General features: G+C 59.0%; 5 protein-coding genes across 25 annotated transcripts in view; 3 read left to right on the forward strand and 2 right to left on the reverse strand.

The window, feature by feature from the left end:
* Nucleotides 1–772: 772 nt before the first annotated feature.
* KLHL30 (kelch like family member 30) lies at nt 773–5,064 on the forward strand. 3 transcript variants are annotated; one of them, XM_065639650.1, is made up of 9 exons: nt 774–1,027; nt 1,281–1,956; nt 2,038–2,121; nt 2,213–2,378; nt 2,585–2,671; nt 2,896–3,051; nt 3,146–3,334; nt 3,907–4,052; nt 4,609–5,064. In XM_065639650.1, exons 2-9 carry the CDS (start codon nt 1,348–1,350, stop codon nt 4,858–4,860), a joined length of 1,689 nt encoding a protein of 562 aa, XP_065495722.1. In that variant the 5' UTR covers nt 774–1,027; nt 1,281–1,347; the 3' UTR covers nt 4,861–5,064. The 3 variants fall into 3 exon arrangements, with proteins under 3 accessions (XP_065495721.1, XP_065495722.1, XP_065495720.1); XM_065639649.1 differs by having other exon boundaries at nt 773–1,027; nt 1,281–2,121; nt 2,896–3,030; XM_065639648.1 differs by having other exon boundaries at nt 776–1,027; nt 1,281–2,121.
* A 701-nt stretch (nt 5,065–5,765) lies between these two features.
* On the forward strand, nt 5,766–7,672 carry LOC135991245 (erythroferrone-like). Its single transcript, XM_065639651.1, is given in 5 exon segments — nt 5,766–6,255; nt 6,443–6,881; nt 6,883–7,093; nt 7,095–7,220; nt 7,542–7,672. Coding segments are annotated over 5 exon segments (1,365 nt in total). The 3' UTR covers nt 7,641–7,672.
* Nucleotides 7,673–10,798: 3,126 nt separating this feature from the next.
* Nucleotides 10,799–22,621, reverse strand: ILKAP (ILK associated serine/threonine phosphatase). Of its 2 annotated transcripts, XM_065639656.1 has the most exons (12): nt 22,513–22,621; nt 21,752–21,817; nt 21,284–21,340; nt 19,745–19,867; nt 18,669–18,795; nt 17,608–17,714; nt 17,034–17,127; nt 16,228–16,315; nt 14,847–14,968; nt 12,995–13,114; nt 11,512–11,593; nt 10,799–11,313 (listed from the first exon to the last, which is right to left on the reverse strand). In XM_065639656.1, the coding sequence occupies exons 1-12, from the start codon at nt 22,556–22,558 to the stop codon at nt 11,173–11,175; spliced, it is 1,173 nt and encodes a 390-aa protein (XP_065495728.1). In that variant the 5' UTR covers nt 22,559–22,621; the 3' UTR covers nt 10,799–11,172. The 2 variants fall into 2 exon arrangements, with proteins under 2 accessions (XP_065495728.1, XP_065495727.1); XM_065639655.1 differs by lacking the exon at nt 21,752–21,817 and having other exon boundaries at nt 22,513–22,604.
* A 3,316-nt stretch (nt 22,622–25,937) lies between these two features.
* On the reverse strand, nt 25,938–58,535 carry KIF1A (kinesin family member 1A). Of its 18 annotated transcripts, none has more exons than XM_065639631.1 (48): nt 58,430–58,535; nt 54,287–54,363; nt 54,004–54,183; nt 53,443–53,508; nt 53,067–53,245; nt 52,597–52,708; nt 52,134–52,211; nt 51,754–51,819; nt 51,443–51,460; nt 50,994–51,069; nt 50,807–50,885; nt 50,387–50,529; nt 48,451–48,584; nt 47,856–47,935; nt 47,432–47,507; nt 45,140–45,219; nt 44,744–44,850; nt 44,053–44,136; nt 43,747–43,927; nt 43,592–43,664; nt 43,247–43,340; nt 42,961–43,109; nt 42,624–42,802; nt 42,407–42,544; nt 41,231–41,458; nt 37,782–37,900; nt 37,616–37,701; nt 37,161–37,299; nt 36,845–37,013; nt 36,402–36,492; nt 35,938–36,056; nt 35,702–35,757; nt 35,073–35,181; nt 34,885–34,951; nt 34,709–34,793; nt 34,251–34,356; nt 32,451–32,477; nt 29,419–29,533; nt 29,036–29,169; nt 28,845–28,906; nt 28,597–28,742; nt 28,102–28,314; nt 27,850–27,927; nt 27,427–27,551; nt 27,139–27,285; nt 26,870–27,062; nt 26,676–26,794; nt 25,938–26,013 (listed from the first exon to the last, which is right to left on the reverse strand). In XM_065639631.1, the coding sequence occupies exons 1-48, from the start codon at nt 58,533–58,535 to the stop codon at nt 25,971–25,973; spliced, it is 5,331 nt and encodes a 1,776-aa protein (XP_065495703.1). In that variant the 3' UTR covers nt 25,938–25,970. The 18 variants fall into 18 exon arrangements, with proteins under 18 accessions (XP_065495703.1, XP_065495701.1, XP_065495713.1 ...); XM_065639629.1 differs by having other exon boundaries at nt 41,231–41,482; XM_065639641.1 differs by lacking the exons at nt 32,451–32,477; nt 41,231–41,458 and adding exons at nt 30,940–30,963; nt 50,019–50,045.
* Nucleotides 58,536–65,917: 7,382 nt separating this feature from the next.
* Nucleotides 65,918–66,064, forward strand: part of AGXT (alanine--glyoxylate aminotransferase) — a 3,571-nt gene continuing 3,424 nt past the window's right edge. Inside the window, exon 1 of the mRNA XM_065639653.1 lies at nt 65,918–66,064. This exon is cut by the window's right edge and continues 150 nt beyond it. Coding sequence (XP_065495725.1) covers nt 65,918–66,064 — 147 coding nt within the window.

Genomic DNA, 66,064 nt, shown 5'->3' on the forward strand with positions numbered 1-66,064 from the left:
CCCCGGAGCAGTTCGTAGCCAGGCCGGGGGGGGAGCCGGCCGACTACGACAGCCTGTCCCTGGAGCTCTTCATGCTGGGTTATTTCCGCATCCTTGAGCAGGAGCTGCCCCCCGAGGAGCGCCGCGGCCGCCACCTCCTCTGCTTCGAGGTCTTCGAGCAGCTGGGCCGGCACGGCTGGCGGGCGGTGCGCTCCTTCCACCGCGCCGTCACCGACGAGATCGCTGCCGGCCGGCGAGGCTGGCTGGATGGCTTCGATGACATCAAGGCCAGGTATTTTGGATCCCCCCAAACCTCTGCCCGGCGGCTGGGGGAGGCCGAGGGAGAGGGGGAAGAGATCTGCCGCTACATCGACCGCAGCTTCGCCTTCTGGAAGGAGAAGGAAGCCGAGATCTTCAGCTTGGAGGGGTGATGCCCTCTAGGGGGGAGGACGGAGCGTTGCGTGAAGCCGCGGGCTGAAATAAACGCCTTTTCGGTTCTGTTCGAGCTGAGCGAGGCTTGCCGAGGAGGTGGAGAAAGCTTTAGGGCGGAGGGGGACCGCCCCAGCACCCCGTATTCACCCTCCCCATGATCGGTGTCTTGGCCCCGGCTCCCTGCGGCGAGACGGCTGCCGCCGTTTATTTGTGGCCGCCGAGGAGTGAGATAACAATCCTATATTTAACACTGGGCATCGGCAGCCACAGCCAGGGGGAGGAGGAACATCGTGAGGACCCCCGGCGACCGATAAGGCAGAGATGGGGGGCGTTGCTGAGGGCAGCCTTTTTCCCCAGGCTTGCGGGGCCCGGCTGTGCGGAGGGATGCTTTCCAAAGAGCAGCAAAGCTGCGCGGCGACGGGGATGAGCAGCAACGGGCAGCTTTGCCCGTACTGTACCTTTAAGAGCAGGAAGCGGTGTCCCGGTGCCGTCTAAAAATAGTGTGTCCCTCCCCCGTCCCGGCTGGATCCTGTGTCGCGCCGGGGTGTCCCTCCCCAGTGCCGGGACCGCGGCGCCTTCCCTCCCGGTGGGCCAGCCGGAGGGCGGCAGAGCCCAGGTGAGAGCAGGAGGGACAGAGCCGGAGCGGGGCTCAGCCGAGCCCCAGAACGACTCCCACCTCCGAAAAATTGGTGGCAGCCCCTGAAGGGCAGCTCGGGATGTGGGGAGGACAAATCATGGCCACCCGTGGAAGTGGGAGTGGGGCGCTCCTGCCCCTGATTGTGCCTGTAAATCAGGTGCTGGGAAGATGCAGTTGTGCCGGGGGGAGGGAGAAGGAAAAGGATGGAGATGTCATCACCTTTTCCTGGCAGGGACACCCTCGCCACACTGCGCTTGGGCTCTGTCTGCCGGCAAGTGTCGACGGCCATCCCCAGCACCATGGTGAGGAATGTGGACGACTTTGACTTCTGCCTGCCGTCACACGCCCAGGGTGTGCTGGAGGGGCTGCAGCGGCTGCGCGCCAACCCCAAACTGGCGGATGTGACACTGCTGGCGGGCGGACGGGAGTTCCCCTGCCACCGCAGTGTCCTGGCCCTCTGCAGCCACTACTTCCATGCCATGTTCTCCGGTGACTTTGCGGAGAGCATTGCAGCACAGGTGGAGCTGAAGGAGGTGGACTCCAGCGCGCTGGAGGTGCTGCTTGACTTCGCCTACACAGGGAAGGTGACCATCAACCAGGGCAACGTGGAGGGGCTGATGCAGACCGCCAGCCAGCTCCACTTCCCCACCATCCAGAAGGTCTGCAGCCGCTACCTCCGGCAGCAGATGGATGCCACCAACTGTTTAGGTATCTGTGAGTTCGGTGAGAGCCATGGCTGCCCTGAAGTCTCCTCCAAGGCCTGGGCTTTCTTGCAGGAGAACTTTGAAGCCGTCTCTCAGCAGGAGGAGTTCCTCCAGCTCTCCAAGGAGAGGCTGGCCATCTACCTCTCCAACGAGCAGCTGCAGGTGCAGGAGGAGCAGAGCCTGGCCGAGGCTGTGCTGCGCTGGGTACGCCATGACCCGGGGCCCCGAGCCCAGTTTCTGCCCGAGCTGCTGGAACTCACTCACCTCATGTCACTGCCTGACCAGTACCTGCAGAACCTGCTTGCCGCTGAGCCCCTCGTCCGTGATTCAGATGCCAGCAAGGCTCTAGTCGCCCGATCCCGTGCCATGGTGAGTGACCCCTGCCTTAAATGCCCCCCCCCGCAGCCAGCAGGGAGTCTCAGCTTAGAGCCTGACAGTCCTGCCCTGGCCTCTCCATCAGGGGCAGAGAGATGCCGGGGCCCAGAACCCCCCAAGCCCGCCACAGAAGCTGGAGGAAGTGCTGGTGGTGGTTGGTGGCCGTGTGCTGGAGGAGAGCGAGGATGAGGATGGGGGGCTGCGCATGCCGGCTGCCCCCAGGAACTTCGCCTTCTACAACCCCAAAAGCAGTAAGTGCCCATGGCAGGGATGGAACAAGTGCACACCACTCTCAAATATTCATTAACCCTCCAGTCCACCCCAAAGCCACCTCTTGCCAAATGATCTGGTGTCAGGAGGGTCCCTGGGGAAGATGAGGGGAGAGGAAAGAGTGAAACAGGGCTGGCTTAAAAGTGTCGTTGCTGGCCGGTCATCACTTGGCTCTTCTGGGTTTCAGGGCAGTGGATGGCTCTGCCTGACTTCCCTGATTACAACAAATGGGGCTTTTCCCTGGTGGCTCTGAACAACGATGTGTACGTCACAGGTAGGTGCTGGGGCTGCTAGTGCAAGGTGGGAGTCCCCCAGGAGCAGGGATGGGAGATGAGGGAGAAAGATGGGATGCTGGCATGGGGTGGGGGCTACCTTCGTCTCCAAGCAAAGCCTTCTTCTTGCTCCCCGCTTGGGTGGATTGGGCCACTGGCAAGAGATGCCCAGTGACAGCTGCACTCAGAGGGTCTGAGCCCATGTGCCTGACCCATCCCTCCCCAGGCGGCTCACGGGGCTCCCAGAACGACACGTGGTCAACGACCCAGGCCTGGCGCTTCTGCCTTAGGGACGGCACCTGGAAGCCCATCGCACCCATGCTGAGAGCCCGGACAAATCACACCAGCGCTGTCCTCAATGGTGAGATCTACGTCATCGGGGGTAAGGCTGCAAAGAACCCATGCATGCTGCTGGGTCCGGGGTTCGTGGGTGCCCCGGAGCAGTGGGGTGGCTACAGCATGCCACCGCACTGCAGGGACAACAGTGGATGTGGTGGAGGTGGAGCGCTACGACCCCTACAACAAGAGCTGGTGTGGAATCAGCCCAGCCCTCAAGTACGTGAGCAATTTTGCGGCCGCCAGCTGCTTGGGCAAGCTCTACCTGGTGGGCTCCTGTGCCGTCAAGTACAATGCGCTCACCCTCCAGTGCTACAACCCTGTCCAAGGTGAGAGCTGCTCCGCCGCCATGCCCCGCTGATGCCTTCCTGGGAAGCAGGACTGAGGGGGCAGGCAGGCAAGATCCTGTGCCACTAGGCATGGTCCCATGGGATGTGATCAGGTGCTAATGGGGATCTGGTGACAGCTGCAGCACAGGACTGGGGTGGGCCAGGAGCACGGCTGCCAGTAGCACAGATCTGAGATGCAGACCTCCAGCACAGCTCAGACTCGACCCTCAGTTTAGCGGGATGCCTGTGGCAGAGGGATGGGGGAGGCTGCCTGCCTTACAGAGAAACTAAACCCCTGTGACAGTGTCACCTCCTCGGGCAGCCTCTGTGCAGCCCATGGTGGTCTCCCCCATCGCACATCACCACTAAAAATAATAGCACACTCACGGTTTTTTTATGCAAGAGCCTCATCTGGAATGGGGACAGCGACTGTCGCCCTGCCTGGCCACTCTGTCTCCTCCTTTTCAAACCCCAACTTAAATAGCCATGGGCTTGGCAATTCTTTTTTTGGTCACTGGCAGCTGCATCATGAGCCAAGGGTGGGACATGCTGCTGACGGCCGCTCCTTGCAGATTTGTGGAGTGTGATCACGTCCCCCTTCATCCCCAAGTACCTCTCAGCGCCGCGCTGCGCCACCCTGCATGGGCTCATCTACCTCATCGGGGACAACACCAAGAAGGTCTACGTGTACAACCCAGAGGCCAACATCTGGCAGAAGGTAGTGGGATGTGGAACCAGGCACGATCTCCCTCCTGGGAAGCTGGGGCAGCACCCTACGATGATACCCCACACTCCCTCCCCCTGAGTGCCAGCACCCCCTCTCCCTCCTGCTTGCTCATTCCTTGGCTCTTATTAACCCATGTAGAGCCAAAGATGCCCCAATCCTTCTTTCCCTGCCCCTGTCCCACCAGCATGAGGAGCATGGCTTTTACACTGAGTTACTGATTTTAAGCAGCGTTCACACTGCAGAGCCCCACAGGATGCCCCCTTTTCCAGCAGAACCCTCAAGCAGGGTGTGAGGGGCTCCTGCCTGCGCAGTCTGGCAGAATTCTGCCTGCCCCATCTGCTCTCCAGACCCCACGCTCCCTGCAGCACCCCCAACCTTTCTCCCATACATGGGGATGCTGCTAAAAGCAAGACAGGGCCCCAGGGACCCCCCAAACCTCGCAGAGAGGACAGGGTGGGGGAACACGCCAGGTAGATCAATGTCTTCTGTGGTGGGAGCGAGAGGTACCCAAGGGGTCCCCACACATCTTGCCCTGCCCCTCGCACAGGTGCAGCTCCTGCACACGCTCCATGAGAATGGTGGGATGGTGCCTCTGGGCGACCGGCTTTTTGTCACTGGCGGCCACTGGAAGGGCATGGATGGAGACTACCGAGTGGAGATGGAGGTGTATGACTGTGCCAAGGACCTCTGGACGTGGGAGGGCTCCCTGCCCTGCCTCTGGCTCTTCCACAGCTCCTCCTCCATCTTCATGGACACCTCCAAGTGGACGGAGGCTTTCCAGGGTGACCACGGGTGGTAGGAGAGCCCGCAGCATCACCCGTCACGCTGCGCAGCTGCTCTGCCCTCTTGTCTGTCTCCTTGCTGCCAGTTCAGCTCTGCAGGGGGGAGACGGAAACCCCTCTGCAAGGCTGGTTGCGGCATCAGGAGTGTGTTCTGTCCCCCACCACCACTGCGGAGAAAAGTCTTTTCCTTATAAACACACTTTGGCTCATGTTCTCTTTTAGTTTGGTGGGCTGGTTTGTTTGTTTGTTTCAAAGAATTGCCTTTTCTTCCCCCTCCAAGACCCCCAAACTTTTAGGGTATTTTGAGGCCTCCTAAAGTGTGGCCCACCCTGCCAATGACTGGCATTGCTGCCTGCTGGCAATGTCCCTTTTCCCCATCATCCTGACCATCCAGCATGGGGAAACACGACGGGGACTGGGGGAATCTCACTTTCCTGACACCTAAAGCTCTCTGGTACCTCGCTGACCCAGACTGAAGTGCCAGACCCACTCCAACACCCCGTGAAACAGCATGCCAGGAGATAAAATAGCTCTTGGGTGCTTTGTATCCTTAGGCGGCACAGCATTCTGTGGTAGGGTGCTTCATCCTGGTTTCTCTCCCGGGATGTGCAGTGCAGGCCCCTGCGATGTGACCTGAGGTGATGGTGAAGCAGCCTGCACCTCGGTGGCTCCTGGTGCAGGGACAGAGCCCGGTGGTGCCTCCTGCCCCATACCCATCTCTGCTGGTACCCAGTGGCAAAAGATGCCCCAGGGCAGGGCAAACACCGGGCAACGCTTCCCCAGCGGCCGGTCCCACCACCGGCACCAGGACGTCGGAGCTCTGTCAACGTCCTTTGCTGGTTAATCTGTTCTGTGTTGCATTTTTCAATCACTTTTGAAGGGTCCCCCGCGCCTTGGGGCTCCGCGCTGCTCCCCACGGGCCATGCGGGGTTTTACACACGGGGGCGGGGATCCCCGCGGGGGAGGGCGGGGGCTCTGCCGGGGCCGCGCTGCCGGTAGCGGCGCGATGCGACTGCCGGAGCTGTGCCTGGCGCTCCTCTGCGCTGCCGCCGGGCTCTGCTCCCCGCGGGCGGCTCGGGAGCGGCCGCCGGGCCCGGGAGCGGCCGCGGGGAGGGCAGTGGAGGCGGGACGCGGGGGGCCGAGGGCGGTTGGCGGCGTGGACCCCCGGCAGGCGTGGATGCTGCTGGCCGGGAGCCCCGGGCGGGCGAGCGGCAGCCGGCACCGGGGCAGAACGGGCACGGTACGGGATGGTACGGGGGCCGGCACAGCGGCGGTACCGGCCGGCGGCCCGTCCCCAGGAAAATCAGCCCGGGCTGCCTTGCAAGTCGGTGCGCCAGGTGCTGCCCCTGCCCGTCCCGCTGCCCCCGCCGCGCTGGAAGAGCTGCTGAGGGAGCTGCAGCTCCTGCTGAAAGGTACCCGCTGGCCCCGGGGAGCGCTGCAGAACGGGGGGCTGAGGGGGACCCAAGGGCAGAAGCAGGGGACAGCAGAGATGCGGCACCACAGGGCTGGGTAGCAGATCTAGTCACTGTCTCATCTTGGGGCTAGGAAAAAAACGAGGTTTCTTCCTAAAGCCAAGCCCTGGTCGGGTTTTTGTGTCAGGCATGGTGAAGGAGCAGGTGAAGACACATAGGAAGGCTGGCGAAGGGTGTGAGGAAGAGGAAAGCGGTGAAGGCAACCCACAGGATCAGTCCCATCATCGCGTGGAAGCAGCCTTCCACTGCCGGACACGTGAAAACATCTCCATTGAGAAGAGAACCTGGCAGGAGCTGCGATCCTACTACATCGTGAGTGCCCAGCCTGCTGCCCCTTCCTGCCTGCAGCATCCTGCTGCCCATGGGGGCACCTGCCCTGGCACAGGGGTTCATTCTCTAATCCAAGGCTTTCTCCATGCCCAGCCGGAGATGGAGGGGATGTTCCACCGTGGCTCTGGGCTGAACCTGACCAGTGGGCAGTACACAGCTCCCATTGCAGGGTACTACACCTTCACTGCCACGCTGCACATTGGTGAGCCCTCAGGCACCCCCCACACGACCCTGCTGGGGGTGGTCTGGGCCAGCTCTCACTCTTCCATCTGTCCCAGTGAGCAGAGAACAGCGGAGGAAGGGGCAGCCGTGCAGGGGGAATCATCTGCGAGTGCTGATCTGTGTGCAGTCCTGCTGCCAGCGCAACAGGTACAGCATGGCAAAGCTGGGACGGGAGAGGAACCACCAGGGAGGGCAGGAGGAAGGAGGCCAAGCATCCTTGGGGGAAAGAAGGGACACGGTCTCCCCAGCACCACCTTTCCTCCCTCTTCCGCAGCAATTTGGAGACTGTATCCCAGCTGGAGAGTTGTGGTGACCTTTTCACTATCTCTGTCACCGGAGTCCTTTACATGCAGGTTAGTGGTGCCAGTTCTGCTCAGGACTGTGCCAGGCAGGAAGGCACCTTCTGTGGCCGCAGCTCCCGAGCTGGGCACCGGGTCCATTTCTCAGCCCAGCTCCGCACCCAAAGGACACTCCGGGCTGAGCTGTGCTGGGACGCTGCAGCATGTACCACAGCTGGGCTGCCCTCCCGGCCTCGATGGCCTCCTTTACCAGAAGAAAGGGGGGAGCAGCCCCTCCAGCTCTCGGCTGCTGCGCACAGGGGAGAGCTCTCTCTTTTGCTGCACCCAGTGCCAGGAAGAGATGTCCCAGCCCGGTTAAGCCCTTTCTCCCTCCAGGCTGGGCAGTACGCCTCCGTTTTCGTGGACAACGCTGCAGGCTCCACCCTCACCATTCAAAGTGGCTCCGATTTCAGCGCCATCCTGCTGGGGGTGTGAAAAGGTGCTGGGCACCATGCAGGAAGCTGAGCCTGTGCCAGGAGCAGCAGGACCCTTCCCTCTGCCAGCCACCATCACACCTCCCCTGCTCAGCACCAAGGCCAAGACAACTTTTTGCTGCTGCAGGAGCTGCAGGCTGGTCCAGTACTGCTGGTGCTGCAGAACCATCTGAAGCTGGACAAAAGATTGAGGAGGAAAGGATAATAACAACAATAATAATAATAAAAAAGCATGCTGACAAGGAGCTAAAGGAGTTCACTTTTATCTAAAGGCTAGGGCTGGAATTTTATCTTGGAAAACACTGCTGGCTGATTTCTCTGCAGGGCTCCGCTCCCACCGTTTTCGCTCAACAGATTTCCCTGCCTAGTGTCTCAGCAGCCCAAAACAGATCATCTATATCGCTTCAGCTTCCCTGCAATGTATTAGCAGTGAATATTTGTGGCAGAAGCAAACGTCCTTTACAGCTAATCTTCAAAGCAGAGCAGTGTCCGCACATTTGATTAAAGCAAATTCCTGTCCCGTGGCTTTCCACGCCAGGCGTTCCCTGCCCGTGGCACAGGGCCCAGGGCCGTGGGCAGCGCAGATACGCTCCTTGCTCGGCTCCGATAGCCGTCCCAGCTGAGGATGGGCACAGGGCTACGTGCCTGAGCAAGGGCTGCGGGAGAGGAACCCGGGTGGGCCGGGCGTGGGGGCAAGGGAAATGCACGTTTGATTTCTTAGTAGCACGTAGCACTGGGTGAGTTGTGCCAGCAACACGGCGAGTCAACCTGAACTGCAGTCAGCCCCACCTTCCCCAGGGATCTGCACACGTAGACGCGGGGAGGCAGCCTCCTGGCACTGGACATGGCCCATGGAGGCTTCCATGGCCCTGCCTGGCCTCCTCCACCGGTGGCATCTTCTCCAGGAGCATCTCAGGGAGCTTGGTGAAGCAGCTGTTGCTGCAGCTCTGTGGGAGCGTGTTTGGATCCAAGGGGCTGGCTCTGGCTGTGCAGCGTTAATGCTGACTTCTTCCCCAAGGCCAAGAGAACTTGTCTCTGAAAGGAAAGACATGCTTTTCCCCTGGCTGAATGGGTGGGCAGCAGCACCTCGGCAGAGACCGGGCCTCTGCAGCTCCTGTCCAGCTGAGGAGCTCAGCCCAGGCATGACTGCGAGCCAAAGCAGTCTCACTCAGATCAGCCACCTTCCATTTCTACCAAACACACCTGAGAAGACTCACTGTTGGAGAGCGGGGCTTGACAAGCAGGTAAGCCCAGGGCACGTAGACAGAAAATTGCAAGAGCTGATTAAGTCAGAGCAACTGCAGGGCTAATCTAGGTGTTGGGAGAGGGCTGGAGGCTCGGTCAGCCCAGCAGAGGGGACCTGCACAGGCCACCCCAGGGTGGGGGTCTCAGAGCTCCCCACAGCAGCAGGGTGCTGCTGAGTAACGAGGCACCAAAAGCTTATTTTCAGGAAACTTCTGGCAGACACCACCCTACCAGGAAATATAAGCAAAGAGTTTTTTGATTTCCACTAAAGCCGGGGTTGAACCTGCTTTTCTAACTGGCTGGCTACTCACAAGCACGGTAAAACCTGCTCCACGCTGGTTCTTTTTCCTCTTTGCCCTGAAAAATGGATGATACAATCCATTTTATGGAAATAGGTATTAACTGTACTATAACACTGTGTATTATGCTCCCAGCTGGAGTTGTGCTTTCAGTACTCTTTTCTAAAGGGCAGGAAAGAAGAGTTGTAAGGGGAGGGAGGGCAGAAGACAGTCAGAGAAGGACAAGCTGATACATCTCGCACCAGCTCCTGCGCTAGAATTAAGAGGGGCCTCCTGGGGGGAGCTCCAGAGCGAGGGGTGCCTGGCTCAGCTCTCGCAGCACAGCACACAGCTCTCCCCAGCGCAAGAGCTGTGAAAAGCAGGGAGCTGAGAAGGGAGGGTGAGTTGCCCTTCTGAGATCAGCCATCAGGGTTTCTTTTGCCACAGACTGATTCAATTCCAGGCTACTCTGTCTTGGCTCTCCAAGTTTGGTTTTCAAGAGCAGAAGCAGCACAGCGTGTTGTTAACATGGGCAAATCCCCTTCCAGGGTATGCAGGAACGGCTGGGAGCAGAACAAGCTGGCAGAGGCAAGCGCTAACCAAAATACGTGCCGGAGACCACCTCCCTCCTCAGTGGTCTGCAGAAGATGTGGAGAGTTAGCATGAGCCAGGCCAAGTTAGCCCAAACATTAGCGCAGGTCCATGAATTCAAACTGATTTCTGCTGTAGTAGCAATAGATGAAAGATGGTCAAGCCATTTGTCCCTAACAACAGGAGAGCTTTTGTGTGCTCAACAAAACAGATCAGCCAGGATCCAGGACCATCTCCCAAAGCTCCAGGGAACACAAGGAACACAAAAGACCCCAGGAAGCCACAAAACCCTGCACAGGACTATGCACAAAGCAGCAGACATCACCCCACTGACCTGCCCAACCTCCACTGGGGACTGCACTGTTTCTCATGCAGAGCAAGGAGGTGGCACAAGAAACCACAGACACACTGGCTCACCTTCCTCACTGCACCCACAGGACGGGAAAGTTGCATAATCTGGAGTTTAATTATTTTGGTAGCCCAATCCGTTCAGCTTTCACACTGTCACTTGGTCTTAAGCCAAATTTTCTCTGGAAAACAGCACACGGACTCTCTGCAGCAACAGCTGGTAGAGGAATGGGGATGGGATGAGATACCAGACCTTAATAGCAACAAGTACCTAGAACCCGAGATGCCTGCTCCTCAGATAGCACACAGACAAGCACAGAGCCTGTCCTTATCGCAGCTGCCTGGCAGGTCCATTTGGTGAAAACGCTTTCCCAGTAAACACCAGGACGAAACTCCTGCCACTTTTGCCATATCAACAAGTGGGATAAAACCCCAATGTTTTCTGCAAGCAGAGGTAAGGTACACTGCTGCTCTGCAGGCAGTGTTTGCATCACTCAGCTGCGTGCAACCTCACAACCTTGCTTTGGAAACAAAAGATTTCATTCCCAGCACCAAGAGGACAGCCCACACCGCATCCCAAGCCTGGTACGGCACAGCCCAGAGTTCCCCCTGAGTCCTGAGAGCTCAGGACTCTCCCAGGGCCCCCAGGGCCTCATACAAAGCTCAAAGAAACGAACAGCAGAACTGCACCGTGTGGAACAGCTGGCAGAGTTCATGCCACCGATGCCTGCTCTTGGTAGCACCTCTGCCAAATGGATTTATTTGGTTTGCCAAGACATTCATGGGAGGTTGACAGGACACAAGATTTCCACATAGGCTGATCCACTGTGGCAGCCACTTAGAAAACACCGCTAACCAAGTGAGTTAAAACTATTAGGAAAAAAAAACAAACAACAAAAAACCAAAAACCACCAAAAAAAAGGAAAAAAAAAAACCAACCCCACAACTTTATTTACACTGAAGAGCATCCAGCAGGACCCTTCCTCCCCCAGCCACACATGCACGCACACCACCTTCTCCCTTCCCTTACACCTGCTGCAAGCTGGGGATCCCGCTGCCGCACCTCATCTCTCAGTGCTCTATCCGGACCACCATGACCGTGACGTTGTCCGCTGACCCTCGCTGTACAGCCTTGTTGGCCAGTCTGTTACACGCAGCTTCATATCTAGCATCTGCTTCCAGCTTCCCTTCTCTCGTCTGGATGTTCTTATCCTGTTGGGACGAGGAAAGATGACGCTGATTGCTCCCAGCAAAGCACGTAGGTGCAAGAACATGGTGATTTCCAAGCATGGGGATGCAAAACAAATAAGGACGGACCCCCTGACAGAGGTACGTGTCTGCAAGCCAGAGCCATTCCATTTCACGCCCCTTGCACTGGCAAACCCAGCCACCACGCTGCCTTCTCCTCACCTCCAGGCAGGACACAATGAAGTTCACAGCTTCTTCTGGTGTAAAGACTTTGAAGAGGCCATCACACGCTATCAGAATGAACCTGGAAATCAAGAAGAGGCAGGTTCCAAGGCTGAATCTTTGGCTCCCCCACTACAGCAAAATCCCTCCAAGCTATTTTATGAGTACCCACACTCCAATCCAAAGGGGTGATGCCATAAAGCTCATATGAAAAGCTCTCTGAAGAACCAGAAGTCCTCTGGTGCTCCGGAACCTGACATTCACAGAGCTGAGGCAATTCAAAGTACAGGCCAAAGAGCCAGGCAAACAATGTAAGACCTAGATTAGGACATCCTGGCAGTCCTACTGACACTGCACTGGCAGGAAAGACCATATAACATGCCCTGCTGGAAAGCTCCATTAATTCTCTAGGAACTGCTTCTTTCCTTTGAGTTCTTTTCATTCACATATCTCCCCTGTCAGGTAGCTAATGCAAAGAAACAGAGAAACACAGCCAGCTGAATACCTTATGTGCATCCCTTTAAATCCTTGACATTTCCACGCTCCTGAGGTATGGCGATAATTTAAATAGAAATATTCAAAAGAAAAACAAGCAGCTTAACCCAGAAAGAGAGGCATAACCGTGACCAGACAACTCTGCCACAAAGTATTGCTGCAGGATGCAGAAGGCTGAGGTGATACAAAGCTCAAGGCAAGGAGAATTGCCACCCGGCTCCCCACCAGAGGACAGGGAGACAGCATGCTGCGCACTCCCGCCTGCACCGGGGATTGCACTGACAAGGAGCCCTAACCAAAGTCACTGGACAAGGAGAAATACAACCATCCCACAGAGGTGGCCAGTCTGCCAGAGCAGCACATCTCTGAAGACATAGCTTCAGACCTTGATGCTCAGAATATCTTCAGAAATATTTTGGTGTATCACTTGATATGGAACTCTAATCCCACAAGACGCAGCAGTACTGGCTTACGTTCCCATCTCAGAGAGCCTGCAGGGCCAGACTGACGTGAAAGCTTATAGCAATTTGTCACCATCAATCATATGTTAGAAAAGTATATCAAATCTCCAAATATCAGAGCCAAATGCGACAGTATTCACGGGCACCACGGCTGCTAGAAACAATTCTTGGACATGATAGGGATCCAAGAATTCAAGCCTTAACCAACTGCTTGAACACTGGTGTGTGAACCTACTCAGAGCATGAAGGAAGTCTAAGGCTCATGTACGTTATCGCTGCTGCGAGGCTGGTTTCTTCAACAGGAGCCTTCACAGTATCTTGGCAGTGAGGCAGCAGCATTATCCCACTACAGCGATAAGGAACAGGAGCGGAAAGACATCAGCAGTAAGAGCATCCTCTGATCCTGGGTGATCAGTCTGAAGTGCCTCGGCCCTCACAACAGAGTATATGGGGTTGTGCAGCTTGTGCTACTTGTGCTGAGCAGAGCCAGGGCGCAGCCACCCCGCCGTGCATGGGCAATGCTTTACCTGTCGTTGTGCGTGAGTTGGCAGCGTTTGATGTCTGGCACAGAGATAACACCACAGCGTTTGTACTGGCCATCCCCGATGGAGCGGGAAACCTCCAGCACTCCTAGGACTCTTCCATCCCTGCACAAGGAAAGAAAACACTGAGAGCCCTCCCCACACATGCACATCTCACTACACTGCCTGACGGGAACAATCTTCCTGCTGCCTTTAGCTGCCTTGTACAAATCCTGATCCACTTCCCCAGCAAGTTCAGATCTTCCTGTCAAAGTCTCCTTCCCTTTCTGCATGTTTGTGTGAAGCTTTGGGAAACAAGTGGAGACGGGGAGGAAGAAATGAAATCGGGAGAATTTAAGGTTGTTTTCCATCTCCCTTCCCTAACTCAAGTCCTGCTCAGCCTAGGAACCCAGGGAACTAACACTTATATGCTGAGCTGAACTCCTGGAAGCAGAGGTTTGAATTCCTGGATTATTTTTTTGGCAAGGTGTCTAGCAAACTGCATTTCAATAGACTCACAGAGTGGCAGCAGGCAAGACCAGGTCTGAGCCAGCAGCCCCTCCCGTGCTCTATCAGGACACCAGCCCCAATAGACTGGCTCAACTGCAGGCAGTTCCAAGGAGTGACAACCACAGCACTTTCTCCCGATCACTTGGTCTTTTACTAACCATTGACTGCAGCAACCAGATACGTGAAACACGAGTTACAATTCTCCTTAAGGAAGCAGTTTTGTTTGCTAAACTTTTCCAATTAACTGAGTGCTGCCTCAACAGAAGCAGCTTCTCACACTCCACCTCGCCAACAATCAGGCATCTTCTCCCCGCAAAGGCTCTTCTGTGACCTCTGGAAAGACACAAGCTCGTTCATCTCATAATCCAACCAGCCCCACTTGAGATAAAGGCAAGAAGCGAGGCACGTCACAGAGAAGAGATCTGATGCCCACACACTTTGCGACTTATCTCTTGGGTCCAAAATATTGAACTACAAGCAGAGGGAGAGGCTCTCAGGCAGCTGAGGACATGTTCCCCAGTTCTGAAAAGAGCTAACAGACACTGGCCCTTCTCTTTCCTGTGTGCGAAGATACATCAGTGTGAAGCATAAGAAGCAGCATGTGCTCTCCAGAGATAAGGGGAACAAGGCCCTCCAGACATGGCACTGACACAACTGAGCCCACCCTTCCCCACCCGGGGGGCATTCTGCCTCTGCAGGGACTAAGATACTTCACCTGCACTGAGTCCTGTCTTGTGAGGATGCCATTAAATCAAGAAACAGCCTTCAAAGAAGGGAGAGATCCTACCCAGGGAAATCAGACACAGCTGCCTAAACAGCCACACACAGGAACATTAAGATAATCCTGCACTGGCTCCAGAAACCTCGCTCCTACTGCAGACTGCCTCAGTGCATCAGCTAACCCCCGGGGGAGCAACACCAACTGACCCCGAGGACTTCTCATGCCTTCTCAAACCAGCCCCTGCTCTGACAGGACAAGGAGGGAGAGGTGATGCTGCAAGCAAGGAAGTGAGTTATGTTCAATGCCGCAGTGTACAGCAAACGGTAACTTCTTCAACAATCAGCTCCAGCTCTGTAGGTGAAGCTTCGGCATATCCACGGGTTCCCACCTTTGCAGCACAGCACCCACCACCACTGTAAGCCCCTGGGAAAACACCCCCCGTCAACCAGCTCAAGCCACTGAGCCCTTGGACATCTCAGCACCACTGTGCCTCCCACAGGCAGCAACAGATCCTCTCTGGGCTCTCACCAGCACGAGCGCTGAGCTCAGGAAAGCCCAGACACTCAGTGCTTAGGCCCTGTTGGGCCAGGGTTTAGATTTGCTCACTCACACCCTTTAGGCACTTACCTGACATTTCCCCCAGCTTTCTGTATCCGCATACGCTCCTCGTATTGGGTGGGGTTGTGCTCCTTACTGAGGCTTAAGGCTGCATGTTTCTGACTCTCTTCATTATAACGACACAGAATCGCCTGTGCTGACAAAAGACCCTTGTGAGTAAACAACAACAAAACTGCAGCAGGAACTTCTTGAGAGAGAGAGAGAGGCAAGTTGTGGTGAACGGGACTACATCTGGCTGATGACTTGTCACCAGGGGCGTTCCTCGGAGCTCAGTCCCGTGCAATGCATTTGTCAGTGATCCGGATGCAGAGGCTGAACGCACCTTTAGCAAGTTTGCTGGGAGGTGCTGTGGACTCTCTGGAAGGACAAGAGGCCTGCACAGGGATCTAGATAGACTGGAGCATCGGGCAGTCATCAATGGCATGAAACTTAAGTCCAGGTGCTGGATTCTGAGCCTGGGAGGGAGTAACGCCAGGCACAAGTATAAATGGATGGCTGGAGAGCAGCCCTGCAGAACGGGACCTGGAGATGCTGGTCAGCAGCAGCTCAGCGGGAGCCAGCACTGAGCCCTGGCACCACGAGGGCAAACCCCACCCTGGGGGCATCAAACCCAACATGGCCAGTCAGCCAGGAGAGGGGCTTGTGCTGCTGTGCTCGGCGATGCTGCTCTCTCACCTCGAGCCCTGCGTACAGTGGTGGGCCCCAGCACTTCAGAGAGATGTGAATGCCCTTGAATGCCTCCACAGGAGGACAGCAAAGCTGGTGAAGGGCTGGAAGGAATGTCTTGTGAAGAGGAGCTGAGGACTCTGGGGTTGTCTAGTTTGGAGGAAAGGAGGCTGAGGAGTGACCTCATGGCTCTGCAGCTTCCTGTGGAGAGGGAGGGCTGAGCTCTGCTCCCCAGGATTCAAGGACAGGACGTGCATGAATGGTTCAAAGTTGAGCCAGGGAGGTTCAGACTGGACATGAGAAAGCGCTTCTGTCCTGAGAAGGTGCTCAGATACAGGCTTCCTAGAGAGGTGGTTGATGCCCCAAGCCTGTCAGTGTTTAACAGGCATTTGGACAACACCCTTAACAACATGCTTTAACTTTTGGTCAGCCCTGAAGTGGGCAGTTGGACTAGATGATCATTGTAGGTCCCTTCCAATTGAAATATTCTATTCTGTTCTAGATAGTAAGATATTTAGCACCACCAAGAGAGTGCTACCACACACAGTTGTTTTACACTATGGGAGACAACACAGAAGTACCCTGCACTCACGCAAAACAAGATGCTCTGTACAAAGTTGGGGAGCTCATGGCAACTGGGACATCCCACACAAACACCCTTCACGGCAAATAAAGCTCTCAGAGGAAATGAGACACCAGCAGCGGGCTTCTCCATTCTGCTTACCCGGCTGTCCCCGAGGTTGGCTATGTAGAGGATATTGTCAACAGCAAGGACACAAGTAGCTGTGGAGCCATCCTTCCATGCTGGCTTCCTGAAGGGAACAAAAATGCAGTTGCTAAGGGGAGAAAACAACGTTTAAGAAATTAGCCACAGAGCGTTCCTGGGAACTCAAGGAAGTGACACGTGCCAACACGCAGCAGCCAGCTGGCACGAGCCCCCAGGAGCTGCCTGCAAACATCCAGGGAAACTGCTGGTGGTAAATACCGAGCTGGACATGGACAGCGGAGCTGCACAGAGTTCTGCCTTCTGCATGCATGGCCAAGTCCTAGCTGGTTCAAATGCTGCCAGCCACGCTGCCCTCACAAAACTTTCCTCGCGCTCCCAGAAAAGCTCATCTGCGCTGGAATGGGCTCAGTCCCGGTGACTACCCAGAAGCTACAGTATTGTGAGCAAACATACATCCCACACTCCTGGGGAGGCTCCTTCTTTGCAGCAAAAGGCAGGCACAGCCAGGACTGCAGCACAGTTGTCTTCATTTTTGCTTTCATTTCCCTCCCTTTCTTCACATTTCTCCTTCATTTACCACAAATATGTATTTTAGTCTCAGGGGGTCCCGCAGACCGCTTACCACAGAGTAAGGCCAGAACATGCCATGATCCAGCCCCAGCAGGCACACAGCTGGCAGAGATACCGCCTGGCACAGCCATGCTGTGCGGGGTTTTGCCAAAGCATAGACGCAACTCGAGGTTTCCTTGGCCTGCAAGATGCAAGCTAAGAAATACAAACACACAGGCAGCATTTATACTTACTGGCTGGATGCCTGCTTTAGAAACTCATCATCTGTGTGTTTGAAGGTGTCCAAAAGGCATCTCTTCACTGTTTTCTCCACGCTGACTACCTCACCTGTCAGACAGGGAAAACAGCAAGTAAGATCCAGCTAAAATGTATCTGACCTATCTCAGTCCCTCCCTTCGCTCATCCAACGTTCAATCAGGCAGTGCATCTCTGGGACCCTGCGCAGAGCAGCTGTGGCACATCCTGTGCTCACGCTACCAAAACTCTGCGTGGTAGAATGTATGGAGAATTTATGACATAACCCTCTGCCCCGTGGGTGTATTTTCATGCTTGAAGTGGCACTGCCAAAACTGGCAACAGCGCATCCCACATTTGCTTAGCAGTTCCCAGCTGGCTACTGGTACCTGTGTACCGGAATGGCTTACAGCTCTCTCTCCCAGGAGACAGCACGGTCTCACAGGCCCACTGGGAATAAGAGATGGGAACTGTAGAACTACACCCAAACAGATCAGTTTAACAATCCACTGCCATAATGTCAAGGTAGAAAAGGTGAAGGTTGTCCTACAGCCCTTTTTCTGTTCCTCTCACCTTTAGGAAATTTCTTAATCAGGTTTTGGTGGAGATTCTGTGCTGCAAATTTTGAGGCTCGGACTCCCCCATGGCCATCGAAAACAGCAAAGTACGAGACACGTGTGCTGTGAGGGAACAAAGAGTAGCAGAAAGGGCCTAAGAAAGGCTGTTAGCCAGAGGGTAAGATCAAACGTATTTGTCTCCGCAACACCCTGCCCTGTGTCAGCCAGACTGAATAAATACTGCACTCCGAGGCACAAATAAAGGTAACAAGTCTCTAAGCTCACACATTCAAGCATTTACGTGGTTTACGTGTGCAAACACTGAGCTGAGAACTTGTAATTTTCCACCCCTCCAGAAAATGAAGGGCAGAAAAGTTTATAGACCACAACTTGGCATAAAAGCAGTTAAACATTTTACCCCCAGAGCAGTGCAACCCCCCAGCACTACAGAGACATTGGTCTAACCAATGCTATGGTCCTTTCTGTGCCTAAACTTTTTGAAACCATGCTCCAGATGAGAAACTTGGATCCCTTGGCACACAAAGCTCTTGGGACAACATTCATTCAGAAGGTAAATCCAGCATCAGGATGACGCTTGAAAGTACTCCTTACACACTCCCCCTTATACACACTTGTATGTGTTAATTTGCTAAGAGATTTAAACTGTTCAAATGAGACAGTTCTGACATTTTCTTTGAGCATTCTCCATTGCCACAGTTAGGGTTTACATACCATAAAATGCCCAAGGCAAGGCCTGATTACTTATAATTAAACCAAGGGTCTCTGAACATCCACACTTACATTTGGGTAACAGAGGCTCAATATCCAGAGCTATCAGGCCCCCACAATCCTTGTGAAGCCAGTGACCTAATCCCCTAAGCATTGCTCCAGGGTACATAATAGTCCTGTGATTTGCCCAGGAACACAGCAAAGGATTCAACCCAGGTCTCCCAATAACCAGCCCAAACCACACAGCACGACACAGGCATAGTCAAGAACATCAGCTGCTCAACACAAAAAGGATCCTCCCACAGGCTTCGCACCCACAGCGTCACTGCAGCAGCTGGGCCCACTTACATTTGGGAGGGCAGAGGCTGGCACTCCTCGGTGATATCGTTTAAGATGACATGTGCATCCTGCATGTCTTCTCTTTCACCTTTCCTCTCTGCCACATAACCCTTCAATCCAAGAATGCCCACTGACCCTAAAGGGGAACGAAGCAGGCACGCAAATCAAACTCCTCCATCTCCTCAGCTCAGACTAAAAACCAGTAAATCAGCAACCACTTTTCAGCTTTCAGAACCTGATCTTGGCACTGCAGCCAAGTGTGGCCCTCCTCCTGCCACAAAACGTCTGGCACCTCTAACAGCTGGACTCAATGATCTTAAAGGTCTTTTCCAACCAAAATGATTCAATGATTCTGCTGAACAGGCTATATTTATCTTGTAACATGGGTTTTTAAGTGCCCCCAAGGTCAGTAGCTACAAAAGCCACTTGCCCCCATTTTGGAGGCAGCTGCAGCTAAGCAGGACTGCTGGGCATTGGGCAGGGCTCTCACCAAAAAGGGCTGGGAGGGGCAGGGGAAGCATGTGGCCTTGAACCTGCAGATTAAACGAAGCATAGCTTTAAAGAAGGTGCTAAGGTAGGGAAATCAGGGTCTGCTGTTTCCAGAACATGTCATTTCCTTTGTACCCCTGAACACTTCTTATTCCCCAAGCTGCAACATCACACATGGGCACCTGCACTGACGTCAAATGCCCCAAGTGTAACAGCAACTCTCTCTCTGGCTTCCTTAGCAGCCACCCAGGGGAGAGATTCGTGGATTTGCAAAAGAAACTGGTGTTGCTCTGGCCTTCCAGAGGCCTCAAAACCAATTCCCCTCTCAGCAGCACAGAAACTTATCCTGCAAATGCCAGGGTGCTCACTGCTCAGCTCTGCCACTTGAGCAGGGCTGCAAGGAGGCCCGGGTGGGGGAAGCAGAGCGTGCCAGGGAGCTTCAGGGGCTTCCACAGACCACCCCAGCTATTTGTTCCCTACCAGAGACTGAAAATGCAAGCAGACTGAAGAACCAAAGCTTAGATTTGGTGTGGACTTACTCAGCCCAACGTCAAAAGTACAAATCAAGTACATTTGTTTTCAAACTGTCTGAAAACCTTTACAAACTTTCTTTTCCACAAGTTCTTCCCTGCCATTCTTCTCTTCCTCCTCCAAGGACTTTCTCTTCTCCCCTTTCCCATGGCTCCCTTCTGATGAGACCTGCTCAGTAGCACTGGAAGCTGAAAGAAAGCACAAAATGCAGGTGGCTGAAGTCTTCCAGCTCTGTTTTACTTGCATAAATCCAGCAGCAAGTCCTTTGATGGTGAAGCGCGCTCAGGAGTGTAGGCTCCCACACTCACACAGTATTAAGCAACCAGAATTATTACTGAACAAGACACACTGACTGACCACAATCACGCACACACAACTTCGCTCAGCATGTACAATCCGCAGCACGTGGCGCTGTCTGACCCAGCAAGTGCCAATTTGATTCCTTGATGTTGTGTGACCCCACCTCAGGCACAGCACAGCTGCATTTGGCTGGCAGGCTGCCGATTCTCCCCACTGACCCACAAGTTGTTTCTTACCTACTAGCCTTTTTCGTAGTTAACTGATCAGGAAGTTAGCATTTCAGGTTGGAATACTCTTTTTTTTATTATTATCATTTTTGTCTATAAATTGTGCCTACAGCAATGCAAAGAACTGTAGTTTAGTACTCTGAACGTGCATGTTTCTTAGGCAGTTCAGAACACAGGTTACAAATTAAAGCTAGCAAGCAAAATGTGATTTCCACAATACCCAGAACCCTAGCCTTCTCCTTCCAGAGATTTATTCTTGTATCACAGAATCACAGAATGTTAGGGATTGGAAGGGACCTCAAAAGCTCATCCAGTGCAATCCTCCCGCCGGAGCAGGAACACCCAGATGAGGTTACACAGGAAGGTGTCCAGGCGGGTTGGAATGTCTGCAGAGAAGGAGACTCCACAACCTCCCTGGGCAGCCTGGGCCAGGCTCTGGCACCCTCACCAGGAAGAAGTTTCTTCTCAAATTTAAGTGGAACCTCTTGTGTTCCAGCTTGAACCCATTACCCCTTGGCTTACTGTTGGTTGTCACCGAGAAGAGCCTGGCTCCATCCTCATGACACCCACCCTTTATATATTTATAAACATTAATGAGGTCAATGTACAGTACAGTAAATTATTTTGCCTCCTCCCATGTGCTAGCAAACCCTTGGCCACATGCAGACAGCCCTGCCAGACCAGCAGCATGGCTCTGAGGACACTTACAGCTGGGAACAAGGCGGCATTCTCTGCCCACAGCAGAAAAGCAGCGGCAGCCCCAGCCCAGCGCTGCCCTCGCTCTGAGCAAGCACACATGTCCCCTCGCTCCCAAAGCGAGGAGCTTTCAGGCACAGACAACGGGGGGACCCCAAAAGACATCTGAGGGATGTGCTTCTGGGAACAGACCAAAGTTTACTTTTAAAGAGTCAGAATCTCCATTTAAACAATCAGGGCACAAACAGGTTGCCACAACCAGCGTGAGACCCCCAGATACCAGGTTAATGAGCCGTGCGCCCAACACACTGGGCTACGCCGGTGGATTTTCCTAAGAAGGGCAGGTCAGCAGAGGAGTGGTGAGCTGATACAGCTCCTTACCTGTGTCACCGCTGCTGGCTGGTGGGAGATCATCAAAGAGCAAAGAGCCTCCTCTTCCTAGGACACAAAAAAAAAAAAAAGGCATGAAGAACTCAATACCTTCATCCCTTCAAGGAAAGAGTGCTCCATGTATGGATCTCCTGAGGAAAGGAAATTGTAAAATGCTAGTTTACCAAAGCAAGCCAAATTTCAAGCTCTGTTACTGGATGGTGGGGCAAATTCAGGCCTTGCATTTGTTTAAGGGAATATTTGTATGGAACGTATTATGGAATGAACATATGTGGAACATCTATAACATTCTGGTTATCAAAAAAAAAAACCCACAAGAAGAGGAAAGCAGCTGCTCTGCATACTGGTCCTGATAACCCTGTCTAACAAAGAAAAGGGTTTACACAAGCTTCATCTGAAGAGATACTGATGCAGAAAACACTGGAAGTCAAACTAATGGCAGGAACGAAGCAGCCATACCTGAGCCAACACCGGTGGCTGGCGGGAGATCATCAAAGAGCAGAGGCCCTTTCTGGGCTTCCTTCCCTGCAAGACACCAGGGCAGAGTCAGCACGCACTGCAGGCACAAAGGGGGTTTCTGGAAGAGCCCCCCACAAGGTGGGGTAACCAAGGGAGAGCCCTGGCCACCTTCCTTCCCTCTCTAATTCAGGCAGCTCCTACGTGAGCAAAACACCCACTTGCCTATGGATGAGGCGAGCATTCGTCTTGAAAATAACTTTTTTCTTTGCTAAGAATTCACTCAACTTGTGTTAACACCACTCAGCAGCATGTTATAGGATGGGAGGGGCTCAGAAGGCACCAAATGATTTCAGGTAACACCACTACAGCTCTCCACGGACCCACAGCAGCACAGGAACGGGAAAGGCTCCAGCAAGGCCTAAGCCGCACAGATAACACTGCACCTGAACGGGACCCAGCGAAAAGGAAAACCACAAAAAAACCCGAACTCTGTGATTCCTCCTGCGACTGAGCCGCCCCCGCCCCGCTCGCTCTCCCCCGTCCCTCAAGCGCACGGAGGCCTCGGCCGCTGTCCCGGGGCGCTCTCCGCAGCCCCAGCCCGCCCTGCGGAGGCCCCGCCGCCCACGGCCGCGCTCCGCAGGCCCGGCGCGGGGGCCTGGCAGCCGTGCCCGGGGGAGGCCCCGCCCCGAGGCCGCGCGGGGCGGGGCAGGCCCAGCAGCACGGCCGTCAGGCGCCTGCCCCGGGGGCGGCGGGGCCCTCACCCGCCACCGAGGAGCCGGGCTCCGGGAGGTCCCCGAACAGATCCATCCGCCGGCAGCGCCGCCGCCGAGGCCGCTTCCTCTTGCACAGGCGCCGCCCCGCCCCCCCGGGCTGCCAATCTCCCCGCGGGGCCAATCAGCGGCGGCGGCAGGGCCGGAAGTAGGCGCGCGGCCCGGTGGCGGCGGGGCCGAAGCGGAAGGCCGCCGTCGCCCCGCCCCTGGAGGCGCCTGCCAATCCCCCCTGGCGGGAGGTGGCAGCGCGGCACCTTCTCCGCCAATCGGAAGGCGAGGCCGCCCTGCCGATCAGTCCCATCGCTTCGCGACTCCGCCAGGCTGACCAATCCCACGGCTGGGTGCCCAGCTCCGCCCTCCTGTGCCCACCAATCGCTGGCAAGGGGCGCGGGGGGGACCAGCGCGTTGCCCAGCGGGGCGGGAAGGGCGTGCGGCGCCCCCTGGCGGCACCGGCACGGGAGCGGCCCCCGGCGGCGCAGCCCCCGCCGCAGCGCCAGCCCCGGCGCTCCCGGCGCTCCCGGGGCTCCCCGCCGCCGGTGCTGTTGGCTTGCAGGCTCCCGCCCTGCCCGCCCGTCCCAGGAAGGAGCTCAGTGGCACGGCGCGGTTTGCGTTAAATGCCACATTTATTTCAGAACCAAACAAGCCTCATGTGCGCGCGGATGGCCGGGACTCGCGGCGCCAGCCCCGGGCGGCGGGGCGGGGGGGCCCGGGGGCGCCGCCGGGAAGCGGCGGGGCGGAGGGGCGGGCTCCCCCAGCTGCCGGGCGCAGCCGCCTGCCGGCGCGCCCCCGCCCCCGCCGCCGCTGCTCCCCGGTGACATTTCCCTTCTGCTGGGGCTCACGGTCGCGCCTGACCCTCGGGGTTGCGTTCCTTGTCCCGGGGGAGGTGGAGGGGAGAGGTGGACAAGGGGCTGACCGGGGGGTGAGTGGTGCTGGCGGGAGTGGAGCCGGCGAGCCGTGCAGGGCGGCTCGGGGGCCGGGGCGGGCCTGTGGGGGTGCTGCAGGAGTCCGGCCGTGTCCCCTCGGGCCCTGCTGCCCCCAGCCGAGCCCGCTGCTCTGCAGGTTTGCTGGCCTCAGGCAGCGCTGGCTCTGGCTGGAGGGCCCAGCGCCACGGCCGCCCCCGGCCCGCAGCACACGGAGCGCTGCCCGGCTGCGGCCGGTGAACCTGCGTCTGGTCCCTGGCAGATGCAGGTCCTGCGTCCCCCAGCAGCTGCCTCTGCTTCTGCCCTGGGAGAGCCTCCCCTCTCCCCTGGGGCACCCGGTGTTTCCACCCTTAGCCCCTTACACTGAAATGTGAGATGGTACCAAGCAGCCCCTGCCCAGGCCCCTGCTGCACCCCAGCTGCAGCTCTGCCCCTCCGCACCCCCAGGTGGGCACCTCTCCCGCCTCAGCCTCCAGGTCTCTAAAACGGATCACGGGGGTAAAAATCTCCAGTCTGATGGGCAGCTTGTCCTGGGCAGGCAAGCTGCCGCCTGCCCGGGGCGCGGGGCTGGGAGGAGCGGCCCCGCCACGGCTTTGTGCTGGAGCAACGCGGCGAGATGCCCAGGGAGCTGTGGCGAGGCCGGCAGAACGGGCAAGGGCTCAGGAAGGATCCCAAAGCCCTTTCCGCGACCTGAAACCCAAGCTGAATGGTGCCTGACATGCAGCGAGGGCGTCCCCGCAAGCCTCTGCCCACCAGCCACATCCCAACCCATCCGTGCCCTCGCAACATGGGTGTAACAAGAAGACAGCACCACGTCCGACACACATGCGCACACACAGACACACACACACACCACAGACAGCGCGGGGAGGTGCGGCAGAGCCGAGGTGCAGCCGTGCTGTGCGAGGGAAGGGCAGCCGCGAATGCGTGACAGCGAAGCTGGGGGGTGCCTGGGAGATGCGCGGAGGAGGATGCTCGCCTGCCCGCCCAGAGCTGTGCCGGATGCTGCCGGCCACTCGGGGAGCCCCGAACCAAAGCATCCCCCCCACGGGTGAGAGAAGGAGAGGGAGAGCTGCTGCTGCAGGAGGATGGAAGCAGTGATGGTTGGAGAAGAAGGTCTTCTCGGTGAAGCCACCTCCGCCGTGAGAAGCCCCCTGGATTAACATGCTGACAGAGGCAGGGCGGGAAGGAGATGGGTGCTCGCTTCTGCAGCAGGGGAAGAGGAGTGAGAAAATGGCAGCTGCAACAGTAGAAAACAGCCCCATCTCCACCCCAACACCCCCGCCAGCCTCTCCCCTGCCCTCCTGAACTGCTTCGAGCCTGTCATCCTGCTGGGAGGAGAAGGGACGTGACAGCCCTTTTTGGAAAGGGTGACAAGCATCCTGTGGATTGGGATGGTCATTCCTAATCCCGTTTCCCAGGGAACTTTCCCATCTGGCTTTGGAAGTGGCCGCCTGAACCTCCACACTCCCCGCGGGGATGGGACCCTTGGCATCCTGCCCTAAGAGATGGGGAACGCCTTTGGAGAAGGCCCCCTGGGGCTCCCAGGCCAGGACAGTGGAGGTGGCCCTGTGCTTTTTGTTGGGAAGGACAGCCCCGTACGAGGTGACAGGCAGAGCTGCCCCCAGAGTCCTTCTTTTCCCTCCAGCAAGACCAAGCTCCAAAGCAAGGTGACCCATCCACATGGATGTGGGTGCCCTGGCCAGCCAAGGTGGTGGGCTCCCCCCTTCCAGAGGTAGATGGGGCAGGTAGGAATTGCCTCCTGTGGGAAGACATGGTGGGTTGTCCAGCCACTGCTCAGGGGAGAAGTCGTTTAAGCCCCAGGGAGGGCAAAGCAGAGGTTTGGGGAACAGCGGGGAGTGAGAGCGAGAGCACCGCTGCTGCCAGGCATGTGCCAGGGGTGTCCCCGGGAAGGCATCTCCAGGACCCTGGCCCACCACCAAGGCTCTCCCCTGCCCAGAGGAGGCTTTGTCCGGGGGCCAGGACCCAACTTATGGGATTTTTGTGACGTAAATAGAAATAAATACTTTATAAATATCATCTTAAGCTACCAACACCTGATCTTACCCTGCCGTCTCTTGCAGAAACGTCAATAAACTAGGAAATCCCCATCCCTAAACTACCACTTTCCCTTCGCATGGAGGCAATTCCTCCTGCTCTCCCACCTCTGAGCTTTACTGCACTCCCACCTCTGTAGATCAAAGACCAGCTTTTAGCCAAAACTGCCCTCCTTGCTCCCTCCCCTCCAACAGGGACCTTTCTGGAGCATTACAGATGGTGTGACATGAAGGTCACCCAAGGGATAGCAGGCGCATGAGTAATCCTGCACAGGCGGGTCCAGGCTTTTGCAGCTACGAACGGAAGTGAGTTTCCCCCGTGAAGGTGTGAATCGAGACAGATCCTTCCATGGAGCAGACAGCTGGGGCAGCAGATGGTGTGAGAGATCAGACACTAACATGGGAAGTCTTGAGACGGAATCAGCTATCTTGATCCTGTTGGCAGATGGATGTGGTGGAGGGTGTTTTTCAAGTTAGATTCTCATCTGGGCTGTTCTCCTTCTGGACAGCTTGGATCTGATTTGGAAAACAAGAGACGAAAGGTGTCAGAGATGTGGACAATCAGAGGTGTGGTCCCCTGGGTTCAGTGTCCTGGCTCCAGGCTGGTGCTCGAATCCAACCAGAGCTGGAGGTACATGGGACTAATGTCTCTTTAGCCAGAGCACACAAATTTCTGTGCATTTACTCCTGTGCCCCTAGTCCTGCCACTTGAGATGGTCTCAAGAATTTTGTGATGAGACGCTCTCAAGAACCGCTAGAGATGCTCTCAATAACAGTGTCCCTGCCGGCAGGTGTCGATGTTGCTTTGAACTCAGCACAAAAATGCCTCTGTACCAGCCAGGATCTGGCCCTAGATCATAGAATCATAGAATAGTTTGGGTTGGAAGGGACCATCAAAGGTCATCTAGTCCAATCCCCCTGCCATGAGCAGAGGCATCTTCAACTAGATTGAAGTACTTAAGTGAGGAGAGGAGCTGAAATCAAGATTAACACAGTCCAAGTTTTGCCAGCAAAGAGCCCATCCAGGCACAGCTCTGCACAGGAGGTGCTCCCCATGCCTGACCAAAGGGGCTGCAGCAAGGAGAGCCCTGGGAACAGGGCAGGGAGCATACCCAGCTGCCCACGGACTCCCCACCGACAGCCTCCCTGCACCCCCCTGCCCCAGTTGCCCCCAGTACCTTATGGACCCAGCCAGGAGGGGGTTGAAGGCGTAGAGCCAGTCGTGCATGTCCTTGTCACTGCTTGCCTGCAGCAGGATGCCCCGGTGCTCCGTGCACACCGCAAAAGTGTTGGGAGTCTGTCGGGGGAGAGCCGGGGCTGAGAGCCTCGCCCAAGGGGGTGTGCAGAGTGGGGCTGGTTCCTGGCGCCCTACCTTGAGCATGGCCTGCTGGTCCTCACTGTACTCCACCTGGGCCTTGGAGAGGTTGAGTACAGCTCTCTCGACCGCGTCCTTGTCCGAGTTGTAGATGTAGACATATGGGCGCCGGACCACCACGAAGCGCTTCACCCACCCGTTGGTGTGGGGCTCCAGGAAGTGCAAGTAGCCCTTTTTGGAGACGATGGGGCTGCAGAAGGGACCGAGGTCAGGGTGGGACACGATGTCCCCCAGGCCCAAGGCGCTCCCTTGCTGGCTGCTCCTACCTGACCCGGATCTCCTGGATGTCGGGCACCAGCAAACGCTGGGGTTCCTTCTCCTCCTCAGGCCGGCGGGCTGGGGACTTCTTCTGCTCTCGTTCTACTGCAGGCTCCAGGTCGGGGCTCTCCACCCTGGAGGAGACCTGGGGGGGCCTGGGGAGGGAGGAGAGGCTGGGGGTGTAGGAAGAGTGGTGGCAGGGGAACACCCATCGATCAGGACTGTGTCCCAGTGATACAGCTGCCCTGCTCAGAGGACACTGGGGCATCACCCGAACCTCCCAGCCACCTTCTTACCTGACCTCCATGGCATTGTAGCGTCCTTCCACCAGTGATGGGCAGGTCGAGGATGGGGTGAGAGTGGTGACCTCGAGAGCTGGCATGGAGGGGTCTCTCATCAGGGTCACAGACATTTCAGACAGCTGTAGAGGAGCGGAGGTGTGGACTCGAGTTTCTGCCCCCAAGCTGGGCAGAGGCAAAGGACCAGGCGCCTGCTTATACAGGGAGAGGCAACACCTCCGGCCGGCAGGGTCTTCTCCTGGCACAGTCCTGAGAACCACCAGCTCCAGGAACACCAGGGAGAGCAGAGGGAGCAGGGACTCGGAAGCAAGAACCACTTGCGCCATGGTGCCCATCTGCCCCCACCCAGCCTGTTCCCCCCTGGCCACGCATCCTTCCCAGACCCTGCCAGCCCCGGGGAGCCTGGGGCTGCAGCAGTACCTTGCTCTCGCTGGCGCTAATGCAGACGTGGCTGTGGCTGTACTCCCTGTTGAAGGTGTGCGTGAGCAGGCGCAAGCACTGTGGAGAGAGGAGGAAGATGGTGGGGCACGAGGCACCTTCCTCCACCCTCCTACTCCCACTCCTCTTAGGCTTTCTCGTGCCACAAGCTCCTGTTGCCCCATGGAAGCCCCTTCCCAGCTTCATCCCCATGAGCTGCGGATGCTGCAGGCTGGTACGTTCACAGCCACATACCTTCACGGCCAGCTCCTTCTGCCTCTCGCTGGGGGTCTCAGGGGGAGAGGTGCGGCCCTCAGGGGCCCCGTCGACAGAGAGCGGGGAGGAGACGCAGGAGGTGCTTCGGGACTCAGAGTCCTCACTGGAGCAGGGGGACAGGGTCTCCAAGCCCAGGCGCTGGGTCGTTTCCAGCTTCTCGCGCAGCAGCAGGTAGTGCCTTGTCTTCTCCACCTGAGCACAGGCAGCCAGGCTCAGGGGCGGCCCCTTTGTCCTGCCCGCATCCATTCGGGGATCATGCTTCCCTGGCCTCATTACGCCCATCTGCGCATCAGCTTCGGGTCAGCTGTGCCCCGGTGAGCAGCGATGCAGCGGAGAGCACAGCCCCACTCCTGCCTCCTCCCACCAGCCGGAGGGCTGAGGCACCCAGGGTGGGGAATCCCACCTGCGCGGGCAGGGCGAGCGGCTGAGCTGCGAATTGCACTATCTCGGCCTGTTTCTAGCCCAAACTCTTACTTCTTGCAGGAGGCTGAGCTTCTCCAGCTCCCACTGATGGTCAAGGATGAGGCTGTCACTGCGGGGCCGCCAGCCAGCCAGGTTCTCCTCTCCTCGCACGTAGGCTACAGAGGTGTCCAGCACACGCCGACGCCGTCTCTGCATGCCTGTGGGGACAGACGCACAGCTGGGGGGACAGACGCACAGCCCTGACCCCAATCACCATGCCGTGCCTCCGGCCAAAGCCCAGGCAGAGGCACGGCACGCACCTGGGCTGCCGGCGTCGGCCACCCGGCAGAGGCTGAGCTCATAGACTCCTGTCACACGGTTGCTGCAAGCAAAGAGAGACGAGGCATTACCAGCTCTGCCTCATCCCCAGGGCCTGGCTATTTCACCCAGGCTGCTGGGATGCCTCGCGTGATGGCTTTCCTGCCTCAGAAAGGCAAGAGCGTTCCGGTACCTCTCAGAAGCCCGCAGGCTGCCGCTGCCAAAAAGATTGCGGATGGAGCGGGAGGCAGGAAGCTTGGCATCCCGGGAGTAGAAAACCATGCTGAAGTCTTTGGTGATGACGGCAGGCTGGGTGCAGTTCTCCATCTGCAGCAGAGCAGGGGGAAGAGCATCAGGGGGGCTGCAGTTTGGCAGCCCAGCGGGTCTCTCCTATCCCTGGCGCCCAGTGGTTTCCACTCCCGGGGTCTCGCAGGGCTAATCCCAGTCACTAGGTTGAATCCTGCACCCCGTCAGCATAGGTGCTGCCTAAAGAGGGGCTCATGGTGGCTGCACCCCGACGGTGGGGGAAATGCCAGACTTTGTTGGTGTTATAATGGCCCTGACTAAGGTCCTTGCCTCAATATAGGCGGAAAGGGTGATGTAGATTTTCTCCCGGTATGGGGTGACACGGTTGAGCAGCAGCGAGTTGTGCATGGAGCTATCCCACGCCGCCTCAAACTGGTAGAAAGTCCTGCCGAAAAAAACAGCAGAGCGGGTAAAACCACCTCCATAGGGCCCCAGGCGAGCGAGCAAGGAGATGCCATCGTCCCCCCCCGCAGCACTGCAGCAGGCCTGCAGGGACACACAGACATGCACACGCAAGGGCACAGCTGGGGACAGCCACTCCAGAGGGCGCAGGCTCAAGGCAAAGGGGGACAAAGCGTCCCAGGAGGGGAACACGGCGCCCTCGCAACAGCCAACAGACTGGGGTTTTGGGGAGGAGGGACCGCGGGAGGAGTGGGGGCTCAGCAGGGGTGCAGGCAAGGCAGGGCAGGCTGGGAAGGCAAAGGAGGGTGCATGCCCCACCCCCATCCTTGGAACGGGGGGTTGCCACCGCTAGTGCGCCCGGATCAGGTCCCCACCATCCAGCTCAGGGCACGCGGCACCTCCTGGCCCCTGCCAGGAGCCACTGTCCCTGTTTGGGTGATGATGGCCAGAAGGGAAAGGACGGAGGATGCTTGGCATGGGGGGTGCTGCCAGCCTGCCCCTGGGAAAGCAGCCCCCCTGCCAGCCTGGTCCCCTTCCCCAGGGCTGCCCCCGTCTGGCAGCAGCACCTGGGGACCACGATTGATTTGGTGGCTCGCCCCTGTCGAGCTGTCACCTCCCTGGCTCTTGCTCTGCCCTGATCGCCAGCCCCATCCATCCCCACCAGGCTGCCTCGCTCCCCTCACTGTGTGTTCCACAGCTCCCAGGCTGCAAGCAGGAGCAGGGAACACCCGGCCCCACTCGCCTGGTGCCGGTGGGGTCCCACAGAGCACGGCACAGCCACTCAGAGCAAGAGCAGCAGCCGCACTCTTTGAGTCAAGCAATCAAGTGCGGGGGAAGCAGGAGGCCGCCCCAGTTCAAGAGCATAAGGGATCCTCATCTCACCCTCTGCCCCTCTCCTGGGCTCCCTCCTGGGCCAGCCTTGCAGTTACGGGACACCCACTCCCCAAAGCCAGCCAGAGCTGCCGCAGCCCCAGCTATTGCCTGAGCATCCTCAGGAAGCTGTGGCTCAGAGACTGTCTTAACACGGGTGCTTTGGCAGATCCCCAAAGCAGCATCCAGGCGGCTGAGTGGCTCTTCTAATGAGAGCCAGCATGGCCAGAGGCAGCAGGGAGAGGGTCTTGGCTGCGATTGCCCCCGCATTGGAAGAAGAGGGAGAGCGACGCTTTCAGAAGGTGTGTAAAATACATTAAAAACTCCCACATAAGACAGAACCAAGGCGAAGGATCGCTTTGCAGACACAGGTCACTCGAGAAGAGAATGCTCCCCAGGGAGAAGGAGGAGAAAAGGAGCCTCAGGGAAGGGAGGAAAGAGCAAAAAGCAAAGGGAGGAGCCAAAGGAGAAAGAGAGAAAAGCAGGAGGGGCCAGACCGAGCAGGTGCACGTGAAGTACCTAGTGTCATTTCCAAACGAAATGCTATATGTAGAAGGCAACCCAAGGACAAACACACACACGTACACACACACAGAAAAAATGAAAGGTCAGAAAGCATCGTCCATATGGGGCTGTGCGGGAGCAGGGCCGTGAGGAAGGGGAGCCCCTCTTAGGGGGACTCGCTCCATATTGGCACTGCTGGCCGAAGGAGCTCCTGCCTAGCTGGACCCTGAATCTGAGCCCAGCTCAGCGAGGGCAGGCAGGGGTTTACCCACTTGGGTGAAAACCCTCTGCCTCCCACCTTCCTCGCGGACCAGCAGCTGGGAAGTGAGCACACGCATATTCCCCATCCCCTTAACTCTGCCCTTGCTGCCATCCTGGGGCAAGGAGCTCCAGACCAGCGCAGCCCCCCAGGAAGGTGCCCATCATGGGGAGAAACAGCTGTCCCACCGCCACCCACACAGTGGCAGATAATTTCTTGGCCTGTCTCCTGGTTCACAGGGAGAGTATCCATGTGCTGACGGCTCATAGGCAATGCCAGCGTGAGCTCACGTGCTCCTGCACTGGGGGACTGGATCCTTGCCGGAGCCATCCCCTTGCACCCTTAGGGGGACAGGGCGCTGCTGAAGAGACAGCTCTGCCTTCGGGCATCTCTGAGCAGGGCCAGGTTCTAGCCACTGTAGGGATGGCACAAAGCTACAGAGCCCACCAGGTCTCAGGACACCTCATCCCCTGTCTCCCAGATACACGTGGGGCACAGCAGCGGGACGCCCCCTTCTCTGGGGCCTCAGCGACGCTCCCATCCAGGGGCCGGCAGCAGCATCTGGGGCCAGCATCTCTCGCCCACATGCTGCACACCAGGCTCACCCTGAGGTCCCTGCTGAACGCCACCCATACCCGAACAGCCACTCCCTCCAGTACACCGTCCGTGCCATGCCTGGGTGTGCGCACCCACCGTTGCGCCCGCATACAGACGCACACTGCCTGTTCACCGCATCTGCGCCCACAGGACTACCGTGCACAGGGTGCTGTGCGTGCCGCCGCACCACCCTGCAGCGCTGCCATTGTCACAAGGTGCCCGAGCGAGGGCTGGAGTGGTCCCTGAAGCCCCCGCCATGGTCCACAGCAGCCCTGCAGCTACTCCAAGCGGCACCGGCGGCCGAGCTGGGGCTGCGGCGAGAGACAATGGGGTGGGGGGGGGCGGCACGCTTGGCTCCGGATGCCGGAGAAATGGAAGAGCAGCAAAGTCAAAAAGCAAGAAGAAAACTCAAATCAGGCGATGGGAACGCAGGCGTGCGAGGGGGAGCGGCAGCCAGCGAGAGCGCGGCCCAAACGAACAGCAAAAGGGGCCAAGTGAGCAAGAGGTGCCAGGGCAGGAGGGAGGAGGGATGGGGCGTGTGGAGGGGTGGGGGACTGGATGTCCAAGTGCTGCCTCCGGTGAGAGTGAGTGCGCCAAGGTGAAGGGAGAGAAAGAAAGAAGAGAGAGAGGAAGGGGGAGTGGAAAAAAAAACAATGGAAACAAATAATACCTAGGCATATCCGAATCAAGAAACTGCCTGCAAAAACACAAAACAGTTACATGGTTAGTGTGGGCTCGGATGGGCAGCAGCAGTGGAGGGAAGCGAAGGGGGACCCTGGGCACAGCCCCTCACGCCTCCTCCCTGGGAGCTGGATGCAGAGATGGATGAGTGCCAGGGAGGGAGCCAAACCGCTGCCCTGGTCTCCTCCTGAGTGGCTCTGGGGGACTGGGGAAGCTGGGGAGAGGAGCCAGGGCTGCACTGGGCAATGGAGGCTGCGTGGTGTAAGGCAGCAAAGCAGGGAGCGCAAGCAGCCGGGGAGGAGGTGAGGCAGACCATGGCTCTGCCAGCTGCCCTCCCTTGCAGGCTGCTGGGGCTAAAGCTTGCGCGACTGCATGCGGGATGGAAGCCGGGGGGGATTGTGGTGAGCACCCCTCGGCACCCCGCGAGAAGCCGGCCGCCCCCTCATCTTCCTGCCCAGCCCTGGACAGGCTTGATACGGGATGGATACGGGGCAGATACAGCGTGCACACCAGCCTGTGCCCCCGATTCTGGGCTGGCCCTGTGGCACAGACCCTGTGAGCGTGCAGCTGAGGTGCGCTCTTGCAAAACGTGAGACCCTGTCTCCCCATGCCCCGAGCATCCCACCCAGCCCAAGCAGTATCCCTTGCCCTGCAGGACCTGTGCGGGGAAGACAGGAGCAGGAGCCACATCCCCCCTGCTAGGCTGCTCTATAGATGCTGAAGATCCGATCTGGCTGCACCCAGGACCAACCCGCCAGATCAGGAGCTGACATAAAAATCGTGCAGCCCCAGAAGCCCACGAGTGACACAGCCACCCAGCTCCCAGCAGTCCAGCGAAATCCACTGCAGCTCCGCTGGGCCAAGCGCTCAGAGCCCAATTGTCCCTGCCTGGTCTTGCTCTGGTGTCCTGATGGCTGTACCAAAGTCTCCTGGTCTGACACTCACACGCACACCCAACTCCATGATTCGGCTCTGCTGCCCAGGTACTGCGTGCCTGTCACTCCACCGTGCCCAGAAGCTGCCCCGAGAGCGCTGCAAGGTGGCACCTCCCATCCAGAACCACATCATCCTCCCTCGAAAACACCTTGCCTTGGGACGGGCTGCTTTGGGGCAGCAGTGACCCCAAAGAAAACAAGGAGAAAAGTGGTCCGCGCTCCCTGCCAGGGTACTCCTATGCCAGCAACCACTATGTGTACAGCCCAGGACCGGTCCCGCTGCTCCCGGTGCTGCCGAGGACTGTTCCCGCCTCGTCGCGGCTTCCTGCACGCACGCATTCTGGCCAGGGACCCCCGCCAGCCCCAGAAGTTTTGCCAACAGCCCTGGCACAGAGGAGACCTCAGTGCTCCACACCACCACTTCCCCCCATCGCCACAGGACCCGGCCAGGGATATCTCAGAGATAAAAAACCTCTGGCCCCGCTGCTGCCCCACCCGTGCCAAATCCATGGTGGGGACACAGCCCTCTGGGACCGGCATTCCCAAAGTCACCCGGCAGCAATGGGAGATGGCTTTCCTGCATCATCTCCATGCAGATGGGGACCGGCTCTCTGTGGTCACAGCTGCCACTAGAGAGCAAGACCCCCATCCAAATTCCCTGTAGTGCCAAAGCCTGGTGTGGAGAGGCCTCAAGGAGGAATGAGGCTGGCAGCCCTGAACCCCAAGACCCTCTGCAGCTCCAGAAAAGCCCTCCCAAGGCAGCAACAGGTCGGCAGGGGAGAGGGGGGCTCCCTATGTCCCCCCGCCAGCCCTCACCACAGCTGGGGAAGAACAAGAGAAGAAGCGGCACGCACCGGTCATCCTGGGAGGGGTGGATGTACCCAGAGGAGAGGATGTTCAGGGACAGGATGTTGGGGTCAATGAGAGACTCATCTGCTTCTGGGGTGTTCCGGATCCGACCTGCAAGCGCAGCACGGGGACACCACTCAAGCAACAGGCCTGTGACGGTCCCCAGGAGGGGCAGAGGCAGCCCATCTGCCCGCATCCCCAGCAGCCCCCTGCCACAGGCAGCAGCCGCCCAGCACTCAGTCACTCCAGCTCCTGGACATGGTGGCTGGGACCGAGGAGTCCAGCCCACACGGCATGCCTGTGTCACCTGCTGGGCAGCCACTACTTTGCTATTGCAGGGTGGGAGGTGAGACAAGGCATAAAGCCCCGCATGGGAACATGGGCGAGAAACAGGCTGAGAGGATGCTCAGGAGCTCGGCAGGCTGGGTGTTGCTCACAGCCCACCCAACCTGGCTCGGCTTACCCACAACCAGCTCTCGCACTTCCTTCCAGCGGATGAGGCTGCCTGTTTCGTGCACCAAGGTGACGGTGATTCTCCTTTGGATCCCCTGAGACCCACAAGGTCAGAGAGAAGGGGTAGTGGTTAGCAGAGCTCCCAGCAGGAGCCAGAGCCAGGATGGCATCTCAAGGAGGGAGTACCTGATGGAGGAGGAAGGTCCCATGGCATGGCATGCCTCCGCGGTGGTCCACAACAGCAGGGATGTAGCTGGAAGAGAGGATTGTGACATGATGCAGAGCCACAGCAGCCTGCCCACAGGTGCCAAGCAGCAGGCGAATCACTGTGCTGCCTCACTCTCCTTCCCATTCCCCTTTCCAGCTGGACTTACTCGCCATTTGCCTCCAGCTCACAGATCTCGAAGAAGACCATCAGGTCATACTTGCACTGGCACGGGCCGGCGCTGGGCCGAGTCATGGTGCTCAGCTTTGTCGCAGGCACTGCGATGGGTCGGAAAGACAGCTTAAAGGGTGAGCTTGCCACTGACATTTGGAGTGAGGCACGCGACAGCTGGCAGGGTAAGGACAGAGCAGGCAGGGACTGCAGGGAGACGCTCAGAGGTGGCAGCAAGGCAGAAGAGAGTGATAGAGGGGGACAACCCCATCCCGGTGCACGTCGCTGACCACTGGCATAGCAAACCAAAGCGCTCAGCCAAACTCCAACAACTTGGGTCTTGGCAGCCAGAGCACCATGGGGACCCCGGGGGATGGGGGGGCTGGGTGGCCATCTGAGCTGCCTAGGGTGGGCAGCATCCTCCCTGCCGCTCCGCAGGAGGCGAGAACAGGGGCTTTGCATACGCCAGGTGCTGTGGGAATGGGTGCCAAGGGCTTGTGGGCACTCTGGCCTGCAGTACGTTCTCTGTTGCCTCTGGGGTTCTAACTGGTGCCCCTAGGGAAGGGGACCCCGCACCCAGCATGGGGACCACAGGTGGGCAGAGGAGCAGGAGGCCAGATCTCCTACCTGGTTTGGAGAGTGGCATCACGCGGGGGAAGTGGCGCCGGGATGGCCTCAGCGGGCTGCAGAGAGAACTGCCTCGGTTAAAACATTCACAGGGACCACTGAATTCGGCCAAGCCCACCTATGCCTTGGGGCCACCCTTTCCTGCCACCTGCAACCCCTGTTCTCTGGGTCTCCAGGACGCTGGGGGTGGCCCCGCTGTGGTACCCAGGAGCTGTGGGTGGCCCAGGTGCACCCACCTCAGGACGTCCTTGCAGAGGGGTGGAAAGGGGTGCTGCTGGTAGTGCCCAAAGACTTCAAATACAATCGGCTGGCTCTTGATGTATTCAATGAAGGACTTGGTCACCTCCACGGCAATCTGGAAGAGAAAGAGCCGGCAGTGGCACAGTTTAGCTGGGAAAGGGATGCAGCCAGCAACAGCACTGGGGAGGTGGGACGGTGCAAGCCTGTCCAGTCCCCTGCATCCCTCACCCATCCCCTTCCCCGTGGGTACTCTCCCCATCATGAAATCCCAGCCTTTTTGGGTGGAGAGCTGCAGGTTTTGGTCTTTTTCCCACACATCCACCTTGCCTAAGGTTGGCTTAGCTGGGTGGCTGTGACGGGCTGGGAGAGCCAGGAGGAAGCTGCTCCCCTGGGGAGAAGATCCAGCCAATGGCCCCACAGAGCCCCTGGCAGCCGGGGGGGGCAGGGGAGGGATACATACATTTTGGACATGATAGAAGCCCAGCGGTGGTCCCCGTCCTGTGTTTTTCAAAGGCTCTGTCGAAAAGGCCTCATCGTGGCGATGGATGAAGCTGCAGAGGGAATGAAGCTGGCTCAGCAGCTGCGGGGTGGGGATGTGCCAGAGCAGGGAGGGGAAAGAGGGCAGGGACCAGGAGAAGAGCCCGCTCCCCTGGGGCTGCCAGCTGCACCCTGGGCTGGCTCAGGACCCCCTGAAGCCGATGGGAGCCTCTCCCTGCGTTTCATCAGTGACTGAACAAGGCACCATACAAGCACGTGGGCTCATTCCACAGCCTCGGTTTTGCCTCCTCACCCATGAAGGGCTCAGAGGTGGTGGGGCTGGGGCTCCCCAAGTTCACTGCCAGCCCTGAGGCAATGGCTGGAGCACAGCGGGAGACACGCAGCCAGGGGGCACCAGGGGCTCACTTGAACTGGCAGAAGATGTCTGCGTATTCCGCAGAGATGCTGGAGGCTTGCAGGACCGTCACGCGGAAAGTGAAGATGCTGCCCAGCTTCAGGTGGTCCAGAGCTGTCTCCAGTGGCCCGTCTGGCGCAGGCTTCTCCGGGCTGTCCAGGAGAAGGTCCTCTGGGGTCACTGCAGGGAGGGGAGGGTCCTCAGCCCCTCAGTGTCTGCTGGCAGCACTGCACCGGGGCAGCGGGCTTTGGATGCTTAAGCAGGCACAGAAGACTGGGTGCAGCGGTGTGGGGGGCACTCCCCAACAGCTTGTCACCACCCCCTCACCTGCACAGGTGTTGTTGTTGACTTCGTCAGCAGAGGGACCCACGTCGCTGACCTGGCCCTGGCCTTCAACGATGCGCAGCTCCTCCTGGGAGGTTCCCGAGCGAGACATCCCCACAGCTGGGCACGACTCTGACTGGAACTGCACCACGAGTGGGGCTCAGGGATGCTGGCGGTCCCCGAGCTGGTACTGCTTGTGCCACCACCGCTGTCCTGAGCACTAGGCCACCTCCAGCTCTCCCCTCCTACCCCCGGCAGCCCCCCCAGGACCCAGGAAAGAATAGGGTGCACCAGCGGGTGCTAGAGGGCTGGAGGTTGCCAGGTGGGCTGGGAGAACGGTCCCTTCAGCATGACGCCTGCGCCTCTGGGAGTCTGGTGGTCCCCATGGGGGAGCATCGCCATGGCAGGCAGGGGTCTGTGGTCCATGGGCACCCACCAAGCGACAGCCACCATCGTACCTTCTCAAAGTGCTGGTCGTCGAAGGATATCTTGGCTGTCCCCGACTGCCGCACGCCGGAGCCGTAGTCGGGGGCTTCCTCGTCCGCTGGAGGAGGGATGGGAGTGAGCCCGCATGGGCGGTGCAGGGGATGCGAGGGGCACGTTTCGGGGGGGTCCCCCTCCTACCTGAGATGGCCTGGACAGCCACGCGCAGGAAGCCCTTCACCTCGCCCTTCTCGCTGACGATGGCCACGCGGTGGACCAGGGGCACGGGGTAGAGGAGGTTGCTCAGATAGACAAAGGCCCTGCCGGAGAGTGGTGGGGGAGACACAACACAGGGGAGAGCGGTCACTGCTCCCACCCGCGGGTCCCCAGGCGCGGGTGGCATGGCCGGCGGCGGCCGCGATCCCAGGTCACCGGTCACGGCGCAACCGCGGCGCTGCAAAGCAAAACTAAAGAGAAGGCAGCCAGGGCCAGCCGAGAGGGGTGGGGAGCAGGCAGCGGGCGGGCAGCGTGCTGCAGGCAGCACCATGAAGCAGATGGGGCTCGCGTACCTCTCCAGCTGTCACCTCCGTGGCGGACGGGGAGGGGAAGGGGGCTGTGCTGGTGCCATCGTGAAGCTGGGAGGGAAGAGGACCTTCTCTGCGGTGGAGAGCCAGAGGACTGGGGCAGGAGGTGCTGCGACATGACTCGGGGGCGGCTGTGGAGTCACCATGGGGAAGACGGGGCAAGGCGGGGGGGTAAGGGAGGGTGACAAGGGAGGTAGAGGCCGGCGGGAGCGAAGGAAGGGAGAGGAGAAGGTCCTGGCTGAAGGTCAGAACCCTCCAGAGATTAACCTGCCGGGAGAGTCCTGGCCCTGGCTCTGCCTGCGGTGTTGCAGGACCGCTGGTGGCTGCAGGTGGCCCGTGCTTGGCTGGGAGGGAGGCTGCACAGCACAGCTGGCGGCATCAGAGGTCTGTGTCCCTCTGCCCCATCCCTTTGCAAACGTGGGTTCAGCGGCCCAGGCCACCCAGCAGCGTGTCGCAGGGATGGCACAGCAGGCTGCTCCTGTGGGCGAGGAAGGAGCTGCCCGCTCCCCGTGCGGCAGGTCTGAGCCTCCCTGCCATCCTCCTTGCGTCCAGGTCACCAACGCTACCCCAGCAAGTTGCTGTGCCGGAGTTCGACGTGATGGCCGCACCACATCTCTGCAGCACCTCCCAGCAGGCTGCAGCTCCCTGCTTCACAAGCTGTTTGCCTCCGCTTGCCACCTTCGTCAACCTTGCTGCCTACCAGCTCACTGTTCAATGTTCCTCCTGGCACTCTGGTGATGGTGGCATGCTGTGCCCTCAATGGTGACGAGTCACCTCCACAGCCTTTGGCGCCGAGCTCCCTGCCGAGCAGTACAAACTGCCCTTGCCTGTGGGGCAGCACTGATCCCAGCAAAAGTGGGTGCAGGGTGCCTGGCACCCCTCCCCGGGGCACCCACTGGCTTCTTGACGTGCAGCATCTTCGGGTGTCATGGGGCAGAATGGTGCTGAGGCCGGCCAGGACACTTCTGCTTCAGGGGACTCCCATGAGGGTTGCACCTCCAGGCAGCTGGCAGTGCTGCTTGCAACATCCCAGCCTTGCAAGCATCTTTGCGGACATCCAAGGGCACCTGAAAGTGCCCAGGCAGCTCTTGCAGGAGGCTCCAGCCCCACACTTGCAGCCCGAGCCCCGAAGTCCGGAGGTTTCCCTTGCTCTCGTGACTCCCATTGACCTCCAGCTGCTTTTTTGTATCTGAAGCATCTCCAAAGACCCCGGTTGTGGAAGCAAAGGCGATGCCTCATCACCATCTCCAGCTGGGCCTCTCTCATCCCGTCTCTTCTCGGAGGCCACTAGGGACAAGTGGCTGGACTGTGCCAGGGCTTCCCGGCAGGACCACATGCCCAGGGCACAGCCCCGCGACCACAGGGAGGTCTCAAAAGCATGGGGGTCTGGGCACACCCGCCTGCCTGAAGTCACGGGGAGCTAGTGCTGAAGCCAAGGGAGTAGAGAGGGGAGGATGGAGGGGAAGGGGGCAGGAGGGAAAGGGGAGGAGAGGAACAAGTGTGTCACTAGAGGAAGGAGGGCAGGGACACTAACCACAAGATTGGTGAGGTGCAAAGATGGCATGCTCAGACCAAAGAAAAGCCTTTCCAAAGGAACACAGAAGTGAAATAACCCCAATTTCAGCTAAAGCTTTGGAGAGATAGAGCCAGCAGCTTAAAAAAAAAAAAATCAAAAAGAAAAAAAAAAAAAAAGAAAGGAAAAAAAATCAAAGACAAAGATCCAATCATAAACAAATCCAAGCACACTTCACAAGAAATGTGGCCGGCAGAGCTGCTGCGCGAGGAGCCAAACTCAGGGCAGACTCAAAAGAAGTTGAAAGGTGCCGAGCTCCGGGGAATGTGCCCCCGGCATGGAGCGGGGCTGCTGCCACAGGGCCTCGTTTGGGTTTTTGAGGTGCCTCCAAGAGTTTTGGAGTTTTTTTGATGTTTAGTGTTTTTTGTTTGTTTGTTTGTTTAAATAAGGAAAAAAGGAAAAAAGAAAAAAAGGGGAAGAACCCAGCTCTTTCGGTCTGAGGCTGCAGGACTCTTACTCCACCTCCGCCTTCTCTGCCTGCACTGGTCTGCTCCTCCCCACCTCTCTGCCCGCACCCTGCCTGGCAGGGATAAGCCTGGCTTAACATGCCAAGGAAAAGGAGCGCCAGCTTCCCCAGTCAGGGCAGCCCCCGTGGGGGCAGAGGCTCCGGGACCAGCTCCAGGCACATATTCCCTTGGGAAAACCCCAGAGCAGAGCTGGCAGCACCGCATCCCATTTTGGGAATGGGTAGATTGCAACCGGCTTTGGTGTGGCTGGTGGGATTCTCCAGGCCAAGACTGATGGAGCCCAGGGGCGTCTCCTGGCCAACAGATAGGAGAAATCAAAGCTCTTGTCTTTGGCTGGAGCCAAGGAGAAGTTGGAGCCTCCCTGAACATCTCCTGTGCCAAGCCGGCAGGGACGGCCCCAAGCCAAGCACTGGGCACAGGCGGCAAGAGAAAAAGCCACATTTCACAGAGCCCTCCTCTTCCTCCTGCACCCAGCTCTTGCCTTGCTCCCCTCAGCTTCATCCCCCCGACTGCCTGGGGACATCCAAGTCTCCGTGTTCCGGGGGGGCTTACGCTGACCGACGCAGCCGGGACGGCCAAGCCAGTGCCAGAGGCACATGTGGCTTCAAAGTGCCAGCAGCACCATGCGGTCACCCTGAGCTCAGTGGGAGGTGGCCCTCCCTGGGACAGAAATGCTCAGGACCGAGACCCCTGTGCAGCTCCCCTGGCTCCTTTGGTGCTGGAGACATGGCAGAGCTCCCTTTCTCAGGGGCTGCCCCAAAGAAGGACCTACCCAAAGAGTCTCCGGCAGAGCTGCAACCGTCCGCCTTCCCCTGCTGTCCCCTACTGCCGCTGTGCTGGTCACAGCCCTACCTCGCTGGCCACCTGCCACCCCGGCGGGCGCCCCAGGCTTGGTGGCAGTCCCGGCCAGGCAGCCACTCCCCGTGCCTCCGGGACGCCCCGGAGGTGGGAGTCGTGTCCGAAAGCAGTTCCCTCATGCGAAAGAGCTAGTTCCTTCCCGGCATGCTCTCCTAAAACCTCACCAACCTTCCTACTAAACTGAACAGGGGGGAGCGGTCGTAAAACGGATCCCGGCCATCACACAGCGGGCACTCCGGAAAGATGTCTTCCTCCAGGTCCTCCGCCTCCTCCTCCTCCTGCCCCTGGTGCTGCTCGTCAGCAGGCTCGGTGATGTCGGAGTCGGGGTTCGAGAAGGTAGGGGAGGGGGTGAGATCAGCCATGCGCTCGCTCATGCATGTGTTGAAAAGAGGAGAGCTGTTGCAGCCAGAGATATCTGAACTAAGGTTAGTACGACAAGATAGAAGACAGGTTAACACCAGCTGTTCCAAACAGAGAGAGCAAGAATAGGAATTTTGCTTTTTTTTGGGTTGTGTTTTTTTTTTTAAATCAGTTGGGTTTTGAGGTGGGATTTTTTTTTTGCTCAAACCAAGGGATGCCAGGAAATAAAGACCTGCCCGTCCAATGTGTCCCTAGAGGAAGCCACCAACGGCCGTCGGCTACAAAGGGCAGAGGAAAGAGCAACCCAAGGAACTGGTGCGAACAGTGGGGATTTGCCTCACTGGCTTTGCGGGCAACGTGGGGACGAAGCGGGTGGCATGAGACTCCCCACCAACCTCGCCGCTGAAGGGAATCTCTCCACGTGCCATGGCACGGGTGGGATGCCTCCACAGCACGTGTGGTTGGTTGGGCCATGCAGCTCAGCCCCCCGCTGGGGCAGACCCCTTCTCTGGGGTGGCCCATCCTCGTTGCCGGCACCACATCCTTCCAACCAGCATGTGGGAAACGCACGGAGACACACGGCACGTACCATACAGACGGATGCTCGGACACCAACGCGTGCACATGGACGCGTGCCCACCAGAGCAGAAGTGGCAACGGCACAGGCTCTCGGCCCGCCGGACAGCCGCAGCCCCTGCCTCCCACCGGTGGCAAGCCCAGAGCCCGCACCGCACAGCACTGTGTTACAGCAGGCAGAGAGAGCATTGCCAGCGGCACACGGGTCCCTTGGGGTCCTGGCAGCCAACACGGAGGAGAGCCATGGCAGGCACAACGGGCCTTGACTGGCACCGGGGGGGCCACAGCATCCTCCCACAGTGCAGCCCCAGGAGCCAAACGCCCTGTGTGTGGCGGAGCCGGCAGCACTTCCTCCTGCAGGGCTGCCTGTGGGTCCCAGCCGTGCCTGGAAGGAGCCAAAGCGCTCACCTGCCGACCAGCCTGAACCAGGGGAAGCGGTCGTAGAAAGGATCTCCGCCAGTCACCACGTTGTCGCAGTCCTCGATGACACTAGAAGGCACTTCTGCTGCACGGTCATACATTTCACGCATCAGGTCCAGGCGTTGCCTGCAGGTAGAGGGGGCCGTGGTGAGAAATCAGGCTGAGGCCAGCTGAGCCCTTCCCGGCGTGGGCATCATTCACCCACCTCAGCTTCTCCAGGGTCCAGTAATGTGTCGCCCCATTCTTCTGGTCCTGCACTTCTACGGCCACAATGGTCCTGGGGAATGGCCGCTTCTCCCGGTCCTTGGCAGCATCGGGAGGCAGCAGGTCGGGAGGGAGAGGTGAGTACAGTGTGTCTGTCAGGAGCACGAACTGGAACTGAACCTAAGGAGGGGCAGAGGGGGACGGTGAGCCACCCGGGAGGACAGCGGGCTCCGTGCACTGCCTTCAGCGACCCCGTCCTCGGCACGTCCTGGCTGCCCACGCTGGTGGCCTCTGCCGTGGGTGCCGCAGCAAGTGAGAGAGGAGCCCCAGGCACCCACCTTCTTCTTTAGCTCCACGCTGATGGCGTTGGCTTCCTTGAGGAAGATGGCGTTGCCCCAGAGCAGGTCACGGAGGGAGGTGAACTGGTACCACTTCCACTTCCTAAAGGCCCAGAGGGCCAGCTCAAACTCCCGCTCTGTCCACTGCACTGTGGGGACATGGAGAGACAGTCACCCCACCGCTGGGACAGAGGACATTGGCACAGAGGTGCCCAGAGGACCCATGGTCCACTCTTCTTGCTTCTGCAGAGAGCGTCAAAACCCTATGGTGGCACCCAGCCCTCACCTTCATCCTCAGGTTCGTCCTCTTCCTCATTTGCCTCAGGGTAATACCTAGAGTCCATCTGCTTCTGCAAAGCCTCCAATTTGCTCTCATAGTCCTGGGGGAAGCAGGGAGAGGGATGATGCAACCCACAAGGTGTGACCTTCCTCCATGTTGCCACACAGCATTTCTTCCCCCCTGCAGGAACCCGGCCCCCTCCCTCCTCTGGTTCCCTGTCTATGGGGACAACCCCAGGAACAACAGGTTTGTCCTTGTTTTTAGGACACACAGAGCCACCCCATGCAAACATCTGCCAGGACTCAGTCATGCCTGGGCAGCCTGAGAAGGAGCCAGGTCCTGGCCACCTACCAGCCTTTGCTGCTCGAGAAGGTAATTCGCCTCTTCCCGCTCCCTCCGATACTGGTCCTCCAGTTCCTGGAGCCTGAGAGGAACAGGGAAGGAGAGGATGACCAACCTGGAGGTGAATACTCAACTCTCCATTGCCCCAGCCCCTGTGCCCTCACCGCTGCTCCATCTCCTGCTTCATGTCGATGCCCTGCTTCTCCAGCAGCTCTCTTTGGGCAAAAGCCCAGTCCACGGGCTCAGCAGGGGTCTCAGCACACGGGGTTCGCTCCCGCTCCTGCCGAGCCTGCTCAGGGTGGTTGAAGCGGAAGACGTGGCTTTTCCCCATGATTATGCGGTTTCCTACAGGGATGCAAGTGGGATGGGTGGAAAGAGTGTGGGTTTAATGTGGGACAACCCGCAGGGCCCTCGTGGGATGGAGGGAGGCAGGTTAGAGCAGCACTGGTGCGCTGGCTCCAGGGACCCACCTGACCGCAGGATGCTGGGCTCTGTCACTTTTTTGCCATTCACGTAGGTGTCCGCACCTTCACAGGGCTCCAGGGTCACTATTACTGTAGAGACGGTGGGAAGGGGCGAGAAGAAGTAAACGTAAGGTGGAAGCTGCTCCTGCAGCCTCGGAAAGGAAGAGCTGCTCCAAGCAGCACTCCAGGCACAAAGCGGAGGGGCACTGGGGTACCCACCAGCAGCACCCACAGCCTGGGCAACCAAGGGGGCTCAGCCAATCTCATTAATCAGAGCAGTCCCAAGGACTAAAAGCAGCCAGAGATTGGATGTGAGAGGAGATCAGAGCCTCTAGCATGCATCTCCAGCCTCTCCGGGCGCATCTCCCAAAGCCCTTTCACCCCCAGGTTCCTGCTGGTCCGTGGGGTGGGCTCTGCTCCATGTCTTGGGTGGGCAAATCATCTACGGTCTGCTACTCGCTCCTACCCCGATCTCCCTGGCTTGCCTCACCACGGCAGCTTCCACATGCCTTGCACAAGGTTCCCTCCCAGCGAGGGGAGCGCCATAGCTTGCTCTGCAAGCAGGGCAAGGCCACAGCCATGTGGGATAGCCTCACTAGTCTGAGGAGGGCAGGACCCCCAGCTGTGAGCAGGCGCTGGGGACACGCAGAGGGACTGGGGTCCCCAAGGAGGTAGAGCCTCTCCAGACAAGGAATACCTTCACCACTGGTTTTGGTGTCGCTGCGGAAAAGGCAGTGCTCTTCCTTAATGAAGTGTCCACTGAGAACGATGTCTTGCCTCTTCTCTGCATCTTCTCGGCCAACCCTGCCAGGGGGAAACCCAGCTTGATCCTTCCTCAAAGCAGCCCCTCCCAGAGCCTCCCCTCAACACCATTCTTGGGGCTGACCAAAGCAGCCCTTGATGCACAGCTGGACCAACGTCCCTAATGAGATTGCCAGGCAAATACATTTTTCACACGTGGCTATGGTGCTTTGTGGATGCCCTGGGAATGGTGCCTAGCCCAGGGACACCTGTCACCTCCCTGCCCACCCGGGCAAGGCAGGCACTGAGGTGTGGACTTGGCTCCTGCCGCTCCACCAGACCTGGTCCTCACCTTGTTATCCCGTCCTTGATGTAGTAGAGAAGACACTCGGACATGAGTGGGTCCTCGTTCAGGTTGACCAAGTGGGGCGTCTGGCAAAAACGAACAAGTAGTCATTCCAGTGTGCCCCACCTACCCAGACACTGAGGGATGCTCCCGAGGGAGGTGGGAACTCAGCAGCACCTCAGGCTGCCCCTGCATGTGGATGGGCTGTCCTGCCCTCCATAGCTCCAGGACAATATGCCTAGGCAGGTACTTATCAAGGGGACTGCAGAGAACCAAGGAGCCAGCTGAGGATGACCTGCCTCCACAATGCCTCCTTGCTTTCTTCCTCAAAGACCTGAGTGCTGGGCACCCTTTCCCTGGCTGCCTTTGAAAATTATTGTTGCAAACGGGCCCAACACAGAGCTGGACACTTCCCAGAGGGAGTCCCTGATATGATTTAGTATCTCCTGGGGCAGGACCCTGCTTGCCTGCGCTGTGTGTTCACAGGCCCTTGCCTCCCCATAGCCCCCAGCTTTACTGCGGACAGTGCAGCTAAGGCAGAGACAGGTCCCATGCAGCAGCTGGTTTAGGATAAGAGGAACTAAAAGTGCCTGTTTTCTTCCACTGACAGTACAAGCATCCAAAAGAGCAGGTCCGACCAAAAGTAGTGGAGACCTGAAACCAGATCTCCAGGCTGAATTTTACTACCTGGTCTGCTTCCTAACAGTTCCCTCCCATCACTTTCTTCCTCTGGGTCACAAACCACTTTGTTCTTGATGAGAGGGAAGTTTCTGCTCTGGCCGCAGACCTCTCCAGTTGCACCCAGCTTATCTCACTCCATTGCAAGCTGCTGTGACTGCACCTTCAGGCAACAGACAAAGTCCTGGGAGTATAGTAGGTGAAGTTCTGAGCTTCCCAGAAATGAGAATAGAGACTGTAAGAAACATCTTAGCAGCCCCGCTGACACCCAGCATGCAGAGATTTCCACATCATGACAGCACGACGAGCCCTGGCCGATAGGAGAGACTCACTGCAAACGGGGCAGGAGAGCTGGAGTTCAAGGGAAACGCAGGCTCTTCTCCATGCTGGCTGGCAGGAAGGAGTTGGCCAGAACATTTAACCTCAGGCCCATCTGGGCAAACACAATAGCCCCAGGGTCTGAGACTCCTTTAGCTTGCAGTTTTTCTCCAGATTTGCAAGGCTGGTTAGTAGAAGGCAGATGCTCTACCCTCCACTGTGCTACTTGGAGAAGTAACCACCCCAGTGATAGCATACAGCAAGACAACAAAGTCGTGCCCTGCTTGCCCTTAACGAAATGGGGGTTTGCACACTATCGATGCTAAATTTCCTCACCAGCCACTGGAGAAGTCTGAGGAGTCTCCACCCACCAGATAGCTGAAGGGTAAGGAGGCACCAAGACCAGCACAGCAATGCCCCACCTCCAAGACCAACCTGCTTCGGGGAATAAACACCCACACTTTCTACACAAAGGTCTGGGGTCCTAACAGGCAGTGGCTGAGACAAGAATAAGAAACAAAGAGGACGATGTAGAAATTTCTCCAAAGAGCCACACCAAGGCACGCAAGGGGAAGGTCCCAAAGCCTTCACCGAGTGTCACCACCGCAGCTGGGGACACACACATCTACTAAAACATGTGGTCAAGCCAACCAGCATCAGCTGCCAGGGAAGGTCTCAGAGCATCCCCCGGTGCAGTGGGAGAGCTGAGTGAGCGCACCCTGGTCATACCTGCACCTTGGCAGCCTGTGCTGCTCTGTGGGCTTCACGGGGTTGGGGCTGTAAACTGGACATCACCACACTCATGGTTATACAAAGTGAGGGGCAGTGATGTGCTGTAACTGATGCTTGGCACAGTTTGCTGGCACACAAACTCTTTGGGGCACAGCCAGTATTTTCTTAGAAAATACTTTCCAGGGGGCTACAAGCAATAGAGTATGGAATGCTTCCGCATCCACATTTCTCAACAAAGACTTGCCAGTTTCAAGGGCAGCAATTTCAAACACACCAAAGTATGGATTTTTATCAGCTGACACTCAAGTCCAACACAGTGATTGTCAGCAAAGCCCCCCCTGAATGCGGAGAGCATCCAGGCATTGGGGGTTGGACTTGTAGCCACGTGTTTCAACCGATGTTCATACCCAGCAGGGTAAACACTGGCATTTCCCCCATAGGTTTCAGAGCCAAGAAAAGGCTAGTGAAATATTTGGGGCTGGCCAGTAGCAACAGGGCAGGCTGTAAGGGAGCCATGTGGATACACACCAGCCCTCCTTCACCAGGAAGAAGATAAGAAGATGATCCTACCTTTTTAGGAGAGAAAACACCCAAGGTGCCTCCATCCTCCCTCATGGCTACTCCCATTTCAGCCAGCAATGCTTCCCTGAAGGAGCAAGGGAAAGAAGAGCCTGTCAAAGCCCCACAAGCCCCTGGAGCTGGTATAGACAAGCCCAGGACAGGACCTGAGCCCACAGGTTTGCCCCATGGATCACAGCTGTAGTGCTTGCTTCAGCTCTCTCCATGCTGCAGGAGGGTTTCCCGGAGCAGATCACATCTGTGCAGACTGATACGGTGGCCGTGGGGCACCCAGGAGCAGCCAGGTACAGCTGGATGGTCAAATTGCCCAACTGCCTCCAGAAGTGCAAAGTGGAGAGGGGAGATGCCTGGGGAACCCCAGCCTGTCCCATCCCATCCCGTCTCGTCCCGTCCCATCCCGTCCCATCCCACCCACCTCTCCATCCGGATTGCTTCTGTCCTCCGCAGCTTCTCCTCCCATGTCTCGTTCAGCTCCGCGATGATCTTCTCCGTTTCCTGGCAAGTGTGGGGTTAGCAGTGTGCTACGGGCAGCAGGCCTGCCCGCTCTGCCAGGCTCTGCCCAGCATGCTGCAGCAGGACACTGGTTCCAGTTTCAGGCTGGTTTAAATGAGCTGCAGTAGCATTTCACACATGTCTGTCCCTGTCTTCAAAGAGCAAGGCACGAAGAGCAGCCTCTCCATCCCCTTGCTGCCAGCCTGCTCCTGTGCCGTGCTGAGCCAGGAGCACCCATCCCGAGCTGGGAGAACCCACCCCACAGGGTGGGCAGCAGTCGCCCCGCGGGGAGGACGGCAGCACGAGGTGGACCCTACCACAACAAACCCTCTCCAGTATGGCAGCCCAGAGCACTGGGCAGCTCTGGGTCTGTCCGCTCCGCAAGAGCACTCCCAAGCATTGCTTCAAATGAGCATCATCCATAATGGGTTTCCAGAAAATACCAAGCCCCCCTCCACAAGCCTGAGTGCAAAAGCATCGAGCTGAGCCCTCCATCCTGCTGGGCACCAACCTCTTACCTTGAGCCTTTCAATTGCCTCTTCACTACCTGGAGCAAACATGATGCGCTCGTGGAGGCTGGCGACAGAGGCGGCGCGGCTGGACAAGGCTGACAGGGAGGAAGAGGGGCTGATCCCGGCAATGGCGTTGGTCACTGTGGAGAGATTGTCATGGCGGTGACTCAGCTCTGCCCCTCTAGCATCATTATTGTTCTCAAAGTCGGACACATCTACAGGTAGGGAAGGAGGGATGGGCCAGATAAAGACACATGGACAGGAAAAGAGAGAGAAAGAGAAAGATAGAGACAAGAAAAGCTGTTGGAAAAAAAAAAAAAAAAAAAGAAAAGAGTGGCTGGGTGCAGCAAGAAGAAAGCCAGGAATTACAAGGAATAGGCACAGGCAACAGCACAGTGGCGCAGGCAGCAGCAGGGCAAGGGCACGCACGTCTCTCCCCCGGCCTGGGCAGCTCCCCAGGCACACGAGGCTGTTTTGGGAGCCACAGGAACAGCCCTGGAGCCTTCCCGGGCTCGCAGGGATGCTTCTTTTGCAACACCAGATCCTGCAGCCATCAGGTCTGGGATCAACTGTCTTCCCCAAGAGCATGCCACTGCCCCTGGCATCCTCTCCCACCAACACAACCCAGATGGTTTTCCCTGCCCGGCTGCCCTTGATTAGCTGAATTTGGGGGCAGAGAATGAGAAGGGAAGGGGAGAAGAGGCAGTGGCCCTCTGCCCTACAAAGGGGCCAGGGGGACAGAGCAGGAGGAGCCATGGGATTCCCTCGCTGGCACAGTCCGATCCCTTGGCCCGCTCGAGCAGCACCTTGGCGAGGCAGGCAGAGAGAGAGCAAAGTGAGGGCAGGGCGGCAGCGCAACCGTTACAGGCAGCGGTGCTCGCTTGTCAGCACCCAGAGCATCCGCTGCCACCAGGCCCTGCAGCAAAGGGGCCCAGGTATCAGAGACGCTCCTCCGGCCCTGAGAAGTCACAGGGGCTCAGCGCAGTATGCCAGAGGTGGGCCGGGCACAGGTCAGTGGGAGCAGCGTTAGTCATCCGTCTCTATCAGCCCGCATCAGAAGAGCCGAGCCAGGAGGGGACAGGCCAGGTCCCCATCGCTTCAGCAGGCTTGCCACAGCCTGGCTGCACTGCCTGGCCCAGGGAGGGATGGGGTGATAGTGCTTATCCACAGGCAAAAGCCTCCTGGCTGTCACCCCTCACCCCTCCACCAGGAGAGTGCTGTGCCAGCCTGCCCAAGCACCATGCCGGGCTGTACTCCTGATGAACCCCAGTGCAGCAGAAGCAGTAGCAGCGACAGGAAACATGATGACAGCATGGAAGAAGGAGTTCTTATGGGGATCAGGCCCTTGGCACAGCAGAAAGGGAACATTGGTTCCTCCAAATGCTATCCTGAGCCCAGGCGCTAACTGCGACTCTGCCACCATCCCCTTTGCCAGCTCCCTGGGGACGGCCAGACTTCATCAGCTGGGGCCGGCTACGGGAGCCCTCCCCATGCTGCAAAGGTGTTCCCAGGCGCAGCCTACACCTCCCAAAGCCATGAAGCAATAGAGAGTACCAGTGATGGGGAATACACACATTTGGATCCTCCTGCAGCAGGATGGGCTAAGAAAGAGAGAGAGGGCAGGGAGCAGGGGTAAGACAGAGAGAACAGAACAAGAGTGGGTTCATCTCAGTAGGATTTCCCACAGCACACAGAGGAGAGGCCACGGGCAGGTGCCGCCCCGGGAACATCTTCCTGGCACCTCTGCCAGGTGCAGTGGGCTGAAGACGGGAGGTGGAGGGGGAGAAGGGGAGGTCTGCTGGGTGTAAAGCAGCTCCTCCTGCTTACGAGAGCAGGCTGGGGGTTGCGAACACGTGTGCAGGGATGCCAGCCCCCTGGGCAGGGGGGGCTCCAGCCCACCTCTGCCTGGGGCTGCTGTTAGAGAGCACACAGTGGTACCTACTGTCAATGATGTCCCCGAGGCCTTGGGCATAGAGAAGGTCACGCAGGCGTGCCACCTCATCCTTCAGCTCTCGGATGAGCTTGTTGTTGGGGTCCTCATTGATGACGGCGTTGCAGCGGATCTGCTTGGCACGGTCGGCGTACCTAGGGATGAGCAGAGCCCTGAGCAGTGGCCTGGAGGCAAACCCCCAGCTGCTGGGCAAGGGGGAGCGCTGCTGAGCCCCTCCGGCAAGTGATCCTTTGGAGAATGCCAGCATTGGGACAATCCTTCGGCCTCTTGTATGAGGTTTCAGGGTCCCCCAACAGCACTTCCCCACCCAGGGATGCCACAGAGGTGAGGAGAGCACGTGGCAGGTGCTTGGATTTCAGAGCCACTCCCTGGCCTCACTCCCTGTGGGGGGACAAGGGTACTTCTTCCTACCTGAGGGTGCTGAGGGTCTCGTCATAGTTGATGTCGGCAGGACTGAGAGCAGCGACCATGGCTGTCCTGGAGTTGCCCCCTGCCCGCAAAGATACACTTGCATCAGGGAGACATCAGTTGCCACGCCAGCCGTCACCCACCATTCAGTGCCCGCTGCCAGGCCCGGAGCTCCCACCCATGTCCTCACCCAGGTTCTCCCGCAGCAGCCAGGTCAGCACCGAGTCGCGGTAGGGAATGAAATCTGTCTTCTTCTTCTTTTTGTTCTGGGGGATGAAGAGCAGAGAGAAGGGCTGTCAGGCTGCCTGCTCGCCTCAGAGGGAAGGTGGCAGCCAGCCCCCAGACTTGGGGACTCGGAGGAGAATGGCTCTGCCCGGCCATCGTGATCTCGGGCAGCTCTGCTCAGCTTCGCAGGTTATGCCTGTGAAGTGCTCTGCCTGGGCTGGGTGGGTGTTTAAAGCCAGGTACTGAGACCCACAGGGTGAGGAGGATGACGAGTATACGGAGGGTTTGTCAACCCCCAGAAGAAGTGTGGCTTGGGTCTGGGCAGAGCCTGAGTCCCAAACCACTCTGCAACACACTCCCACTCACCTGTGCTAAAAAAAAAAACCTCCTCCCCAGCCTGGCCAGGGCACCTACCTTGTTCGGCCCCGAATCCTGCAAAGAAAGCAGAAAGACTTTAAGTGAGCTGCTCCCTGCCTTGGCACCCACCACAGCTCCCCGTCCCCCAGGCAGAAAGTGGCTGGCACAGGTCCCCATGGAGATGGCAGCCTCACCAGCCCTGGGTACAGCTTGGGATGTATCTGCCTGTCCCTGTGTCTGCCTGCCCCTGTATCTGCCTGTCCCATGTATCTGCCGGGATGCCCCACCGCTTGGAGCTGAGCCCATCCCTGCTGAGTTGAGCCCATTCCCCTGCAGTGCCATCGCTCGGCTGTGATCCAGCTACCTACCATTTCGGCCAGGGCAGAGATGACTTTCCCCAGCGTGGTCAAGGACTTGTTGATGTTTGCTCCTTCCTGGTGGAGAGAGGAAAAGCCCAGATGCTCAGGCCCCATTTCAGAGCGGCACTAAAGCCCAGCGCACCAGGAAGATGGGGAGTCCCAGTATGGGGTGGGCAAAAAGCAGCTGGTCTTACTGGATAACCAATACCTCCCAGCTGGGACTCATGGACCCAGGTGGAACTGGCACTGGGCAGCTTTCAGACAAAACCCTATCAAGGATTTTGGCAACGTAGTGGGCAAGGAACCAGGCAAGGAAAGAAGATGTCACAGCTGGGGACGAGGGGACAGGACACGGTGTCAGCAGAAGGGAACCTCATGCCACCTCTCACCTTTAGTCTTGTGCCCTTCGCACCGGTGGAGTCGGCTCGCTCGCTCCCTGCCAGGTCCACCAAGCTGATTTTGCTGACCTGCAGGCAGAGATGAGGCTGTCAGCCCCAGTCGGCACAGCAAACTGGGTCCCAGCACGTAGCAGAGGAGGGAACAAAGACTTCTTGCAAAGTGATACTGCTCTGAAGGCAGAGGTGGGCTCCGCGGGGTCGCCTTGCCAGGATTTGGCCAGGAGCAGGGCTAACATCCTTGCAGGCAGGGCTGGAGGGCACCAGCTGCCAAATATCCTGTCCAAGGGCCAGTCCCTCAAGAGACCGTGAGCCCAGCGTGTGCCTGGGTCTTATCTCCATCCTGTTTCAACCCTCCATCAGACTGTACCATCCCATCACAAATGGTGTTGATAGCACGCAAAGCCCTTCCCGGGCCCATGCGGGTTCCCCCAGGTCCCCCGGGCTCTGGTCTCACCTTCTCAGTGGTGATGTCTGTCTCGGCATCGTGCCGCTTCTGTGTGAAGATGATGTTGAACACGGCGTGGGAGCGGCTGCTGGTCTCATTCATGTTGGTGGCAGCCACCGTGCTGCAGGGAGAGGAGGACAGGGAGGTATGACACCCTGCAGGGGACACTGGAGCGGCTGGCACTGGGGCCAGGGCTCATTTCAGGACAGGGTACGTGATGGGAAGGCAAGTCTGGAGGACAGGAGAGGACTCTGGGAGGAGATGTACAAAAGTCCAGGCTTCCTCCTGCTGCCTCCAGCTTGTTTTGAGAGCAGGAAGGAGGTAAGGTGAAAATAAGTGGGAGGTACCCAGCGCTCAGACAGGAGGGGACTGCCACCTCCAGAGCAGCCAGACAGGCAAAGCAAGGAAGTTAAGCAGGACTTCCTGGAGATGTCTGCAAGCTCTCCAAATCCTGGCTATCTCCTGCTCCCCCAACTCACCGGGCCTTGTTCCCAGAGTCCATGAGGTCCTGGATGTCATTGTAGGAGGTCACGGCCAGCTTGGAAAGGTCCTCAACATATGGACCCATAAGGGGATGCTCCCTCACCCGCAGGTTCCCCTTGTTCTTGGGGTTCAAGAGGTCCCTCACACGCTCGCAGTATATCTCCATGTAGCTCACCTAAAGCAGAGGGCACAAGAAGGGCTAGTGGCCAGCAGGGTGTGGACAGGCAGCACGTAGGCAAAATCAGGCCCTGCCCACCCATCCCACCCCACCCACAGGGATGGGACCCCCCAAAGAGAGGTCTGCACACCAGCATGGCTTGCAGAGCCAGGCGGGAGCCTGGAGCCGCACTAGGCAGGCAATGAGGTGCCTACCTCCACGGAGTAGGACATGTTGTCGTTCGTCGTGTCATTGATGCGGGAGAAGAGGTCCTCGCACAGCTGTGGAGAGAAGAGCCAGAAGGATGCTCCTGCCTGGGATGCCCAGGTCACAGGGATTTCTACCTTCTCACCCCAAAAAAATGAGCACCTGAGTGCTGGGATGGCTCCTGGGGAGCTGGCAGTACACCGCCCACACTGATATAGATGGCTCAGCATCCCCAGAAACCCCCTGGTGCCCTGCTGGGCCAGCACACAGCAGCTCTCAGCAACCACAGCCAGTGGGGGCTCGGCACTTCCACTACCGCTACTCACAAACACCAGCTTCGTGTGGCCAGGCTGGAATTCGTCCCGTTTCAGAGGAGTCTGGCATGACCCTCCTTGTCCCCCCACCCTCTGGCAGAGCCGTGCCAGCTCGCTGGAGCAGCAGGGCTGTGGTAGACATTGGCAAAGCCTGGCCCCGCTCCCACCTTGCTCCCCTCTTCCCTCCGCGCTCCACTTTTCCTTTGGGCATCCTGCTGGGACCAGGGAACAAGGCAGCTTTTCACCAGGTGGTACCTGCGGGATGATGCCTTGCTGGTCCTTCTCCTGTTTCCCCATCATGGTGTAGGATTTTCCAGCACCCGTCTGCCCATAAGCGAAGATGCAGACGTTATAGCCTTCGAAGGCATGTTGCAACATTTCCTCGCCAATGTCTCGGTACACTTGCTTCTGAGATGCATAGTTGATGTCTGCAGGCTGCATAGAGGAGGGAGACATGGAGAAATTTTGCAAAGAGGTTCTCCTGCCTCTCCCAGCCCAGCCCAGCGCTCCAGGCGGGCTCAGGCCCCCTGCTTCTTACCGTGGTGTGGGACCAGTAGGAATAGTCAAAGCTGAAGCTTTTTGGTGTCTCTTTAGGCTGCTTTGGGTTCAGAATAGCTAGGGGAAACAGACGGGAACACAAGGTCAGCCAGCCGCCTGTGGTATCCCCATCACCCACATCCCAATTGTGAGGGGAGAAGGGTGATGGGGTTCAGTCCAAAATGGTCCTGGAAAGCAGGACCAGCACCCTACAGCTCTGCAGGTGGGTCCAGAGTCCCCAGACCCCAACAGAGCCAGCAGAGGAGGCAGGTGCCACAGCCCAGCAGAGCCTGCAGCAGCCCAGGGAGCAGGGCAGAGCCTTGCCCAAAACATCCTGCTGGGCACAGCGTGGGGGAAGCAGCTCCTTCCCTCCGGCTCCTTCCTGCTCCGGCACCTGCCGTGGCAGCTTGGCACCAGCACGGGAGAGGCACAGCCTTCCCCCATCCCTCAGCTGGGAGGCCGTGCCCAAAGCGGCACACGTTGGTGCTGCGGGTGAGAGCAGCTGCAGCCCCATCGGGCCTCCCCCAGGCCCCTTCCAGCTCCTGCCTCTCCTCCCCAGAGGAGGGTGATTAATGCCTCATGTTACACTGCCAGAGGAAACAAGAGCCTGCTTTTTCCCATCCCCTGGTGAAAAGGACGTTGCCATGGAAATTGCAGACTGCATCGCTTCTCTTCCTTGCTCACCGCTTCCCCTCACCCCCTGTAGAGCATTTACGACGGGTTTTTTCCTGAAATAACAGATGCCTCAGAAGAAACCCAAACCAGCATGGTAATCACGAGATCCAGCCATCAGCTATGTTAGGCAACATTGAAATGCCCTTGCAGGCTGGCGCAGCACAGCTCCCCTGCCCACAGCCCCCAGCTGCTCCCTGCCGCTGCCGGGGGCGAGCAGGTCGCGCAGCGCTGGGGCCAACGGAGCCCCCTCCATCGCAGCCCCAACCTGCCCTGCCCCAGGGCTGCTGCTTGGCCAAGGCTCACGCCCACTCAGGATTCAAGCTGGGACCTTCCCAAGCAGCCCCAGGCATGGCACAGCCCGCTCCCCGCGGGCTCGAATGTGCCAGCGCATGGCACGATGAATATGGATGCTTTCTGCTCCAAATTCCTTCTGCATTGCCACAATGGATTCTCCCTCAGGAGGGACCTGCCACTTCTGTGCTGAGACCCGTCCATCCCTGCCGGCAAAGGCAGCGAGGCAGCATACGAAGGGTGGGAAGGGGTGTCAGGATCCAGCCTTGACCACGAAACAGCAGCATGGTGCTGCTCAGATGCTCAGAGAGGGGCTGGGCGCTGGCTCCGTGCCTGCTCGCCTGCCCGCTGGAGGCAGCGTGACTCAGGTGCTCCGGATGCCTCCTGCATCCCAGGCAGACTAATTACCAAAGCCAGAGCTGCGCTCTCAGGAGAAAGGGCTGGGAAGTGACATCTCTGCAGCAACTGCCCATCCCACAGATGCAAATGGGAACACGGAGGTCCGAAAGGGCACCAGGCCTTTCTGGGCAGCTCAGGCAGCCATGGGGGATCCCCCCTGCCCGTGCCTGGCTGGTGTGTCGAGGGCATGTGAGCAGCCATGGCAGGGAAGCAGGCACAGAGACCATGTGAGAAATCAGGTGGAACTTCTCCGATGGCTCCTGGCATTCACTTGGCAGCTCTGCCACGCCATCCACCGCCCCCAGCCCTCACCTCGGGTGTGTCTCTGCCCTGCAGAGGTGGCCCTTGCTGCAGCAAACTGGAGCATCGCCCCCCTAAAAATGAGTCCAGCAGGGGTAAAAGCAGAAGCAAGCAGGATGGGGCTGCACAAGGCAGCTGTTCTGCGTCCAAGTGCCAGCCCATGCCGGGCACAGGGCGGAGGAGCAGCCAGGGATGGCGCCGAGCAGCTCCGGTCATCCCAGCTGCAGTCGACCAGCTGGCCCAGGCGGCCAGAGACTGGGACACGGGGGAGAAGGGTGCACACTGAGAGCAGCGGACCTGCCATCCCTGAGCTGAAACACCCTCCCCGTGCCCCTTTCATTCCCATTTATTTACTCCCACATGGCTGGCTGCCACTGGTGGGTCTTTTTCTCTCCTGTGACCAGGCATCCCAGAGCTTTTGCAAAGCCGCTGTGAAAGATTCATGCTGCAACCAAAGAGGATTAAAAAAGCAGGGGGGTGTAGGGGGAAGACAGACATACAGACAAGAGGGCGAGGAGGAAAACATCTGGAGATGACCCTTGTCTTTGCCCTGAAGAGCCAGTGGCACGGCAGAGCATAGCAAGTGGGCAAGCACCAAGCAGGATGAAACCCAAGACCCACAGGAGAGAAAATAATCGCTGTATTTTAAGGCCTGCAGAGGCACGGCTCCGGCTGGAGAATACTAATGGCCTTGTGGGATGAAAGCCGGGGTCCCTTCCTCGCTGTCCTGGTGGGAGCTGGCAGGAGAGGGGCTGGGGGTGTTGGTGCCCGGGCTGGTCCCCACGGAGCGGGGACATCAGGGAAACGAAGCGGCAGTGTTGGCAGGCGGCCGTGGTGCAGCGAGCCAAGGGGGCAGTGGCTGCAAGTCTGGGGGAAAAGGACAGCAGAGAAGGGCTGACCCCCTCCTGCCCGGGCCCCCACTGCCCACCACGGGGCTTAATGAATTAGGCAGAACAACCTGCCCCAGCCCAGTATGTGCAGGGTTCTCTGCAAATAATCCCAGGAAGGGGGAAACTTGCTCTCACCCCCCCAACACATTTATTTTTGGCTTCTATGCAAGGAGCCAGGAGGCCAAGACAGTCCTGCTCTGAGGAGCGGGGAGGGGAGCGCAGCCAGCACTACCAGCATCCTCCTGCCTCCCTCAGCTGGCATGAGAAGCAGGAACAAGAGTCCCCCCGCACCTGCCCCCCAGCCAGGGGGATTAGCCGAGGGCTTGTCCATTCGTAGAGAAAAACCTCGCCGTCAGCAAAAGGCTGGCCAGGGCGCTGCCCCTGCCCACAGCCCTGCCAGCCCTCCCCAGCACGGGCAGGGGACAAGGGGCCTGGGGCAGGGCCTGGAGGCGGGATGGTCCGAGCAAACATGGCTATAGTGGAGGTGGGGGATGCCCGATGCTCTTGACTTGGGCCTGGAGCGTGGCAGGTCCCCTCCAGCCATCGAGGCCAGAAGAGAAGGTTCCCCTGGCAGCACCCAGTCCCAGGCACGCGTGTAGGTCCTGCTGGGCCAGAAAGGCTCCCTCACCGTCAGGGGAGCATCCCCGTGCACCCGGGCAGGGGGAGCCCCCCAGGACACCGGAGGCTGGCAGATGCTGCCCCACCGACCCCCCTTCCATTCCTGCTCCCCTGGCCTAGGATGTGCGGGGGACCTGGCGGGGTCGCGGAGCCGCCCTGCAGCCTCGGGCGCCCTCCTCCCACTCCCTCCCACCGGGCTGTCGTGGCGGCCTGGCAGAGCGCCGCGGGGGCGGCTGGCGCCGCTGCTTCACCCACCGCCACTGGTGGCGCAGGAAGCCCCGAGGAGGCAGGCAGGGAGGGAGTTATTTTAGATGTCGTCCCATCTGGAGGCTTCCAGAGCCAAAAAGGAAGGCTTCAGCTGCCTTTCCCACTCCGTACTTCTAGTAGCCGTTATTTTAGGAGAGGCGAATGCTTGATGGGCTCAGACGGGGCAGGAAGCCCCAAGCCCCCATGCTACATCCCCCCCTCCCCAAGCACGCCATTCCCTCAGCAAATCCCACTCCTGCCTCTCCATCCCGACATCGTAGTGGCTCCAAGCCCCACAGAAACCGGGATGGGTCCCTGCGCGGTTACCTGGCCAGGCGGTGCTGCCAGGAGCCACTCGCTGGCCAGTGCACGGCTCCCACGCCTGGGCAGGCGACCACAGGTCGGGCGCCCTCGGCTCCACACCCACGTACCAGCATTTCCAGGCTCTCCTGATACTTCCTCCCCATCCCCAGGGGACGCTGCCCAAGGGCTCGGTGTCACATAGATCCCGCTGCTGCCGTTTCAGCAGTGGGGCTGCATTTCCCTGTAGGAAAGGCGACATCTCCCCCAGATTCCCTCCTCCAGCCCACGCCAGGTGCTACGGGCTTCTGCACCAGAGATCCTGGCAGCCTCGTGCTCGCTGCCGCAGCCAGACAACGTGCGCTCCTCCCCGGGCAGCACCCAAAGCCTTCCCGAGCCCCCCTGCTCCTGACAGCGGCACTCACTGGTGGTGCTCCCCGACATCTGGATAATGCATTTAGATTCCCGGCTCATCTCCCGGGAGTTGAAGGGCCGGACGCGCACCGCCACCTTCACGGATGCTCCCGCCATCGCGCCGGCCAGAGGTGGGTCCTGCTAGCGGGGAGCAGCGGCTGTCCTGCAAGGAGGGAAGAAAACGGGGTTAGGAAAGCTTGTGTCCCAATCCCCATCTCACAGCTATGCCGGAAAAATGAACAGAAAGCCTGTGCAGTGAAACCTCCTGGGAAGACCTTTGCCCAAAAAGTTGACGTTTTGTTTCTTTCCCCAATCTGCCCACATTTTGCCTGTCTTGCCTCCCCCTTGTATCTTGGGTCAGAATCCCCTGCTTGGTCCCAGGGACATTCCTGCCCCTACCCCAGGGAAGCACCCAGAGCCTCCGTCACCCTGCAGCATCACTCGGTGGGCACCCACAGCAGGGCACAGGGCCACGCAGGCACCGTAACAGCATCAGCGTGACCCCTGAGGAGCAGTTTTTCCATCCCGGGGTGCAGATGGCACTGAGCAGGTGAGCCTCTCACTTGCAAGCAAGCCCACAACCCCCTGCCCATCACTCAAGCCTCCTGCCTCCGCTCCAGCCCCAGCAGAGCAGGGACTGGGCAGCAGGATTGGGTAGAGGAGGGGTGGAAAACTATGGCATTCATGCTGAGAAAGGAGGCGGCTGTTGAACACAACTGCTGGTATTTGCCTCTCATTCAGCTCCCAGCAAAAGGAGAAGTGCAGCGTCAGCAGGAGCAGCACCAGCCAGCAAGTCAGTGGCGATCGCATTCAGCTGAAGCTCCCAGCTCGTGTTCATTTTTCCACTCCTTTTGCTGATAAATTATTAATCACAAACCTTCACAACACAAAACAAACAGCTCTCTAATGTCTCCCCAGAACAGCTGCCCATCCCAGCATTAGTGTCTAGGCTCTCTGCAGCCAGTCCCACCTTTCACAAGCCCCAGTTAAGCCTCACTAGCATTGGCCAGAAAACAATTCTGGGGTCCTGCCCTTGACTGCTGGGTCCTTCAATATCAGCCCTGAAGACTGATCCCATCCCTGCCTTCCAACATCCCCTCTCCTGCCGGTCCCCTGCTCCCTGCCTCCCCATGCTGAGCCTGCCAGTGGAAGAGGAGCTGAGCACCTGCAGCACAGGCAGGAACCGGCTCCTCTGGCATCCCTGTCTGTGGGACTCCGGCTATGGTCTTTGCAAATGCCCTGGGGGGGTTTGAGCCTGGCCTTTGCCAGGCTCACCGTGGGAGGAAGGAGATCAGGAGCGAGCAATGGCACAGCTCTGGTTACGTGGACCATGACCCAAAGGAAGTGGAGCGGTAAGGGGTCCTCAACGTGAGATGGGTTTTCCCGTGGTGGAAATGAAAAATCCAACTGAATTTGTGGAAAAGGAGGGGGAAAAAAAACCCCACAACAAAAAAGAAAAAATAAATCCACAGAATGGAAAGTGTCCCAAGAGAAGGGAATGGCTTTAAAACTGAGGTTTGACAGCAATGGTTTCATTTCTAAAGGGGGTGGGAGGAAAACCAACATACGCTCTACCCAAAAACAGGTATATTCATGGCACAGTGGAAAAATTTGCAGCCATAAAGTATTGTAAGCTTGGTGCTGTCTTTCAAAAACACCTCACCTGTTTTAAAAGTGAGCCTGCATCCCTGACAGCAGGAGGACAAATATTCTCCCATTAGAGTTCCCAAACCCTCCTCTTACCGCCCTGTGGGGATGACTCCAGAGCTCCCACCATTGCACCCTTAAATCCCACCAGCTCCACAGTTCAAGCATCTGGTCTCGGGCTTTCTTGAGCATGAATTATTTTAAGTGATCATTTAACACCACCATTGAGTCCCTGAGCCAGCGAGCAGGCCAACAGGCCTCTGCCTTCCCCGCTCTGCTGCTTTCTCAGATGGGGGAGAAAGGAAAAATTAAACAGGACTCCTTGCCAAAGGGGAAAGAAAAAGTTGGTTTTCCCATGAAAGGGCAGGATAGTGGAAGAGCTGCATCCTCACAAGGCCACTGGCTTGAGCTGCTCCACCCTGTGATACTGCTGGCGCTCAGGGACAATGGATCCATCGCTGGGCTAAACCCCAAGCAGGACCTGACAACTGACCGTGTCGAATGCTTCCCTGTCTTCCCCCTGCTTTGCTCTCTCTCCAGCTCTCAGGGCTGCAAAGAGGTAGGTCAGGTCCCCAGGCTCCCAGCTTGTGGCACAGCCCTGGGCAAGAGCCACAGGCACGGCACGCGCATCGGCAACCCCGGCAGCCCTGGGACTGATCGCTGCCTGCCACGGGCAGCTCCAGACTCGTCCTTTGTTCCCTCCTGCCCCCGCGCCATTCCCGCAACAGCCCCCTCCAGCCCTATCTCTTCCCGCAAAGAAGCGCCGGGTTCTCTTTTGTCCCACTTTTCCATGCGCCGCGTCTTTCTGCGTGCCCTCCACGGGTGGCTGTTTGCCCCCCTCTGCCAGGAGTGCCCCCCACACCAGCACCCCCCACGGACCGCCCTTGCTGGCCGTGAGAAGCCCCCTCCTCCCCAGCAGAACCTTTCTTCTCTCCCCGCCATCCCCATGCCCACATCCCAGTGTATTCCCAGCAAGCCATCCAGCTCGCCCAGCCCGGCAGCACAGGCTCCTCTCCCTGCCAGTATTCCCTGCTGCAGAGCCGCAAGCTTGGCTCCATTTTCTGTCTCCATCCATTTCCTTCAGCTTCCTCGGTCGGCAACGCCCCGCTTCCCTCCTGCTGCTCTGCGGCTCTCCAGCCCCGTCTCCGCCACAGTGACACAGGGACCCCAGACCCCATGCCCCCCCGGGGAACGCCGACAAGCCCCCAGCCCAGCTCCTTCCCCCGACTCTTCACTTTCCCACCTCGGACGTGGGGAGGAATTCAGCCCGCAGCCCACGTAACGTGGCAGCACCGCCGGCCGTCGCTGGCCACAGGCGCTCGGCATCCCGCAGAGAGGGGCCGTGCTGCAGCGGGCAGGGGCAGGCGGCTGGAGCCCAGCCAGGTCACTCTGCCCGGGGACAGTCAGCCACTGCCTGCTTAATCCGCCATCGAGAGAAATTCAATAACCCGCTATCAGCCTTTCACCGAGAGTCGGCCAGGACCGCGGCCCCGCTTCCCGCTCCCTCCCTGGGCCACCGCACACACAAGGGAGAGGGAAGAGGAGGACAGCAGACTCCCTTGGGCCATGGTGCCAGGGGGCACGTACAGACCTGTCCCCCAGCTCTGCAGGGCATCTCTTCCCCCCTCATCCCGCTGCTCTCTGCCCATCCCTACCAGCACACCCGCCAGCCCTCGGTGATGAGCGAAAGGCCTAGAGAGTGATGATTAACTGGATCAGCTAAGATTAATTGGGTAGAGATTAGCTAACAAGAGCTCTCTTAAATATGGGGCTACCGACTGGCAGCTGCCCCGTCACTGCTGAGAGGTGACCAATGGGCCAGGGAGCATTGTCCCCAAGTGCCACCTGCAGTGAACTCTTCCTCTAAGGATGCTGCAGGTGCGCTGGGTGCTGCAGGACACGGGGGTTTAAGTGATGCTACCATGGGTTGGCACGGCCAGGATGTCCCATCCCCTGTCCCCAGCACAGGGCAGGAGCTGCCTTGCCGGGGCTGCAGGCAGCTCTGGCAGATGAAGAGCTGCCTGCGCTGAGGGAAATCCAAGGCGAGCTTCTTCTTTTGTCTGCCTGCATCCCCACATCACCTCAGCAGCGAGGGCGGATGCCCCGTCTGGCTGCGCCTCCCGAGCCACGGTGCTCTCAGCTGCCGACAGGCTTTGTTTTCATAAACCCTTCCCCTGCACCCCTCGTTGGGGCCCCCCAGCTCCATCCGGGACCATGGGACCCTGTCCTCCCTCTGGGGACAACGCGGACAGTGGGGGACCCTAGGGGCAGCTGGCCCAGATGACGCAGCACCATTGGCGCCTGCCGGCTGAGCCCGGGGCTGCTCCCCACTCGCCTCCCGCCCCACACAGGGCAACGGGCTGTGACGGTGCAGTTTTTCCCGGAGCAGCACCCACGAGCGCAGAAGCAGCTCAGGGGACAGCCGAGGGCAGGGCCTCCCCATCCCCAGCTGAAATGCCGTCCCTCGCTTCCCTGGCACCACCACGGGCACTGTGCCTCCTCGCCTCCTGCTCGCCCCGATGGGGGACACGGCTTTAGGGCGGCGTTTGCGGCTCACTGAGAATATCAATGCAGATTAAATTTGCAGGCAGCAAATTTAAGGTTGTGGATGAGGGGGTTTGCTGCTGCAAAGGCAAGTCACCTCACACTCTGCCGCCCATTCCCTCCATCCTGTCTTCTGCACACTAAAACCCTCAGTGGGGAAAAGCCGCACGGAAAAGGCAGCAAGCTCCGGCGGGTTACCGGTGTGGCTGAGCACAGAGGGGTGGGCGGCTGGGGCTGGGGGGGTAACCCCAGGTCTGCCCCTGTCCCAGGTTGCGGCGCTGCAGGTCTGGCCACACGCAGGGAGGTGGGGGGGATGGCGGCGTCTGTGCCAGCGTCAGCTGCCACCTCCCAGACAAAATGGAGGTCAGCAGCGCGTGGGGATGGCAGAGCCCACCACACCTCTGGCCGTACCCAGGGGGTGGGTTCTGCTGCCCCCCCAGCTCTGTGACACCGATGCCGCCTGCCACGGGGCTGCTCTGGGCACTGGGGCGGGGAAGGATGGCCGTGGGGTGCCAGGGGAGATGCTCAGCTGGTTCCTTGTCCTTCCCGAGCCTCACGGCCGAAGCGTGGGACCTGAGCAGGCAGGAGACCCCAGCACGGAGGGGGTCTGCGGGGTCTGGGGGAGGGGACGAGGAGGAGGACAACAATGGGGCAGGTGCAGGGCTGCTCCCTGGGAGCCAGGGCAGCCGAGCGCAGGGCTCTACACCTGACCCTCCACCCAGGGACCACTCCCTCCTCCAGCCAGAAGCCACCGCTGGCTGGCAGTAACATGGCAGCCCTTGCCCAGCTGCCCCCAGGCACAAGGTCAGCAGCAGCAGCTCGTCCTTGTGGGGCAAGCAAGAGTCTCAGCTTTGCTGCGCCTTCACCAGCCACTCCCCTGTGGTGACAGCCCCAGCCAAGGCGCCCACTTCAGCACCATCGTTGACTCTGAAGCATAATGATGATGGCGCAAGATGGCTCAGCTTCGCGGCCAGAGCCACCTGCCCCGGCGGACAGAGTCCGTGTGCCCCCTCCCACGGGCTGCGGCGACGGCATCTTCCCCCACCCAACCCGTGCTGGAGCCAGAGCCGCCGAAGCGTCGCCCCATGCCCAGGCGGGCGCCCACCGGCGGGATCCTTCTGGAAGCCGGGGTGGCACCCTCCACCGGGCAGCCCCCGCCCGGCCTCCCTCCCCCGCGCCTCGGGGGTCCCGCAAAATGACTGCCAGCCGCAGCCCCCCGCCCCGCCGGACCCCCAGGAGGGCATGTCCCGCGTCCCCCCGCCACGCCTCGCCGAGCCCTGGGCGCGCCCCCCCGCCCCCCGGGCCAAGCGCCCGGGGATCGCACCCGCGTTGCCGCAGCCCCGCCCGGGCGCGCCGCGGCTGCCCCGTCCCGCACGGCGCTCGCCCGCCCCTACCTGTGCCCGTGCCCGCTCCGGCGGGCCGCAGCGCTCAGCCGTGGGCGGGGGGCGCCGGCATAAGGCCGAACGGCGCGGTGCGGTGCGATGCGATGCGATGCGGCGCCGCTGGCGATGCCGGTGCCGGTGCGGGTGGCGGCTGCCCCGCCCCTGCGGTCCCCGCCCGCGCCGCCCCGCCCCGCGCGCTGGTTGGCCGCCGCCGCCGCCGGGAGAGGGGGGGGGGGGCGACCGGGGGGGCGCGGGCGGGGATGGAGCGGTGACGTCAGCGCATCCCCCCACCCCCGGTCCGCGCTGCGGAGCCGCCGCAAGGGCGCGGGGAGGGGCGGGGCCCCCGCGTCACCGGGCAACCGTCGCCTGGCAACCGTCGCCTGGCAACGCCGCCCCCCCCCCCATCCCCGGTTTCCCCGGGCGCGGTACCCCGGCCCCGCCCGCACGCCGTGACCCCTCCAGGGCTTCCCGCCGGCCCCGGGCCCGCTCTCCGGCCCGGCCTCCAGCCCCCGGCGGTCAGCATCCACCTCTCTTGCATACGGCAGCTGCTGCACCCCCCGGGCTGCCGAGTCCCGAGCGCCGCAGCTCCAGGGCTGCACGGCCAGCTCCCGGTCCATCTGCGCCGGGGAATTTAGACCCAGCACAGAAAGAAGATTATGCCTTTGCCACCAGCTGTTTCCAGCAGCGCATCCTCCCTCGCCCCTCCGCACCAACCACAAGGCCATATGTCCCCTCCCTGCCTCAGTCTTCTCCCCAAATGTTCCTGGAGCACAGGCAGCTCAGAGGTCGTCATGCACCCACCTGCCACAGTGGTGCTGGGTCTCCAGCACGTCTCTCCTGCCTGCGTCTTAGGGACTGTTTCAGTGATGCTGTGAGCATCCTGCAGCAATCCCAGCAAAGGGGAGTCACCTCAGCCAGAGGAGCACACGACTGGGGCACAGGATGAAGGGGCTGGCTTGCCACCTCTGGGGACATCAGGACTTCTTGTCCTCGCTTTGGTAGATGATGACCAGGCAGCAGTCCCCAGGCTAACTGTGGTTTCCGTCGTCCATGCGGTATCTGTCAGAGATGACCATCCAAGCTGCCTGGGCACAAATGCTCTTGGCCTCACGCACCTGCCCCAAACGGCTTCAGCTCCAGCCATCGGTGCCAGCTCTGCCAGGGGAGACTTTCCACCCCGTAACCATCATCCTCAGCCCAAAGCTTTGCTCACTGAGTGGCTCCTCTGGCCAGGAACCTGCAACTGGTCCTGCCAGGAGCTGGCAGTGGAGCAGCTCATTCACATTTCAGGGTGTGGATGGCAGAGAATGTGTCAGAGGACGGGCATGATTCAGTGGACATGGGCACATGGGGCAGGTGACAGGCACAGCATATTGAACAGGCACATGTGGCCTGTGGCATCATCAGGATGAGTTGTGATGCCCGTGAGCCAGGCTGAGCCTGCAGAGCACGGCTCGCTGTGGCAAGCGCTGCAGCCGTGTCCCACCCCGTTACCGACAGCCAGCCTCCTCCAGGTGGCTGTCAGTTGGCCAGATGTTCTTCTGTAAGGCAAGTCCCTGGTCAGGGAGACCTGGCCAACAAGAGCTTTGTGCTGCTGGAGGGGTGCTGACCGTGGCGGCTGTGCCAGACCAGTCCCAGCACAACCACGGCACAGGAGCTGTGTGACCAAGAGCAGGGACCGCGCCTGCTGGGATGGCGTTGGGAACCATCAACCGTGGTGTCCTGGGAGCCATGAGGACGGAGTCTGCATGGGTGCTTGCCAGTGCCAGAGGCTGGCGTGCCTGGGGAGCAACCCCCTCAGCACTAGCAAAGGGGACTCCTCAAAATGAGGGGGCTGAGACAGCAGGGACAGTGCTGGTGGCACATTAACCAGATAAGGAGGCGGCCAGGGGCAGAGTCCAGGCAGCAGGGGAAGCACTGAGCCACATGGTCAGGGTCCACGGGGGCGCTGGACACTGCTGGCACGGGATGCACTGCGCTGTGGTGCTGGGTGCTGCACAGGCAACCTCCCCTGCTCCTCTCCTCCGCGCTCGGCTCCTGGGGGTGGCAAGGCACGCCACGGCCACCAACCTG

Source organism: Caloenas nicobarica, chromosome 8, assembly GCF_036013445.1.
Source record: "Caloenas nicobarica isolate bCalNic1 chromosome 8, bCalNic1.hap1, whole genome shotgun sequence".
NCBI classification, from domain to species: Eukaryota; Metazoa; Chordata; class Aves; order Columbiformes; family Columbidae; genus Caloenas; species Caloenas nicobarica.

What these genes read in the sequence shown, in the direction of transcription:
- KLHL30 (XM_065639648.1), top strand. Translation starts at nt 1,348, where the DNA reads ATGGTGAGGAATGTGGACGACTTTGACTTCTGCCTGCCGTCACACGCC. An exon ending in TGAGATCTACGTCATCGGGG is followed by an intron (nt 3,052 to 3,145) that starts GTAAGGCTGCAA and finishes ACCGCACTGCAG; the next exon opens with GGACAACAGTGGATGTGGTG. An exon ending in AGGCCAACATCTGGCAGAAG is followed by an intron (nt 4,053 to 4,608) that starts GTAGTGGGATGT and finishes CCCCTCGCACAG; the next exon opens with GTGCAGCTCCTGCACACGCT.
- ILKAP (XM_065639656.1), bottom strand. Translation starts at nt 22,558, where the DNA reads ATGGATCTGTTCGGGGACCTCCCGGAGCCCGGCTCCTCGGTGGCGG. An exon ending in GATTAAGAAATTTCCTAAAG is followed by an intron (nt 17,128 to 17,607) that starts GTGAGAGGAACA and finishes CCTGTCTGACAG; the next exon opens with GTGAGGTAGTCAGCGTGGAG. An exon ending in CTAAAGCAGGCATCCAGCCA is followed by an intron (nt 16,316 to 17,033) that starts GTAAGTATAAAT and finishes TGTTCCCTTCAG; the next exon opens with GAAGCCAGCATGGAAGGATG.
- KIF1A (XM_065639627.1), bottom strand. Translation starts at nt 58,535, where the DNA reads ATGGCGGGAGCATCCGTGAAGGTGGCGGTGCGCGTCCGGCCCTTCAAC. An exon ending in TGGTTCAGGCTGGTCGGCAG is followed by an intron (nt 41,483 to 42,406) that starts GTGAGCGCTTTG and finishes TACTAACCTTAG; the next exon opens with TTCAGATATCTCTGGCTGCA. An exon ending in CTCCTGGCTGGGTCCATAAG is followed by an intron (nt 26,014 to 26,675) that starts GTACTGGGGGCA and finishes TTTCCAAATCAG; the next exon opens with ATCCAAGCTGTCCAGAAGGA.